A 69,480-nucleotide genomic window follows, 5' to 3' on the forward strand; every position below is an offset into this window, starting at 1 on the left:
ACCACAACTCCAAACCCCCATTTCAAGGAGGAAGAGACAGAGGAGCCAGGAGACCCTCGGTTGAGAGACTCTAAACGCAGTGCCCACACCTTCAGGGTGCCACCCGGCTCTGCCTGGGGGAGGCCGGGCAGTCCCTGGGCTTGGTGGGGAACCCGCCAGAGACTGCTCTGCCCCTTGGAGGTCCCAGTGGCTCTCCTCTAAGGCTGACCCGGTGACTACACAGACCTTGCAGATTGCCTCTGGCTGTGCTGACATCACCCCTCCCCAGGGCTCTCTGAGTAAAGAGGGGGGACAGGCTAGCAGCTAGCAACACGGCCTGAAGGGCCGCCTGAGGCAAAGAAGAGCTTGATCCAGGGCTCTGGCCTCAGGGTGACCCATGCTGACACAGTCCCTGTGTTGTCCTCCTAGGCTTCCAGGGAGGCTTACGGTTCCTGGGAAACACATTTATTACGCTCTCAGTGCGTGTGTGGGGACATAAGCAAGTCAGGTGTCTAGTGAGGAAAGGGAAGGTAGATTTCCCTGCCTTACTCACCTTCTTAGTCTAACACTTAAGGCCTTATGTGATCTGGCCCAACCCACATATCCATCTGCAAACTCCATAGATTCATTCATTCAGCAAGCATTGGCCGAGGATGTCTGTGCCCAGGCACAGGGTCAGATGCTGGGGTCACTGCCATAGCTGTGCAGAAGACAAACACGCCCTGCTTCCCCGGACCTCCTGAGCTTGTGATCCGGTAGGAACACCTAACATTAAACAATCAGATGAGTACAAAGGCAGGCAGTGAGCAGACTGGGAGCGAGGGTCAGGGTGTTGTGAGGGACCTGGGAGGAAGCTGGACTCCCAATGGGAGCTCCAGCAGGACTTCCCTAAGAGGCTGTGGAGCAGAGAGAGGGATGGACCAGCCAGGCAGAGAGCTTCAGGAGGGGTGTCCCAGGCAGAGGGAAGAGCACACGGATGGGCCTGGGGGTCACTGGGGAACCTCAAGGAGCAGAGATGAGAGAGCAGCAACCTTAGTCAGCGAGGGGAGAGGGGGGCCCTGGGGCTGAGGCCCGGACACTGGGGACTCCCCATAGGAGACTGCATACACAGGGCGATCAGAAGAGTTAGTAGGGATGGGGAGGAGAGATCCCCTAGGCCAGGGGGACAGATTCGGGGTGGGGCGATTGTTACTGGAGTCCAAGGACCACAGAACCAGGCAGGGAGCTGGGGTGAGGCAGTCAGAGTGGGGAGACACACCTGGCACTTCCCTCCCTATCTCCCTGCAGGCTCCCAGTAGGGCCTCCCACTGGCTGACTCCAGCCAAAGGAAGCTCTAGAAAGGTGACCTGTGTGGCCTTGGACAAGCCTCTTTTTCTCTCTTCATCTGTTAAAGGGACCAATCCCACTGATCTTGCTGATCTTTGGTAAATGTTGGAGGTAAAGGCAAGGGGACTGTTTCTCTGCTGGCAGTGGCACCAAGGATGGCCCTCTTCTGCTGAAGTTTGACCAGCAGACCCTGCTGCCTGTCATTCCTCTGATCCTTCAGTGGCCACCATGTCCCAGGGGTCCTGGAGCCTCAGAGCCAGGTCAGACCCCAGCCCCTACACCCCCAGCCCAGGGCTGGCCCATGGTTGCAGACTACATGGGACTGCTCTCCTAGGTGCGGATGAGCACTGTCTGCTTCCAAAATAGGGGTGCAATGGTGGGGTTGCACCTGTGGGAAGACCTCCCTGCGGTAGGAGGCTGTGCCGAGGGCCAGGGAGTGCGTCTCAGGCCCAGGAAGCATACAGCACATTCCAGGAAGCCGGACTGAGCTAGTTTGTGTTGGCACCTTATAGATAGTACTGCAGATGATGCAGGGGAGCTCCGTGGTGCCAGGTCTGACCGGCCGTGGACCCCCAGTGGAGTCATTTGACTTGGCCTTCAAGGCTGTTGGGAACCACCAATGATGAGAGAGAGAGAGACAGACAGAGACAGACAGACAGACCGGGCAGATATACACTGGAAAGGTCTGTTCAGATCCAGCCTAGCACCAGGTCCCTTTGTGGGTGGTGGCCTCAAGACAGGGAGACTAGTGAGGAGGATCTTTCTAGGGGGTCCCAAGACTGAGTCCCCTCGGTCCCCAGCCAGCCCCACTCCCATTGGACTGGCTTTCTGGGGCTGCCAGGGGGATCCCACTGCCCTGGAGCCCTGGGAGGTGCTGTTGTTTGGATTCTGGAAAGCTCCCTGGTCCTGGGCCATCTCTACCCTGTGCCCTGCACTGAGGGCAAACTGCCACTCCCAAGACTGACCTGGACAGGGATTATTACCTGTTGCCGGCTTGGGTTCATTCTTGCCTAGATCAGGAAAGGGAGTGCTGGGGGAGCCTGTCAATGAGGAGGGGGCAGTGGGGGGAGGGGGGCTCTTGCAGTGTGCAGGGTGATGGGGACCTCCCGATGCTGTGATGGGCTGTGTGTGTACAGCTGAGGGCTTTCTCTAGGAAGGGAGTGCACAGGGACTTCTAGCAGTCCCCTGGGGCCTCACCTGGTGTTTTTACTTTCCTCTCCCCTCCTTTCACGACCCATCAAAGGCTAACTAGGGACCCCCCTCCCCCACCAACTCCAAACTCCAAGAGGAGGTCATCCCTGAAGTCAGGGCCAGGAATCCCAAGCCAAGGGGAATCCTGTGGGCTGGGGCAGCACAGCTGCTCCTAGACCTTCCCCTGGCTACACTGCAGCCCTGCTCCATGGTCACACGTCCCCACCACCCTCCCTGGAGATAGGCTGGAGGTGGGTGGCAAGGTGCTTCAGCGAGGCTCTTGGATAGGAAGAGGCCCTGGAGGGAAGAGGGAAGAGGCCCTGGAGAAGGAAGAGTAGGAGAGGGAGATTGACAAGGCAGGGAGCTGAGAAGAGGCTGGAAGAAGGTGGGGGAGGTAAGGGGGGGGGGGAGAAATTGAGAGCAGGCAAGAGAGAGCAAGCCCACAGTGACAATCAAAATAGGGGCGGTTTACTGAGTCCTGCCCGCGTCTGTCTGCTTCCCGCACATTATCTCATTTAATCTCAACACCTCCAGGTACTGGTATTATTTCTTCTAAAGTTTAGTTTTGTAAATGTTTGCGTTTTGTTTAATCTATTCATTGGAATTGCTAATGCATTTATGTATTTCAGTGTTTAAAAGACAAGTGTGCAATGCCAGGTCTCTGTCTCCTGGTCCCCTCCTCCAGGGACCTGGCTCCCCTCCCTGGAGGCAGCCGACTTGGCCAGTCCCTTGGCTTCTCCGCCAGAGTCTCTGCGCCCAGACAAGCAAACACATGCATAGGAAAGCAAATATGTAAACAGACATTCCCCCCGCCCCCTTTTTAACCCATTAAAGGGCCGCATTCCATCACCAGGCTCTTCTGATCCGCCCCCCCCCCCCCCCTCACTTTCATGTATTTTACACCGGAGCCCAGTACTAAGGGTGGAGGAGGTTAAGACCCTCGTCTAGGGTCGCACAGCGGGGTTGGTGAACGAGTGGGAGAGGGGAGAGGATCAGTTTGGGGGGGAGGGGAGGAGCTCTCCGGAGGGGGCCGCCGGTGGAGGCGCGACAGGGGCTGGGGACAGCGGAGGGCGGAGGCGCAGCCCCTGCGGGCGGAGGCGGCGGAGGCGCTGGGGCGCGCGAGGCTCCGTCTCCAGCCGCCTCCGCTGTGGCGGGAACTGGTGGTGCGGGTGGGGCGCCGTCCTGGGTGTCCTCCTCTGCCCCCTTCCAAATCCTGCGCTAGGGGCCGGCAGGTCCGCGCCCTCCCCTGCTCCCTGGCCCTTCCGGGCTTCCCGATCGATCGGGGCTGGGAACCCCCGGGAGAGCAACCTGGTCCTGGGCCTGCTCCCGACAAGCCACCTGCGGACCAGCCACCTGCGACCTGGGTGCGGGTGGCTGCGTGTGTGGGCGCGCGGTAAGGGGAGGCCGGGAAGTGGAGAGGTGACCACGGACTTCGCCCTTGGAAGTTCTAGGGCTACTCTCCTGATTGGCCCTGCCCCTCCCCTACTTGCTGTCCCCCCTCTTCCACCCCATCCCAGTGCCCTTGTGCCCCTTCCCCGGCTCCCCAAACTCGCGGGAGAGGTGATCCCCGAGCTTTGGGGGCCCTGCCTCCCGCCTCTCTGACCAGCAGCTCTCCGCCTGAACCCGCAGCTCGGTTCAGGAGCGCCCAGGTGGGGTCTTCACAGGCAGCCTGGGAGGTGCTGAGCTTTGGGGAAGGCGCCCCTGAGCACCGCCGGTCCCTGTGCACAGCCTGGTCCTAGAGCAGCGCTGCCTCTGCTGACCCACAGTGGAGTTCATATCCTAATCCGAGAGCCGAGAGCCGGGTCTCTCTGCTTGATCTCAGAGATACCTCCCTGAGCCTCACTTGGCTCCTCTGCATGGGTTGGGGTGCAGTGGGAAAGGAGAATAAGATCTTAGGATGTTTGAGAGGGTAGACAAGAGTAATCCATGGCGATTGCTTTAGCTCAGCGCCTGGCTTAGTGAATGCCCAATGAATGCCTGATGGGATGGTGATGGGGATGGTGATGGTGATGGGGATGCTGATGCTGATGACCATGACTGCGATTCCAGATGGCCTGGCTGGAGAGTTAGGAGCCAGAATGGACCTCAGAGAGACTGCATGCAAATCTCCAGTCCCCTCTACATTCAGGAATAAAGGAGCAGGTTGGTCCAGTCTACAACCAACACTAGGCAGGGAATGTGGTTCCCAAGTGGAAATTGGAGGTGTCTTGGCCCCCACTGCTCAGCAACACTTCCCCTCCACACAGTGGATACCATACCCAAGCCTCCCCTTCACTCTTTGTCTTTACTCTCTTCCTTGAAATATTGAAACTGGGAGGGCAGTTAGGTCATCAGCCCTTACCCTCAGGCTCACTGTGTGACCCTGAGCCGGCCGCTCACCTTCTCCGGGCCCACTTTCACACCTAATAACTGAGGGCATTGGCCTAGCCTAGCAGTTCCCAAACCTTGGTCATGCATTAAAGTCATTTGGAGAGCTTTTAAAAAACTGTCAGTGGCTAGACCCCTTTGCAGACCTGGTGAGCCAGCTCCTTTGGGATCAGGACTGGGGAATCTGCACCCAGGCGAGTCCTGGTTCTGGGAGGCACAAACCAAAGGGCCTTTGCACTCTCGACCCTGAGCCCCTCTGCAGCCCCTTCTAGGACAGATTAAGGACACTGAGGCCCAGAAAGGGGAGGTCATTGGTTTCCTCTCAGTCTCTCCTCTCAATGGGCTCCTGCCCAGCCTCCACCCATTCTCTTGGGCTGAGATGAAGCATCAAGGACCAAGCTGACCTGGGTGGGGTCAGGAGAGGGCGGCTGCCACCCTGCCTGTGGCTGACCATCCCTGTGCACTTTCATCTGGTTCTCACCCCAGGGCCAGGGGCCCCACCTCACTTTTCTGAGCCCACATTGTAAGAATCCCTTGGGTGCTCCTTGAACATTTCAGGTGCCCACAGCACCCCCTCCGGCAGGGCAACCTGGGAGGAACAGAAGTGGAGGTGACGGTGGGTGGGGGCAGGCATGCAGGAAGTAGGCTCATCTGTCTTCCGTCATGAAGAGCTTGTGTTCTGGTCCTGACTCCGCTTAGGAGGGATGGCCTGGGAGAGGAACTGATTGAAATGTACTTTTCGTTTCGGGAAATTAAAGTCCTCAATTTGAGAGCATGGCGGCAATTAGTGTTTAATCATGGGAGGGTAGAGCATAGGGAAACGTTCCCAGTGCATGCCTGGGTGGGCTGATTATCAGCCCAGCTTCCTCCTGGGGGGGCTGAGGCTCATCCTGCCCCTTCCCCAGGACAGATTAAAGGTATAATTTGATGAATCAATTTGTTTTCTGGAGGAGGGAAAAGGGAAAAGGGAAGCAGAAATATGATAATAGCTAGAATCAAGCTGCTCCATCTTGTCCTACAGGAGTCATTAGGAAAGGGGAGGGGCAGAGAAAAGGGCAGAGGAAAGAGACAGATCCAATCAAGGAGACCCCAGGGTCTTCCTTCAGGTATTGCGCTGACGTAGTGGCCTTTGAAGACTCGAAGACCCGAGTTCAAATCCTGGTTCTGGCATTTATCAGGTGTGTGACCTTGAGAAATCCACCTAACATCTCTGTGCCTCTATTTCCCTCCTGGTCTCTAAGAGAGGCGCAGCCCAGCAGGGTGGCTGGACCATTGGTAGATGTACCTCTTGCAATGTCTGGCACATAGCTGGTGCTCGGTAAAGGTGACATGAGAAAGAACATTGGGTTTGGGAGAGAGGAAGTGAAACTGAGACAGTTGCCCCTGTGGAGCCGGGCTTGAGATGCTGGGCCAGAGGGTTCTCTGCACAGCATCCTTTGGGTCCCAGAAGATAGGGCACGGTAGCAGGGCACTTCTAGGCAGAAGGCAAAAACTCCAAGCAGTGGGCGGTGGGACCAACTGTGTGGTGCCAGGATCTTAGCCTGAGGAGTGAAAATCCTCTTCCTTCCTTCCAGAAGTCACCCTACCAGGTCAGGTGCCCCCATGCATCTCAACATCCCCTTGTTTCCCTCTTGTGGTCCTGCGAGCGCCCCCGGGGGTGATGTGGTGGTGGGTGCCTAGTGCACCAAGTACACAGCCAGTCCTCAGTCGGTGTTGGGCATGAGGGATGCTGGGCAGCAGTGGCACAGGTGACAGGCTCTGGCTGCAGCTGGACTGGCCAGGAGAGCAGAGAGGCCTCGGTCTGAATCGGACAGACTTGGGTTCAAATCCTGCCTCTTCCTCGCTGTGTCTGGGGACATGTTCCTGCCTCCTCTAAATCTCATCTGTAATTTCCATTTTCCTGGGCTGGTTATTAATGATAATACCATTTAAAAAAATTTTTATTTATTTATGATAGTCACACACACACACACACAGAGAGAGAGAGAGAGGCAGAGACATAGGCAGAGGGAGAAGCAGGCTCCATGCACCGGGAGCCCAACGTGGGATTTGATCCCAGGTCTCTAGGATCACGCCCTGGGCCAAAGGCAGGCGCCAAACCGCTGCGCCACCCAGGGATCCCATGATAATACCATTTGCCTCCTTCCTCTTCCTGGCAAAGGTGCCCTAGAGAAGCCTTAGCTTGGTGTCAAGGGACAGTTTGGGGCACTGGGAGGCCCCTCTCTCCATTTACTGAGTATGAGTCACCTACCGGGCCTAGTGCTAGGGTTTCTATGTCCTTTGTTTGACTCTACCACTGCCTGCTAAGCCAGGGATAATTGTTCCCATTTTCCAAACAGAAACTGAGGCTCAGAGAGGTGACCTGGCTTGCTCAGGCTCACTTGCGAGGAACCAGTTGTTGAACTGGGGGCTCTCTGACTCAGAGTCTGGGTTCTGTCCAATCCGACTAGCACTGCAGGAGGATGTGTGGGCCTGGAGGCTGCAGCCGGGAGTGGGCGGGCAGGCCCACGGATCCTGGCTCATGGTTCCAGGTGGGCCTGGCGCTAACCGGCAGGTGCAGATCTAGTGGGAAAGTGGGTGCTGGCTGTAATGGGGCCGAGAGCCCTGCCCACCCCTTTCCTGCTCCCACTCCTTTGGCCAGGAAGGACAGAGTGGGAGATGAGGGCTCAGGGAGGAGGTGTGCCCAGCTTCCCTTCTGGGCTTCCCTCAGCTTTTCCTTCTGCCCAGTGGGCTAACGATCCCCCCTCTCAGATCTGTTCTGAGCACTGGGTGCAGTAATGTATGGAGATAAAAACTTGTAAAAATCAGGAGGCCGGCTGGAGTGGTCCCTCTCCCTACCTCGGAGAAAGTGTTCTTTTTTGGGACCCCAGAATCTTGGGGACGCAGGCGGGTGCCCCTGGATTATGCCAGGCCTCCCCCTTCTGCCTGGAGCAGCCCGAGGTGAGAGACTCACACAGCCGGGCCTGAATGGGTGGGTGGGTGGGTGGCGCTGGTGCTCTGAGAAGTGCTTGTCTCTGATTGGAGCACTGGTTTCCATGGTTACCGATTGATTGCCCGAGTTGCAGAGACTCAAGGGGAATGAGCAATGGGCCTGTCTCCCAAGCTGGACAGCTCGGGCTTGGGCTGGGAAGCCCCTGTAGGGAGACCCCTCTGACTCCTCCCGGGGCTGAGGGGCCCGCAGGGAGCAGGAGGGCACCTGGGCTCAGCCTGGGAGCCCTGGTCGGGTGCCTGGTCTGTGTGTCTCCTGAGCTACGGTGCAATGGGAGGGGGCGGGGCAGGGGGGAATAGCATTTATGAAGCACCTACTGTATGGAATCAAAGCTCCTGGGATTCGAGCCTGGCCCAGTAGAGTCCCAAGCTCATGAGTTTAACCATAGGCCATGAAGCTTCCCCGTGATGTTTGTGAGGACTAAGCACGTTGACGGGGACATGCACCCCACAGCAGGCACCCTTGGGCCACCAGAACGGAACCGGGCAGCATCAAGCCCTGAGGGTGAGGGGGAGACAGGTCTCCACTGGGGGAGGTCAGGGCTGGAACGTGCGAGGGCTGAGAGAGTCCGTGAATGGACGAGGGATGAGTTCGGGTTGAACGGACCCAGGTTTGGAATGGGGAAATAAAAGCATCCTGGGTGGGGGCACTGGGTGTGGGACGAGCAGGGCATGTGGCAGGGATCTGATTCTTCTGTGGGGTGGGCTGGAATAAGCTGAGAGGGATGGCAGGGGGCCGCTGTCTGGTTGGTTAAGCCAGAACCCCACTCCCCATCTTACCTCTTCCCACTCCCCCACCCTCCTGCCTCCTCTCTGGGTCTGGTTGAACCCTGACCCCCTCCCTCTTTGCTGGGGTCTGGGTGAGTCCTTGGTCCCCTTGCGCCACACTGGTGCCACCTGCAAGATTAGGAGGGTGACAGAGGTGGGGTTGCCCCTGTGACTCAAGGTCGGGTGCTCCTGCCTCTGCTTTCCCTGTTCATACTCCCCTCTTATACTCTTTCTTCCTCCCCAACTCTTCCCCAAACTGCTTCCCTCTGTCCCCTGGCCTGGAAGGACCCCTTACTCTTTCAAAGTCTGTTTCTGCCCCCGAGGTGGAGATGACTTTGTCCCCATCCCCGCCACAGCACCATCTCCATCCTAAACCCAGTCCCTGCCCCAGCCTGGCTCCTCCCCAGTGCCAGCCTCCCCCCTGCGCTGTCCTGCCCCTCTCCTATCTCTGCCTCACTCCTGCCGGCCCCTGTCCTGGCCCAGCCCTGCCTTCATTCTGAGCCCTGTCCCAGCCTCAGCCTCGCAGATGGGCTCACTGAGGTGCCGGCCTCATTGGCATTCTGTCCACAGCAGCACCCGTCGCTGGCTGCGGGCGGTGTCGGGGTGAGGGAGAGAGGGAGAAAGACAGAGGTCTAGGTCGGCTCCCTGGGCCTCCTCTCTGGGCAGGGACCCCCGAGCAGAACTGGAAATAGCTGCTCTTTATCGAACACCTACTGTGTGCCGGAAACATCAGACAGCAGCCTCTCTAACCTCCCGGCGGCCCACCGTGGCAGGTATTATTCTCTATTTCACTTCCAGACATGAACGGATGTCTTCATGGTCGACATCGACAGGCCTCACCCTGGACCCAAGTCCTCCTGTCAGAGCCCCCACTCACTGTCTTTTGCGTGGGATTGGGAGGATGTGAGAGTAGTTGGCCCCCAACTCCAGCCGGTCCTGATCCCCGGAGCCCTGTGAGATCTCCGAGGCTGGTCAGGGCTCCCATGGGCACAAAAGAGGGTGAGTGAGGAGGATTCACAGGGAGGGGGAACTGAATGAGCAAATGCTTGGAGATTGGGACACTTTCGGGAAGACAGGCCTGGGCAGGGGATCAGAGCTGCTTTATCCAGGGCTTGAGGACTTGGAGACCAGGTGGAGTGGCTGGCCCTTACAGAGAACCGGAGAGCCCCTGGAATTTGTTAAGCAAGGGACAACTTGCTCAATATCATCTGTGTCGATTCCTTTTTTCTGTCATTGGTTCATTCTCTAGCCATGTCCTTGCTGGGACTGGTGATGCAGAAATACCAGTCACACTCTTGGCCCTCCAGGGGCTCACAGGCTCACCCGGAGAATGCATATTCGTGCATTCATATTCATGCACATTCGTAATAGCCCTGAAGCCCCACTGCTGCCAGGATAGCTCTGGTATACAGGGGACAGCCGAGGTGGATGAGAGATCTGGAAAAGTTTCATAGAGTCAGAGTCTGAACTGAGTCTTGGGGGGGTGTTCAGTAGAGGATGCCAGGCCCACTGGACTGGAGATAAAAAAGAAGATTCTAGGAGACAGAACAGCATAACCACCTGGATGCTTGATCCACCCTCTTGGATTCAGGCAATTGCTAGTAGTTTGGGTGTTCGGAAGATGGGTAGTAAGTAGCTCAGCCCCTTGTGTGCTGACCAGGGAGCGTGGCCTGAATAGAGAGGGCAGTGAGGGGCCAGGAGCAGGGGCCACAGGGAGGCAGGGCACAGGCAGGTCACCCTGTCTGCAAGATAGGAGAGAAAATGGAGAGACCTCCCTGGGGACAGACCTCCTGGGCAGGAGATGATGAAGGTCAGGGCAGAGGGGATGGATAAAAGGAAAAGCCTGCAAAGTATCCACCCAGCCATCCATCTAGAAATGTTTGCTAAGCACCTACTGTGTGCCAGGGACTGTGCTGGGCACCAGAGGCGGAACTAGCCAGGCTTGCTCACTGACTAGGTAGGTGGCTCTGGGGCTCCACTAGCGAGCGTGGAATGAAGACAAGTAGAATTAGGGGGTGGGCGATGGGCACTTTGAGCTCATGGAGCATTCCCCCAGCCTGCTGTGATTCGGGGTCGGGGAGGCAGGGAGGCGCAGGGCTAGGAGAAAATAAAAGGCATTTCCAATGGGGGAGTAGAGGGAGCTTGGCTGCTCTTTTCATTTAATCCTCATTGAATATCATTCCCATTTGTCCGGATGAGGAAACCAAGCCTCCGAGACTTCATCACTTGTCCCAATAGGTTAGGGGCGGGTGAATTTTTTCTGGGAAGTGCTAGGTAGGCAATATTTCCAGCTTTCGGGGCCATACCTCTCTGTCAACCAGACTCCAGTCTGCCATTGTGGTAGAAAAGGCAGCTGTATTCGGTACCAAAAATGAATGAGTATAGCTGTGTTCTAATAAAACCATATGAGCACTGGGATTTGAATTTCACATAATTTTCATGTGTCAGGAAATATTAGTCTTCTTTTGATATATATTTTTTAATATTCGAAAATGTAAAAACCATGCTCAGTTCCGGGTTATATCAAGACCGTTGCTGGCCTGTGGGCTGCAGTTTGGCCACCCCTGGATAGGAGGTGGGAAAGCTGGGTTTCCAACCCCGATCTGCAAGTCCATGGACTTCCAGCCCGATCAGCTCCAGAGTCAGCCTCCCTCCCGCGGGCTCTGCTCAGTCTGTCCCGTGGGTGCGGTCCTCTGGGACGCACGTGGGCACCCTGCTCCCAGGCAGCCAGGCCTGGGGAGGAGGCAGGGTGGGTGGGCCATGAGTTCTGGATCTGCCATTCTGGAAGAGGGTCCAGGGCCAGGCACTTATCGGCTGGGAAGACCAGAAACCTCTCTGGGCCTCAGTTTCCCTCCTCTGCCCCTCATCTCTGAGCCTGGTCTCCACTATTCCATCCATGCCTCTGCCTCTCTGCCTCTGTGCCTCCTGCATCCACAGCCAACCACCCTGTGCACCCTCCCTCCATCCTTTTTTTTTTTTTTTAAATTTTTATTTATTTATGATAGTCTCACAGAGAGAGAGAGAGAGAGAGAGAGAGAGGCAGAGACACAGGCAGAGGGAGAAGCAGGCTCCATGCACCGGGAGCCCGACGTGGGACTCGATCCCGGGTCTCCAGGATCGCGCCCTGGGCCAAAGGCAGGCGCCAAACCGCTGCACCACCCAGGGATCCCCCTCCCTCCATCCTTAACGCTGAGAATGACACCCCTGGTTTCTCTCAGCTGCCACCAGTGTCAACTGGTTTCTCGAAAGCTTTTAAAACTGAGGCTCCCCCTCCCCGGGGTGGCGGGGGTGGTTGGGAAAGGGGCACCGGCCTGCTGGAGCTTCCCGGGTGGGTGGCAGTGGAGGCGGTGAGGTGGCTCTAGGCCTTTTGAAAGGAAGATCTGTGGCTGATTATTATGGAAATCAGGCCTGAGCAGCGTGCCTGTTGGTGGCGCCGGAGCCTGGGCCTGTTTCTGCAGGGCTGATGGTCAGAGCTGCAGCTGGAGGGTCTGGGCTTTGAGGTGCTTGGGACTGGGGGCTGCAGTGCTGGTTTTATCTTGAGTCCAAAGGGAGGCAAAGGCTGTGGGGCCCACGTCCTCCCCCGTGGGAGAGGGATGGGGGCATAACCACAAGTCCCTTTTATTCAGCATGCGCTTTGCACCCAGCACTCTGCTAAGCGCACTGTGGCTGTTAATCTATTTAACATTTTCCATCCACGTGGGCATTATCACTCCCGTTTTCTAGATGAGAAGATAGAGACCCGCAGAGGCAAAGCCCACAGGGTAAACACCAGAGAAATCTGAACCCGAGGCTGCTAACACCTGTGGCCACTTCTCAGACCTTTGGTCCTCCTGTCTCCAGCTGGAGGATAGGCCGCTTGGACTTCCAGGGGCCTCTGTGCCCCCTGAGCTCCCCACGCCTGTCTGGAAGGGGCATCTGCAGATGGGGAGACAGACCCTCTGCCTACGTGTGGGGCAGAGTGAAGGGTGAGGGGTGGTGGGTAGTGCAGAGGCCCCCACTTCCTGTCTATGCCTCGTGCCTTGACCAGAGGGTTTGAGGTGAGCCCAGAGGACCCCTCCTCCCACCCCGCCAACCATAGGTGCACGAAATCCCATCATTCAAAATCCAATTTCTTTATATGTTTCACATTCCAGAGAAGGGAGAGCAATCTCGGCTTAAAAGTGATGGAGGAAATAAAACCGGGAAAGTCAGATGGATTTGGTCACTCTGTGAGCCAGAAAAATGACCCCAGTAAAAGGCATGCAGCAGCCTTGGAAAAATTGTTGTAGAAAACAAGAGCGGCCATGGTGCTGCTGTCTTTGCTCTATAATGAGCCCGAGAAACCCACAAGTACCCAGGCAAAGGGCAGGAGCAGACGATTCACACTGGAAAGGAAGCACAGGTGCTTCACCACCACATGGAAAAAAAATTCCATTCCAGCTCAGAGACATGAAAGATATGCAAACTTTCATAATGTGATTCAATTCAAATTAACAAATATTTCAAAATACGAATTTGATCCACCGCTGAATCAGACTATCTTCAACTGAACTCTTGCGTCGAGCCTTTCAGAGCTCCGCAAATCCTCACAATGACCCCAATTCACAGAGGAGGAAACTGAGGCTAAGAGAGGGTAATTATGTGATTTGCCCAATGTTACCCAGCTGCAGGGTATCTGGGCAGAAGCCCCTGACCTACTGCCAAGCCAGGGGCATTTAACCGCCAGGCCTGTGGTTCTCAAAGTGTGGTCCCAGATCAGAGGCACCAGTATTCCCTTGGGGACTTGGTACAAATGCTGGGGTCGGGCGTCACCTCAGACCTACTGAATCAGGCTCTGGGGCTGGGGCCCTGCTCTCTGCATTTTACCAAGCCCGCCATGGGATTCTGAGGCTAAAATTCAAGAATCGTTGCTCCGGGCTCTGGGTGAGCGTTCAGAAGTGGGCGCTTGCTCATGTTATAGAAGGCAAGTTCCCCTGGCCCAGCTCTTGAAATATGAATACATAGCAGGTATTCTGAGCTCGAAAAAATGGTCAGTAATTGCACTCCTGAGAAGCCGTATGGACAAGGTTTTATTCATGATGCTCTTGTAGACTATGTATTTCTAAATGTGCAAAACTGGAAACAATGTCAGTCTCCAACAATAGGGGATTGGGGAGAAAAACTGACTCACCTGCTAGATAGTCTTTTGTCATTTAGAAGTGAGTTTGTGAAGAATACACAACGCGGCCCAGTGAAGGTAGACGGCTGGTTCTGGTTTGCCCAGAACGCTCTTAGTTCTAGCTCTGACAGTCCTGTATTCTAGGAAACCCACTGACCCCTAGAAATGAGGACCCTTGGCCATCCTGGATGTAACGGGCATCAGCTTTGCAGTCCAAGTATTTCTGTTCTCTCTTCTCAAAGGGCAGGTGGCAGGATGGTCCTTCTCTTCCCCCTTGAAGTTAGGTGGCCATGTGACTTGCTTTGACCAATGAAATGTGGAGCCAATGCGATGTGTTATATCCAGACAATGCTCCTGGCAGCCTGTGTTGGGATGGCACCTCCTCAGCCTGGGGTCCTGAGGGACAGATAAGCAGAGACCCCTATCGAGCCCCGCACTGGGCCTACCATGTGAGCAAGACACAAACTCTTGTGTGTGAAGCCACTGAAATGTGGGAATTATTTGTTACCGCAGCATAACCTAGCCTGTCCTGACTGCTACCCGTGGGGGAATAAAAAAATTTCATGGTGTTAAGGAAGCCACGAGTTACAAACTTGTATGTCATGTAGCATGGCACAGATCTAACGCATAAAGCTTCCAGGTGTGCTGGAAATAATCTGAAGTTTTCATAATAAGCAGGTAGAGGAATTCTTGAGCTAAGTTTTTTCTTCCTGATGATTGCATTATCCAATTTTCTATAATGAGCATGCTTTATTCTTTTTTTTAATAAGGGATATTTTATTCAAAAAATACTTTCTTTGGGTCAAAGTGGAGGTTCTCTCTGGGCTCTTATTCATTAAATGAAAATCTGGAGGAGAAAGGGAAGGGAATTAAGCTTTTGCTTCAAAGGATCAGAAGGACTGTGAAGGTCAAGGAGTTAAGCCTCACTTGCGTCTGCAAACTCCCTGCCGGTTCCCAGGTCCTCCTGGCCTCAACAGCCCAGTGGAAGCAGTTGAGCAGATGCATCCCGATGAGGCTGGAGGTCCCTGTGCAGAAGCCGAGAGCTAGGGAGAAGGAGAGGGCTTGGGGACTTGGGAGTCCAGCAGCAGAACTAAAGCTTATACCCTCCCTTGGAGACTTGCAGGCCCAGACCACAAGACCGGCCTGCCAAAAGCCAAAACTGTAAACACTTAAGGTCAGGACCAAAGCAGCACTGGGTCTCCTTTGGAGGCCTGGGGCTAGCACACCTGTTTTTCTGGTATCACTGGAGTCTTTAAAGGGGATGGGGGTGGTCAGGGAGGACTTCCTGTGGGAAGAGGGCTTCAGCTGGTCTTAGAAGGATGGTGTGGACAGGTCCTGGCACCTATAAGGGTACCCTTGTTCTTGGCCTTGCAAGGAAATGAGTGGCAAATAATAATAATAATGATAATGATAATGATAATGATAATGATACGAGTGGCAGCTAAAATCTGTGGAGGGCCTGTGGTGGACTTGGCTCACTGTCCTTGTGGTGGGCCCGCACACTAGCACTGGGGCAGGACTTGGGGAAACTCATGAAGGGGACGAGTTCACTGGCATTGAGTGGTGGTAGAGGCCTGGGGCCCAGTGTGTTCTGGATAGAACCACTGCCCTTTGCTTCTCTAGGACTGAGCAGTCATAGGTCACATCCCTTCTGGCCCACTGGGTCACCTGGATGTCCCCAGCTGAACTCCCATGGATTTGACCAGTCTCTTGGGTGAGCATATGTCTCGGGGTCCCTGGGGCAGCCTGGTTTACTCCCCTCTAACCAGCCTTCTAGTATTCTCAGACGGGTCCCACTTTGGATGACATGGCTGCTCTACATCTACACAGGTCTCAAGTCAGGCAGCCTTGATTCCATGCCGGCTCGGGCCCTTCTGGCTGGGCTACGTGCCCCCAGGAAGTGGGGATCTATAAAGTGTGGATGACCGTGCTCACGTTGGAGGGTGTTGGGAGGTTGGGAGGCACCCTGTCGGCAGTGGCTGTGGAGGTAGTTATGCTCCATGACTGGCGGCCCTGGCCATGACCTATTGATGCTCGGGATGGCGGGGTGGCAGGGTGGTGGGGTGGTGGGGTCAAATCAAATCTGGAGCACTGGGTCTTGGTAGGCTGGTTTTGAGAGTCAGCTAAGAACTCACAGCGGGACATAAAGGGAGACCTCCGAGGGCACCTGGGTGGCTCATTGGTTGAGCATCTGCCTTTGGCTCAGGTCATGATCCTGGGGTCCTGGGATCGAGTCCCACATCGGGCCCCCCCAGGGAGCCTGCTTCTCCCTCTGCCTGTGTCTCTGACTCTCTCTGTGTGTCTCTTATGAATAAATAAATAAAATCTTTAAAAAATAAAAAAGGGAAACCTTCATAAATACTGCCTTCAAGGGCAAAAGTGACAGAGGCCTTAGCTCCTGCCTGGCCCCGTGGGTGCAGAAGTCTGTCAAGCTTCTTTGCTCTCTCCGCCCCACCCCTACCCCTGCTGCTCCTGTCCAGCCTCTGTGGGTCCCTTCCCCTCTGCTCCAGCCCCCTGCTGCCCTGTGCCTCCTTAGTCCCCTGTAAACAGCCAGAGGGACCTCCCATTAATAGCCTCCAGCCACTTGTGGGAGCCCTTCCCTGGCTCCAGGCGCCCAGTGGTCTGCCCTCTGGGTACATCTCTCCTCTGTGCCCACTGAGCGCTTTGGGGGGGCTCCCCAACAGGCCACGCCTCTGTGCTGGGGCTCCGAGCATTTCCCGGAGTGGCCCTGTCTGGCAGGTGTCCTTCCCTTCCTCCTCTCAGGCCCCCTTCCCACACCCCCCCCACACACCCTCCCCTTCCCTTCCCACACCCCCTTGCCGCCCCAGTGCTTTGCCCCTTGAGAAGGTCATTTGTCCCTCCCTCTTCTTTCTTCCCTGCCTCTGGCCTCAGACTCCATAGATGCATCGTGTTTGTCCTGGAGCCCAGTGCTGGCCTGGAACCAGGTACCGGAAGAGCATATTCTCCCCCAGGGAGGCCCTGTGGAATCTGGCTTTTCTCCTGGAGGGAAGTTGGATTTTCGGAAGAGGAGGCTGTGCTCACAGCTGCCTAGAGGAAGCTGAGTGGAGTGGGGTGGGAACGATACCGCCAGACGGGGGTGGGGGGTGGGGGGGGAGGAAGGGCTGCTGGTGGGGCCTGGTCGTCTCTGGTGGATGTGGGTCCAGAGAGGGTCAGCCACTTGTCCAAGATCACTCAGCAATTTGGGGCAAGGCCAGGGCTTTGACCTAGATGTGTCTTACTTCTTTAGCCATCCTGGGGGGATGTCTGGCAGGGTTGGGGAGGGGCATGCAGGCTGGGTGGGATGGCTGGGTCTCTGCTGCCCTGTCAGGTCAGGGGACAGGGGAGGGGGGGCTTTCGTGGGTCGGGGGAAGGAGGGGCTCAAAGCCGGCTGCCAGGGTGGGAGGAGACCTGTCTCTGATTCTTTGATGTTCACACTTTGCCGACCCCTGGGGAACGCCTGAGTCATCGCTGAGCCGGCAAACATATTTAGCTCCTTTCATTGTCCCTAGTAAATCAATTTCTCCAGGTCTCTCACACCTGCCGGCTGGACTCCTGGCTGCCCGCCCCCCATCTTCCGCCTGCTGGCATCCGGGCCCAGGGACCCTGTGCCAGCTCCGGGTTACTGGGTGAGAGGCACTCCCCCTCCCCAGGCAGGGGGCAGCCCGCCCCCTTGCTTCCCAGAGCCCCCTTGCTCTTTCCTACTCCGTCCCAGGGCATCCTGCGCCAAGCCTGTCCTCCCTTGTTCTGGGATGGCCTCTGTTCCACAGCCGGGTTGCTGGATCCCCAGTCAGAGCTTCATGACAAGGGGCACATGGGTCTCAGAGACTCGGGGATCACACCTTTATTCCTGCAGCTCAGCCGGCCCTCTGCTTAGCTCATCTTTCATGGACACCTCTTCCAAGAAGGCTTCCCAGATCTTTAACTCTCCTGCCCCCCTGAATCTTTCCTCCTCCGATGGGCCCAGCCTGTTTTGTACCATGAAAGCACGTGCAACAGTTTGCCTTGTAATAATGATAGCACTTAACATAACTCTGAGTAGGTACCCAACACTGTTCTAAGTATTTTGAACATATTGAATTATTCCCATTTTACTGATGGGAAGTCTGAGGCTCAGATGGCTTGGGAAGGTTGCTTAAGACACAGGGCAGAGCTAAGCCTTGAACCCAGGCCCTCTGTGTGGCTCTCACTACTGCCCCCCTGTGGCTCTTCACCGTGAGTGCCTTTCCTGGCACCTTCTCATCCGACCCCGCCCCCCCACACCCTCTTCCCCAAACAGTCTCAATTTCCCCCCCCCCGCCCCCCCCTCGCTCCCCGGGCAGGGGCAGGGGCAGGGGCTGCACTGTGCCCATGTCTGAGAGTCCCTTGCACAGGGAGGTCCTCACTGGAGGTTTGTGCCATGGAAGTCACCCGGCCCAACCCTTCACGGAGGAAGATGGCATCCGGAGGGGCTAGGCTGCCCGTGGGGGTCCCACAGCCAGGTGGCAGAGAGCCAGGGTATCTGACCCCTGGGCTGAGCTGGCGCCACGGTGCCGGTGCCAGGGGAGAACGCAGGCCCGTGCTCACCTGCGCCCGTGGGGGCTGCTGGAGCCGCAGATCCCAGCTGCTTCCCTTTCCAGGGTGCTCGGCCCACAGCTCTGCTCAGGGCGGAGCCCCCCTCCGGCCAAGGGCAGCCTCGGGTTTGGCTACAAGGTGGAACCTCTCATTCACGTGTGGTGGGAGCCCCCTGCTGCCCAGAGCGAGGAGTGGCGGACCTCGGGGGAGGTGGGCCGAGGCGGCCCCTGGCCCCAAGTCAGAGCCCTTGGTCCTTCCCGGATTGGGATGTGGGCCCTGCCTTGGCCACTCCCCGCACCCAGGGCAGCACCAACTTGCTCCCAGTACCCCTGCCCCTACACACCTGCTCCCGCGGAGGCTGAGGCCCAAGGGAGCCTTTTCAGTTGTTTCATTCTAAAAATTATTGTGCACCTACTGTGTGCCAGGCATGAAGCAGGGGTGGAGCAGGGACAGTCCAGGCCAGAGAGGAGGACGTTCACCGTCAGTGTGTGTGGGGGGGAGGTGCGGGCAGTGACCAGGTGAGCTCACCTCACCGCAAGATCAGGTGTGTGTCCTTCCCCCAACCTGGCTGCCAACAAGCACTCAGCACAGCTCCTCGGAGAAGCTTCTCTGCCCACCCTCTCTGGCCCCTGCGCCCCCCGTCTCTAACGGCACGGGCTGGTCTCGGCCATCCCTGCTCCTTCACGCTTGTCTCCCCCACCAGCACCGTGTCCCCCTGAGGGCCACCGCCGTATCTCCGTCATCCTTGCATGCCTGGTGCTGGGCATGGAGCCTGGTGCATGGAAGGTGTGTGGGCCAAAGGAGAGAATGCACGGAGAAATCCATCAGTTCGGCAGCTTCAGGTCTTCAAGGAGCAGCTCAACGGTGGAATTCCTAGCGGGACGCTGGCTTAGGGTGTGGGGCCCTCTTCCTCGCCCTGCACGTCCAGAGGGGGGCCTAGAATCCTGGAATTCAGGATCCTCAGATTGTGAACCACACGTGGGCTTGTCCCCCATGCAGCGCCTGGAACACTCTACCTACTTAATAAAAATTGTGGGAAGTACAAATAAATGAAGGTTACTGAATTCAAGCTCAGAGCCCTGCCAGTGACCACTGGTGCCAGCCGGCACTTGGGGCCTCGCAGAGGCAGGCTTGTTACCTCCCTCCCGAGGCAGCCGCTCACTCTCCCTGTGGCTGGAGCTGCCTGTTGGGAAGTTCTTCTGCCTTTCTCTGGCCTGGGCAGAGCCACTTGGGCCCTGGCCCTGCCCTGAAGGGACCTCTGTCACAAATGCAGCCTCTGGGGACATCTGTCTGGGGTGACAGCCCTGGAGCCCTGAGGATGAGGGCCCAGGGCCCTCCGAAGACCCACACTTTCCTGTCTGGCCTTCCAGCCTTCATCTGGGAAAGAAATGAGGATGAGTGGGGTGGGGTCAAGGATGGGAGATATGGTCACAGAGAGGAGAGACCCCTCTGGTGACATGAATCATGAGCTTTATTCTCTTTTCTGAGTGATTCCGAGAACAGGTGCTATGCCTGGAAAATCACTGCTTCCACCCTCTCAATGATGGGGGAGGCAGCTGAGGACCAGAGCGGGAACGGGGAGGCTGAGGCCACCCAGCCAGCCTATGCCAGCTGCGGGAGAGGACTCTGGAGCCCATGACCCTCAGCCCAGTGCTCCTTCCGTGGCCCCTGGCTGCCCTTTCAGGGGCCAGAGGCGGTGGCAGACGTGGCCCTCAGTCCCCAGGCTGATGTGGGGTCTGCGGAAGTCCTCAAAAGTCCTCCAAGGCCCCCTGCAGATGCCCAACCCGGGCCCTCTTCAGCACCATGTCCTTACCAGGCACTCGCACACCTCCAGTGACGGGGATCTCACCACTTGAAAGACAGCTACTCTACCCTGACTCCATGAAAGATGTGTGCGTGTCAGTGGGGGTGGAGGGGAGGAGAGCTCGCCTCCCGTGCCCTGGGGAATCCACCTTGCTCTGGCTCGCCCACGGGCTGGCGCTGGGGCAGAGGCAATCACGTATCCTGCTTTCCTGCTGGGGAACCGCCCTGCAGGGACTCCCCCAGGGCCTGTGCGATGGGGGGAGAAGGGCTTCTGGGAAGGCGCCTGTTCAAGGCGTCCTCCTCCTGGTTGGGGCCACCCTGGAGGCAGTGCCTGCTGGGAAGTCAGCTCAACTCTCAACGGCCCTACTGCGGGTCTCAGGATGCCGGGTCGCGGCTGGGGCAGCCCCTCACCTCCACAGGACCCCTGGTCAGCGCTCAGCCTGGAGGCTACGGCTGAGACTCTGCCACAAGCTCCTATGTCGCTCTGTGGCATGGGTGCTGCCTCCAGGCAGCCCTCCTGGTAACCACAGTTCATGAAGCTCTCTTTTCTGGGCTTCCTGGCCATACCACCAGCCCCGCATGAACATGTGTCTGGGATGCTCCCCTTTCTTCAAGAGTTCCACTTGCTCTTCCTCCAAAATGGACATCCTTGCGACTGGAGCCCACTCTGATCCTGGCTTCCCTGCAGCCTTGGGTGCGAGCCCCTCCCGGTGATCAGTCCACAAGCGCAAACACCTCCTGCCAGAAGCTTCTTGGGTGGATCCAGTACAATCTTGTGCTTACCGACAGGAAGTGGCCCGTGAGGAGGGAGGGGACGGCTTGGGCAGCACTGGGATCTGCCGTTGCTGGGGGCAGGGGGGACACGGAAGGGACCAGGACATTTCTATCCCAACCCCACAGTTTTCCAAGAACCAGAAGAGTGTGACCTGGCAGCAGGCACACATCAAGTTGGAGACCAGCTGCGACCAAGACCACGGGCACTGGGCTCCTGGCGTCTGCCAGCGGTTCCGTCCATGGGTCTGAGCTGTGTGTGTGTCCCTCAGGCAGGGACGGCTAAGCCCCTGCTGCAAACAGGGGAGGGGCTGGCTGAGAACCCCCTGAGCGGAAGGAAGAGGCATCACCACGGCCAAGGGCAGGAAGCACTCGGGATCCCCGTGGCCCCTCCTGCCTCAATGGCCCACAGCATTTCAGGTATAGGAGATGTTTAACAGAAGGGGAAACTGAGGCCCAAATGCAGGACAGGGTGCTGGGTGCTGGGGCTGGTTCCTATTCGGCTGTTTCCCTTGCTCCTTGCTGCAGTGACTCGGGGCAGGGAGTGGGGGCCTTTCCTAGCGGTGCCTGGGTGCCCAGCGCCAGGGGATCCGAGTGCCACCTCTGAGCCCTCGGGGTTTCCCACCCACCCTCTGGAACCCTGCCGCCCCTGCCACGCTCCTGTTAGCTTAAAGTAATGGGGACGGGGGTGATGTCTGTGACCCAGGAAAGGGTGCCCTGGGGTGGGACATGTGTCTCCCGGGACCACAGGTGGTAGGCTTCCCGTGAGGCCCCGCCCCTGGCCACCACCTCCAGGAAGCTCAGTGCTTGCTGGCAATCTTCTTCTTCCGAGCAGAGACCAGGTCATAGAAGGGGACACAGGTGATGCTGGCTCTGAAATGAGAGCAGGTGAAAAGATTGCAGGGCTGGGCTGGCTGCCAAGGGGGTGGGGATGGGGTGGGGGTGGGGGGCGGTCCTCAGCTCCCAAGGCTCGAATAGGGGCGTGGGTCTCCCAGGGAAGGGACGACCTGCCCTGCTGCAGGAGAAAGGCCAGATGGCCCCACCAAGGGCCAGGCTGCGGTGAGTCAGCCCCGCCCAAAGTCCCATGGGCGGGGGTAGAGGGTGAGGCTGAGAGCGGACAGCCTTCAGAACTCTGCCCCCAAAGTTCTGTGGACCCCTCTTCCGAATCCCGGGAGGAGGGTTGCCTGGGGGGCTCAGTGGTTGAGCGTCAGCCTTCAGCCCAGGGTGTGATCCCCGAGTCCGGGGATGGAGTCTCACATCCGGCTCCCTGCAGGGAGCCTGCTTCTCCCTCTGCCTGTGTCTCTGTCTCTCTCTGTGTCTCTCATGAATAAATAAATAAAATCTTTAAAAAAAAAAGAATCCCAGGAGGAGGTGGAAAGAGCCCTGGTGGAGCCAGCAGACCCCCTTGTGGGTCTGGCTCTGCCCCCACTGGCTGTGTGGTGGGGCAAGTCCCTCCCGTGGGGGGCTCAGGGCCTCGTCTGTGAAATGGAGCTAAGGGTGGGTTTGGCCTGGCAGCTTCACAGGACTCCTGCCAGGCTGGATGGGAAAGACCCCGCAAGTCCCTAGGACACAGCCCCTGGCCCAGTGACCGCTCCGGTGGCTTCCTCTGGCTGACAGGACCCACCGTCACCCATGTCTCCACATTGCTCCTGCCCCTCACCTGGCTCCTTTCAACCTGCCCCTTCACTGCCCATCTCTGAACCCCCGAATCAGTCCCAACACCGTGGCCTTCCTCACCTGGCCACACCCCTACTGTTTACCAGTCTCCCCAGTGCCCTCAGGAGAAACCCACACTAGCTGCCATGGTGGCGGAGTCCTTGCTATCCTGGGGGGCCTGGTCTCCCACTGCCCGATCCCTGCAGAGCCAGCTGCAACCCCCTCCCCCCGCCCCCTCCTACCCCTGCAATGCCCAGAGGCAATGCCCAGGCCTCTGGGGTGGTGTCCAGGGAGGCCACATGCTCACCTGCCCTCTTGTCTTTGCCAGTCCTGGTCCTCGCCCCTAGAAAGCCCTTCCCTCCATCTCTACTAGGTCTTTCCAGGGCCCCTTTGGATCCTGGTGCTAATGAGTGTGCCATTCACGGGCACTTACCACCGGGCAAAGAGCTTTATATGCAACATCTCTCGGGATCCTCCGGCCAGCCCATGATCTTGGGGCCTCACCTTCTTGTGTCCCCCGTGGGGCCTGGCCAGGGGCTGGCACCAGAGGAGGTGTTTACACCATATGGGCAGGAGGGATTTGCATCCCAGAAACGAGGGGGAGATTCTAGATTTAGCCCCTTTTACAGAGGAGGAGACAAGGCCCAGAGAGAAGCAGAGGCCTCCGGAAGGGCCAGGAGGCCCCGGCAGCCCCTACCTTATGGCCTCGATCCACTGGTCGCGCTCCTCGGCACTGGCGGCAGAGATTCGGTAAGACTCGTGCTTGCCCTCCACCACCTTGCCCTCACCGTCCGTCTTGCAGGCCTTGATCTTCTGGCCCCGGCAGCTGGGGTTGTAGAGCTCCAGGCAGAACTGTGGGGAGGCGGCGGGGTGAGGGCCGGGCAGGGGTGGCAGGAGGGGGCGGCGGGGCTGTGCTTTGCTGGGGGTTCAGTGAGGACCAGCCCCTTGGGGCTCGGACAAACAGCAAGACCCACCCCACCCCGGGCCTGCTTCCCCGGCTGGCAAAGGGGCAGGAGCTGCTCTTCCTCACACTGAGGGCTTCCTATGTGCAAGGCTCCTCCTAAGTCCATCGTTCCCCTAAGACCCCCGGCTGACGGCCGGGGAAACTGAGGCTCAGAAAGAGGCAGAGACTTACTCAAGGTCATTCACCAGTGTCAGAGGCAGGCTCTGAGAGACCATGAGATCGCGCCCCTTTGATGACAGTGACCCGCCCCCAGGGTCCATGGCCTCAGGAGGGAGACAGAGGCGACCCCCAGCCCGGTGGAGGACCTCCTGGAGGACCCAGGCCAGCTGCCCTCTCCTCCCACCCCATTTCAGAAATTTCCCTCCCACCTCCCCCACCGCCTCTCGGCTGGCTCTCAGGACCCCGCTGTGCCACCTACTGGCTTCTTGGGGTCGTCCACCTTCTGCACCGAGAGGTTCTCCAGGGGTATGATTCCCCGGGGCTCCTTGTCCTGCAGCGGTGGAGGGGGAAAGGATCAGCAAATGCAGCCTTGAGACCCAGGGCAGGGAGTGAACTCGAAGGGCCCCCCAAACCCACAGAGGAGTGCACGAATCGTCCCAGACTCTGTCCAGCCCTGGTGGGGGGTAGGGAGCAGGGCACAGCTCGGATCTGGGAGTCACCGGGCCAGGCTGCAAGCTTGACCCTGCCCCTCCTGCTCTCTGCTGCACAGTCTTCCCCTCTGTGAAATGGGTGCAGAGAGGGGCTGAATGATCTCGAAGGAGCCCCAAGCTCTGTTAGTGGACTGCTTGGTGGGAGTCTGGGAGGGGGCGGGGCTGGGGAGGGACCCCTTGCTCACAGTTGTGAACTCAAAGTAGTAGAGACAGTTGTCGGTCAGGATGAACCAGCGGCGCTTCCACGTCTTCACGCGGCCGCCTGCAGGAGCCAGCGGCACAGTCAGCGGACTTCTCCCTGGGCCACCAGCATTTCCTCCCAGGAGAGCAGGGCCTGGAGAGCCTTCCTCTGCCCCCTCCTCTCAAACCTCCCGACCCCTAGCCCACTACGCTTCCCCCCCAGATCCGTCCCTTGGTCACTCAAACACCCTGGTGGCACCCATCACCCCAGGCCTCCCCTGGCCACTTGACCTGGCATTCAAGGCTCCTTGGCAATCAGGCCCCAGGACCAGTGGCCGCCCATTCCCTGTGCTTTTCTGCCATCCTTCCCCCTCAGTTCATCCCTTGGCCTACTTCCCCACTGGCACCGTGCAAAGCATTTCATCTTTTGCCTGACAGGCAACATTCTAGAAGTTTTTAGAAAATGTTTGCTTATTAATCCCTAGAACTGCTTATGAGGAGGGGACCGTTATTAACCCCATTTTACAGATGAAGAGCCCGAGGCATAGGGAGGTACCATTGTCTGTGCATGGCCCTTCAGCAGAGCTCAGATTTGAGCCCGGTGTCCCAGCTCTTGAGCCTGGGTGCTTGGCTGCTGTGACACACACTGAACCCCCCCGGGGACTGTGATCTGACCCCTGGCACATGTGTGGAGGAGCTGGGATCCGCGATTCAGAGCCTCCCTGGGGCTGAGAATGGTCCAGAGGGCAAAAAAGGAGGCTGAGTGGTCCGCGCAAGGGTCAGACTGGGATACGGGCACAGAGATGTGGAGGGCTCTGGGGGCATGGGGATGTGGAGGGCTTGGGGTGGCACGGGGACAGGGAGGGCTCAGGGGGGCACAGGATGGGGAGGGCTGGGGGGCACGGGGACGTGGTGGGCTCAGGCAGGCACAGGGATGGGGAGGGCTCGGGGGGAACGGGGATGTGGAGGGCTCAGGGGGGCATGAGGACATGGAGGGCTCAGAGGGGCCACGGGGACGTGGTGGGCTCAGGCGGGCACCCCCAGCCCAGGTCTCTGCTCCAGCACGAGGTATCTGTCCTTGTCCTTACCTGTCTCCCAACACCCCAGTCCCTGGCTGGGCTGGCTCTGCAGGAGAGGCACCCAGGAGTGTGCTTGGGCAGGGCAGACAGGCCTGCAGCTCCCCTGCTGATTCTGCAGCCAGCCCGGGCACCCCAGCCCCCACCAGGCTCCTCTCTGCAGGCTGGAGGCCCTCCCCCACCATCATCATGCTGAAGGGAAGCTCCCCGGAACCACATCCTGTCCCACTCCCTCCCCCATCCTGCAGGGACACCCAACCCTCTGCCCACCCGCTTGTTGGCTGTGTGGCCTCAGATGGGCACCCCAACCTCTCTGGGCCTGGCTTCCTCAGAAACCTTCCAGGAAGAGACAGAGCTGTGGTTGAAGGCCCGTCAGCCTCTCAGCTCCTCTTCCTGCTTGTCCTCCCCTCCCCCACTGCCCCCTTCTCCCCCAGGACAGACAGATGGAGGGATGGGGCAGGCAGATGGCTGCACTGGGGTCAGGACAGCGGAGGGTTAGCCGGCTCCACCCCTGAGGCCCCATGTCCCGGTGTGCATGTGTCCCGGGCGTGCATGGGAGTCTGAGTGTGTCTGCCTCGTGCCCACGTGTGTGCCCATGTGCGCCTCACCCAGTTTCAGCAGCCAGCCCTCGCGGTCGGGGTTGAAGAAGGTGTGAGTGAGGTCGTTGCCGTCGTCCTCCGGGATGGAGAAGGGTTCGCTCTTGATGCTGTCGAAGAGGTTCTGTCCTCAGAGAAGGGAGGGAAAGGCCCGGCTGTGACATCCATCCCAGTTGGGAGCCTGGGCCTGTGTGGCAACGCTACCTGCTTCCCCCGGGCTGCTGGTCTGCACCTCCAGGCCCTCCGCAGGCCAGGCTCCCCAGCTCTGTGGCCAGAGCACGGTGAGTGGAGGCGGCATTGGCATTGTCTGTATGTCCGCTTGCTGGGGAGGCTCTCCCCCACTGGGCAGGGCGCTCCCCTAGGGCAGGCCTGGGTGTCACAAGCCCCAGGACTCCCCCAGGGGCTGGCCTAAAACAGACTAGCAACTCCTTAGGACCAGGTGGTTGATGCCCATCCTACCCCCCTCCTTGTCCCCCTGACACCCCACCCCCACCCCTGTTGCTGGAATTCCAGCCAGTGGCATGTCACAAGAGCGTAGGCTTGGGTGTCAGGCTCTCTAGGTTAAACTCGCGGCTTAGTCACTTGATGGCTGTGTGACCCTGGGCATGTGCCTCAACCTATCTGAGATGCTGGTCCTTTTTTTAAAAAATTTTTTTTAAAAATTTATTTATGATAGTCATACAGAGAGAGAGAGAGAGAGGCAGAGACATAGGCAGAGGGAGAGGGAGAAGCAGGCTCCATGCACCGGGAGCCTGACGTGGGATTCGATCCCAGGTCTCCAGGATCGCACCGTGGGCCAAAGGCAAGCGCCAAACTGCTGCGCCACCCAGGGATCCCTGAGATGCTGGTCCTTAACAGCAGAAAGGTGCTGATCCCTCAGAGTTCTGGGTGGGGGGCGCCCGCTAAACGGACTACACAGGGGTCAGAGCCCCTCTGTGCTCTAAGTCCAGGGGAAGGTAAAGAGGAGGGAGGAGTACAGCTCCTGCCTTCACCCACCCCCCAGCACCGCTCTTACAGGTCAGATGAGGGAGTCAGAGACAGTCACCCCTGTGTCTAGAGTGTTGCAGGCAAGGATGCTCACCTAGGACCTCTAGACCCCCACATGTTCACCTGTGTGTGTGCACACATAAACGCTCAGACACACACATACACACACGCACTGGGTCATAGCAGCCAGGGTCAGGGCCTCCTTATGTAACATCCATGAGGGGTGGAGCCCCCTTTTGCCTCCTTGCAGTCACCTAGAGACTTCCAGGTGTACCTCAGGGAGGAGGACACAGAGGAGCGACTAAGGAGGTGGGGATTGACTGCCCATGTCGAGAGGCCCGGCCCAAGGAAAAGACTCAAGGTGGGATGGATGCCAAACTTGGCTCTCAAGGGCAAGGGGGACCTTTGCTGGGTGGACGGTGATCACAGGGGGAGAGTTCCCAGAAAATAGATTTCAGTTCTCCATGCAGGACCTTCTAGCAGTTAGAGCTGCTGGAATATGGATGGAGCAACCTGGTGTGGTAATGACTTCCTCGTCACCAGAGGTACACAAGCCAGGGCTGAGACCTCCCCGTGGGTGAGTTGTGGATGTCTGCAGCAGATCATCCCTGCATGTGCTGAACCCCCTGCCATGGGGCTCTGTGTTCTATGGCCAAACCTGCCCATATTTCCAAGTGTTTGGAAAAACATTCCAAACTGTCTCTGTTTATTAAAACCAATGCTGGATCTCCATCTCGAAGATAATTAAATCATTTCCTTCTGTTGCATTTGTGTATACTGCTGTTCAGATGGTTTCCTTGAGATTTTAAATGAACAATTTCACAAGCACTGTTTGATTCCCCCAAAGTTTTGGAAATGGTGTTTGCTGGCTTTTAAAGGCCTTTTCTGACCTGATAGCTCAGGGCCTGGGGGGTTGGTTACAATTCCACCACAAGCAGGTTTTCTTGGGCCTGAGGGAGGTGTGTTCTGCCCAATCCCAGAGTCCCTGGCTCAGCCTGGCTGTGCTGGGGTGGGTGTAGGCAGCAGCAGGGACCGCTTGCTCTTTTGGGGGAGCCCCCGCACCTCAAGCGCATCTGGGAAGCCCTGTTGCCCCTCCTGCCCAGGCCCAGCCGGGCTCTGGGAAGGCCCGAGATGTGCTGGCCTATCGAACAAAGGCCAGCGGCAGAAAGGCCTTGTCAGCAAACCTGTCAGCGCAAACATTTGGGAGGCCCAGGAGGCAAGCAGGGTGGCAGACAGGGGTGGGGGGCGGCCTCATCCTCCATGGTACCCACAAGGGGCCCCCTGGCAGCTTCTGCGGGTGCCGGGAGCCGACCGGCTCGCACATTCTGCCCCTCACCCCCTCCGCAAAGGAAACGTCTGGGCTCTGTTCCTGCCCTTGTAAACGCCAGCCCTCCCCCGCAGGTAAACACCCCTGCGGGTGGGCGGTGGGGCGGCCACCAAGCCTGGCTGGGTGCACTGTGATCAGAAAGACAAGGCCACCTTCCAACGGTTCTGCTGGTCTTGTATCCGGCTCTCTCGCTGTACCGCATCCCCCCCTCCGCCCCCTTCTCTGGGGACTCACCAGCCCAGACACTCTCTGTCCAGGTTTCTGGGGGGGTGGGGTGGGGTTGACACCTACTGCCTCTCCCCTAGGCTCCAGGAATGAGGGAACGACTCCCACCTGGCCAAGCAGGACATTTCCTCTTGCTGGCCACAGTGACTGGTGCAGGGAGGACATGTGACCCAAGCCAGCCAATACGCTTTAATTCTGGGACTTTAGTTTTAGCTGCTAAGCTGCCTGGACCATCTCTGCTGCAATTTGAAGACAGTCTGTTGAGGAGGAGAAGGTTGCTGAGAGCTGGAGACACTAGATTGAGTCCTGACTTCACTGAGCACCTGGATCTAGCTGAGCCTGAAGCCCAAAGATCTGAAGCCAAATGGATCCCTGATCTTTCCCATTACGTGAGTTGCGATTCCTTTGGCTAGAAAGCAACAGGTAGCTGGGATACATGGCCAAGTCCTCCATCACAAAACCTTGCCTCCTGGTCTCTGCAGGAGGAAGGGCCCTGGAGTCAGACAGACATGGGTTCGAATCCAGTGTCCTCACAAACTATGAGACCCCTGGCCAGCTACTGCTCTTGGAGGTCAGTTTTCTTTGCTGGAAACTGGGATTGGTACCCACTGCCTAAGGGGGTCAGGAGGACTTAGTGAGAACACGGAGTGCCACAGCTGGGCCCGGGACGTGGTCAGTGCTGACGGAGACGTTTGGACAAGAACCCAGGAGGTCCAGGACTGCCCGCAGCAGAACATGCCCTGACTTGGGAGACTGTTCCCCTGCCTGAGCCTCAGTTTCTCCACCTGTAACACCAGATGCCAGAGAGCCCCACTTCTTGGCCTCCCCCTCTTCCCCTCTTCCACCGGGAGCTCCCTTTCCGGGCAGGGGAGTGGTTCCCTTCCTGGTGTTTCTTGGGCCCCTGCCATCTGCCGAGCGTCAGGAGCTTGCGCGCATTACCTCTGCTTCTCAGGAGAGCTGCCCAAGGGCGGCGGCACCTGCCCACTTGGCAGGTGAAGAAACCGAGGCTCATGCTCACAGTCACACAGCCAGAAAGGGCCGAGCCGGGATGCGATCTCCCATCCTGTGAGTCCACACCGCGTATACCCTGGCCCTGAGTCTCTCAGGCATTGGGCCTCATCCCTATCAGGACAGCCTGGGGAGGGGGGCTCAGCTCGCCGCCCCCTCCCTCCCGCAGCGCCCCCTCCCACTTGAAAGCATTATGATCCTCGGCAGGGCCCCAGCTCCAGGGCCAGCACGGGGAATCCTGCCACAGAGCGGCCCACTTTGAATACCTGGAGCTGCTTAAAGGTGAGTTCTTGCTTTACAAACAGGGAAGGTGAGGCCCTGAGAGAAGGCTGGCAGGTGCCCCCCATTCCACACAGCACCGGGGCATCCCGCCCCCCGCCCCAGACTTCTGCAGGAAAAGCCCTAAACAGCAAGAACCAGGCTTGTGTGGTTCTCTTTGCCCCTTGGGAAGCTTCTGGAATAATTAGCCACTCTAACGACACAGGCATTTTGCTCAACGCCTTACGGTTCTACACCAGTCCTAAGAGCTGGGAGCTCAGAGGTCAAGCCACTTACTAGAAGGCTCGCAACCAGAGAGGGGGCAAGCCAGGACTTGGATGTGGCTGTGACTCCCACGCTCTGTCCCCTCTCCCCCACCTCTGCGCCTGCTTCTCCGGCTGCCCGGCTGCCCGCTAGGATAATAAACCCTTCCCAGACCTCCCAGGCAGAGTGTGAGGCTAAATTGAGATTCTAGACCCTAAAGCCCTAGAAAGTTACAAGCTCTGTACAAATGTAGTGCATTGTTACTAACAAAAGGCTTGAATAGGAAAAAACCCTTGGGAGGGAGGTGCCCAGGGCTGGGGGGGGGGGCGGGGGAGTGCTGAGCCCCAAATGCTGGTGTGTCATTAACTCATTATCTGCCAGACCAGGACAGCCTCCTGCCACCAGCACCATATGAGATGAGTTACCGACTCCCCAGTGCATTTTAGATTTGGGGCATTTTACTAAGCGCCAGGGTTTTTAAATTATTATTAATTATTCTTCATAGTGACATAAGCCACCATTTGGAGCCCGTGCTCTGTCCCTGGCATGGGCTATGCCCTTTACATTTTTACAAATTGCTGCTCCCGGCAGCTCCGTGACGCAGGCGTCATTATCCTGGTTGAGAGAATGGTGGCTTGGAGAGGTGGGTGAGTCATTCCTCAAGGTCACGGGCTGGCAAAGGTGGGGGAGGGAGGGGAGACGGGATTTGACTCGAGCTCTAACCAGCTCTCAAGCCTTCATTCGGTGTTGTGGTTCCCCCCACCCCATGATAAACTTTCCCCTCTGGGGACCAAGGAGGGTGGTGGGCTGAGGGCGTGGCAGTTCTCAAGCACGGAGGGGGGACACCGAGTGCTTCCAGACCCAGGCTTCCCGCAGACCTCGCAGGGTGCTCAGCCGGGAGGGTGGGGTTCCCACCTTCTCCTCCCCTCCTCTGGCGCAGCTGTCAGTTCATTTCTGCTGTACCAGGCTCTGAATCTCACTCCTGTGTTTGCAAAACTGTTCCTATCTCCGTGTTGCCCGTGGTTAACCACGCAAGCTCCTGAGGCTGTCATTGGAAGCCCTGGATGCTCCGGCTCCACTGTGCCCCCTGTCCCTGGCCACACACCCCACAACCTCAGCCAGCCACTCTGGACGCTTCTCCTTTTCCAGCCAGGCGAGGCCTGGGTTCTGGCTATTTCCCCCCTTCTGGAATGTCCTTTCTCTGTTTCACTCTGTGAAAACTCCCATTCAACCTTTAAGGCCCGGTTCAAAAGTCACCTCCTCTGTGAAGTCTTCCAGGATGGCACCCTTCCTCTGCCCCCAGGAGAGTGATAGTAGTGCCCTCTGCGTCTCTGTAGCTATGTTCTGTAGCTAGCACCACATGAATCACACAGGGCTATAACTCACATGTGCATCATCTTCCCGCCAGACCCTGAACTCGGCCTGGACAGGGCCCTGGTTGACTCATCCCAGGGTGCCCCTCACCGGCACAGGGCCTAGTGCAGTGTGGCAGCAGTGGGGGCTGTTTGAGGAAGAGATGGGAGGTGTGTGTTCTGCTTGGCTCACGAGCTGCCTTGTGGAAGGCCTCAGTTTCCCCCTCTCTGAAGGAGGGAAGGCTTTTAGCAGACCCTGAGGACTTTCACCTCTGACATGCTGACGGGGTGTAAGAACCTGGGATTCCAAGCAGTATACCTGAGTTGGGTGAAGCACCCCTTCTGGAAGGTGCGAATGATGGGTGCCCAGAGTCCCCCCAAAGGGTGAAGGCGGAGAGGACCTCCTGGGTGGACTACGATGAGGGCCACCGGGAACGCCCCTCTGGGGACCAACCCCTTGTGGTAGCCTGTCTGGAGACGGCCGCCGACCTGGGCGCTCCACCTCAGAGGAGCCCCTCTCGGCTGTCCAGGTAAGGATGGGCCCCTCCCGGATCCTGGGACCAGGCGGGTGTGGCCGTGCCCCTCTTACCCGAAGCTGCTCTTCAGGCAGATCACCACCGTCATTGATGCCTCGGTTCATGGACACGAAGCGCTCGAAGGGTGGCCTGTCGCGGACATTGGGGTTGTGGAGGCTGGTGTTCAGCATGATGATGGAGAAGGACAGGACGTAGCAGGTGTCTGTGAGACGGGACAGCGGTCACGGTCCTGGCCCTGGTCACTGTCCCCTCCTCTGCCCTGACCCCACTTCCAGGGGCCAAGCCTCACCTGTCTCAATGCCCCAAAGGGGTCTGTGCTGTCCTAGCTGGGTGTTCGAGGCCCGGCCTCCTCCCCAGTGTCACAGGCCTCCCTGCTCCAAACAGACCTGGTCTGCCACCTGCCACGGTCCTGAGCCCCTCCCACGCCTCCCCGCCTGCACTTTGGCTCCTGCCGGGGTGGTGGTGGGGCCCCCTGCCAGGCACGCAGGCCCCTTCCCTTTGCTCCCCATGTCAACCCTCCCCTTCCTGCTCCAGCTCCAGCCTCTCCCCAGCCCTCCCAGCCTCCCTGCCCACTCTGTTCTCTGCCTCCTCAGAACTCGGAGGACATTTATTGTTGGCTACACTGTTCAAGGCTTAGTCACATGCTGCTTGGCAATCTCACCGGCGTGGCGGAGCTCCTGGGGCCCAGGCCTCCACCCCCGCCCCCCCCACCGTTCCAGTCTTCAGACCTCACCCAGGGAGGGATGAGCCTGGGTTGAGCACTTGGGAGGGGGGGGATTGCTCCTCTGGGGGCATTTTTAGGCCTTGGGTCCCGAGCCAGCCAGGTCCAGCTGTGTCCCCAACTGTCTGGTGGCCCTTGAGAAAGTACCTGACCTCCTCAGCTTCTCCATCTGTGACATTATTAGGTTGAGCTTGAAGTATCTTCACGCCCTAGAACATCGATGATCTTACCTCTGAAAACAGTGATACCCACTGGAACAATCTAACAGTGGCTGGTGCCTGTACTAGGCTGAGCTCCCCAGCCCCCCTGAGACCCTGTGACTAACCCCATCTTACAGAGCAGGAAACTGGGGCACAAGAAGGTCCTGTTACATGCCCGAGGTCGCAAACATCATATTGTTAGAATGTGATTCAAACTGGGGGCTTTAAAATTCCGTCCCTTCTGCACATATTTACTGGGTCCCCGTGAAGTGCCGTGGACTAGGGCTTCGTTGGTGAATAGATTTGATATGGTCCCTACCCCATGGGGTATTTAGGCTAGTGGAGGTGACAGATGGTGACAAGCACACCCCCAATTTATTTATAACTACAAGGTAGGACCCGACTACGGTCGCAGAGCCATGGACAAGCCACGTCTCTCCTCTGAGTCGGTATTACATGCAGAGAGGGGAACATCGCTGACCTCAGAGTGGATGCAAGGATGACCTGCCTTTGCACAGGTGAATGGCACACAGGTAGTGCTCAATGAATGGAATTCGTTATTGTTGCCATGGTAACTTCAGGTACAGAGGGGAGGCCAGGACAAGCCTGCCGTGATGACTTCTTGCCCGCCCTGCTGGGGGCCGGGTGGTGGTCTGGGGTACTCATCTTTGTTGATGTCTCTCTATACCCTGGGCTCCCGATGTCCTGCCCAGAGTGTTTCCTGCTTCTGGCCTTTGCTCAGATGGAAACTCCTGCCTGAAAGGTCCTTTCTCCACCTTGACCTCCTGGAGAACTCCTATTCATCCTTTAAAGCCCTGGTGAGCCCCCACTGCCTCTAGGAAGCCGTCCTGGATCTGCGACCCCCCCATCGCTGCCCTCAGACGGGGGTCCTGTGCATTATTTCCTGCCTCCTCTCCCAAGGACCGTGCCCCGAGGCAGCTCTGCCTGACAAGCACCCAGCAGAGGGCCTTGTCAGTGAAGAAGTCTGGGCTCCCACGGTCTGGATGCTTGGGGTGGAGGGTGGGGAGACCCCAGGGGGGGGTGGCCATGGTGCCTACAGATCCCGAGGGGTCCCGTGGCCCTCGGTCCCCTCCCACACGGTCACCTGTGGACTGGAAGACGCCTGGGTTGCAGAGGCAGTAGCGGGTGGCAAACGTCTCCATCATCCGGTCGATCTTCTGGGCCTCGCCTGGCAGCCGGAAGCTCCACAGGAACTGTCTGGGGGAGGAAGGGGGCTGTGGGAGGTGGGGCGGGTGCAGATCTCCGGGCTATGGGGTCCGGGGACCCCAGGGAAGCTGCTCTGTCTCTCTGAGCTTTGGTCTTTATCCTCTAAATGGGAGAGTCTGTCGCTGTCGCTAGGCTCACGGGGAGGTGCCCTTGCTTTCAAAGTGCAGGAGTGGGGCAGCTGGGTGGCTCAGCGATAGAGCGTCTGCCTTGGGCTCAGGTTGTGATCCCGGGGTCCTGGGATTGAGTCCCATTTGGGCTCCCTGCAGGGAGTCTGCTTCTTCCTCTGCCTGTGTCTCTGCCTCTCTCTGTGTGTCTCTCATAAATAAATAAATAAATAAATAAATAAATAAATAAAGCTTAAAAAAAAAAAAAACAACTACAGGAGTGGAGTGTGTGCTCCCCTCTGCCCGTCTAGGACCGAGCACCCTTTGTGGTCCCCTCTGCCTCGTCCGGGGGGGCCTCTGTCTGCCCTGGGATCTGACTGGGGACTATTGGGCAGGTGCCACCCCCTGCCTGGACTTCCTGTTCTTCAAACCTAAGCACTTCCAGAGCTTCAAACTTAGCTCCTCAAGGGCAAGGACTTTCTGTGCTGCTCCCCTCACATCTCCAGCTAGGTCTCATCCCGGCCCAGGGCACTCATGGGCTGCTTGGTAATGAGTGAAAAGAAGGAAGGAATGGATATTGGAGACTCCCAACCACCTCCCCGTCTCCCTTAAAGAGAATGGGAATTGGAGGGAAGGCCACATTGCTTGGATGGTGGTGGCTTCTTCCTTTTCTGCCTTGCAAACTCCTATTCATCCTTCAAAGCCCAGGTCAAATGCCCCGGTTCAGGAGCTGATTTTCCAGGCATGACCTATAGCAGTAAGACTTGCTAAGCCAATTCTAAGTCCTTTCTGTTTGGTTCTAAAGCCCTATGGATTTGGTACTATTATTATTATTATTATTAGTTATTTATTTAAAAAGATTTTTATTTATTTATTTGATGAGAGAGAGCGAGAGAGCACACAAACAAGAACATGAACGGGGTAGAGAGGCAGAGAGAGAGGGAGAAGCAGACTCCCTGCTGAGTGCAGAGCCCGATGTGGGGCTCAATCTCAGGACTCTGAGATCATGACCTGGGCTGAACCCAAGAGTTGGATGTCCAACTGACTGTGTTACCCAGGTGCCCCTAATTTGGTATTTTTATTATTTCCATTTTACAGATGAAGAAACTGAGGGACAGAGAGTTTGTGTGTGTGTGTGTGTGTGTGTGTGTGTGTGTTTGTGTGTGAGACTTGCCCCAGGGGTGAGTCATAGAGCTGGGATATGAGCCGGGCAGTCCGGCTCCAGAGTTTAATATGTAATAGTAAAGGGAAGACCTACTACGCTGTATTAATAAAATACACAAAACACTGAGCTCAAGAGTGTGGGGTGGGCGGAAGTAGCAGTAACAGCACGATTGTTAGGCTATAATGACGCAATGTAATAACCCGAGGGGCACCCGGGAGGCACACCCATGAGCCGCCTGACCTCAGCCCGCGGGGTGGCTGCGCTCAGCAAGAGTTCCTGCTCCTTGCTTCCTCCTTTTGGCTCCTGATGCTGTGTTTGTGCCACTAACCTGTGTGGCTTCTGATCCCCCTGCCTCCCCAGCTGCCCCCTGCCTGGGTCTCCTCTCCTGATCCCCCCGACCCCCAGGCTGCCCCCCTCTCAGCTGCCCCCTGCCCAGCTCTCCTCTCCTGATCCCCCTCATCCCCCCATACCCCCAGGCTGCTCCTCCCCAGCTGCTCCCCACTCCTCTCTGGACCACTCACCTGAGGGCCTGCACAAGGTTGAGGTTGGCAAACTCGTGGCAGTCCACGAAGGCCTGGAGGACCTGCAGGTTGAAGGGATCCCTGGAGAGGGCAGGAAGGAGGGCACAGGCACTTGGGAACTTGCTGGACCCTCCTCTGGTCCTCCTTCCTGATCCAGCACCTTCCAGTCCATTCACACCCTCTGATCCCACATCATCCCACCCCCCAGGCCCCCATGGCTCGCCAGCCCCGTTCTCACTCCGAGGGGAGCTCCCGCTCTGCAGCAGCCTGCGCTGCGTCACTTCCTGCCTGGAGGACCTCCCCGAGGCCCAGTGTCCTCAGCTGTAAAACGGAGAGACCGACCATGCCTGCTCCTATCTCTTCCTTCCCTCTTCCCAGGTCAAATCTGGAAGCTCCATCCTTTTTTGCCACCTGCATCTCTCGCTCTCTTAGGAGAAGGAATGTGTTCACTGGGGGGCCGGCCTGGGAGAAGGGCTGTTACACTAGCTCCCCCCTTGTCACCTGTAGCCCACCTGCCATTCTCAACAGCCAAAGGGGTCCTTGCTCACCATTTCTCTGCCCAGAACCCACCCATGCGGCCCTACCTTGTCACCTACTACTTCTTCCCTCCCTTGGCCTCTTCTAATCTCACCAGCCTGCTATTCCTTGAGCATGCTTCTGCCCCAGGGCCTTTGTACCTGCTGTTCCCTTTGTCTGGAATGCTCCTCCCCCAGATGTCTTCACTGCTCGCCTCTTTTAAGCCTCCAACATCACTTTCTCCATGAGACCCTTCCTATCCACAGTTTTTAAAGTCACAGTCCATGACCTGCCATTCCCCATGCTTCTCATCTCCCTTCCCTGCTTTATTCGCATTCCACAGAACTTACAATTTTCTAACATACATTACATAGTTTGGGATCTGTCTTTCTCACTAGAATGCTTCTCCCTGAGGGCAGGAGTTTTTGCCTTGTTCACTAATATAAATCTGGGGATTGGACACTGCCTGGCACACAGCAGATACTAAAAAATATTTATTCATTGAACAAATGGGTGAATAAAGAAAGGAAGGAAGTCAGGCTTGGAGGTGGAGGGAGTGATCAGTTAGCCGGCTCAAGTCCAACAGTTATGACTTCCCTAACATAACTCACTCCCTCATTTACCTGCACACACACACACACACACACACACTCACCTGTGTGCACCTGCACACCCTCATCCCTATCCCCCTGAGGCCATGCCCCACCTTACCTCTCCCCCAGATAGGTGCCGATGGCTGTCTTATTGAGGCCCTCACCCTTATACAGGAACTGGGCGATCTCCTGGACATCGGGGGTCAGCAGTTTGTGCTCGATGAGGTACTGGATGCCCTGGAAGGAGATGCACAGAGCCCACCATCAGCCCCCACACAGCAGCTGGCCTGAGGGGAGGAAGGGAGGGGGCCAGGCGGTGGGTGGGGTACAGGGGCCTGGCATCCTGACATTGGCCCCGACTGTTCTGAGACTTTGTGTCCCTCCTTAGTAGACGCTGCCTTTGTATGGTGGTGAGTTCCCCGCCACTAGAGGCATGCGAAGAGAGACAGCATTTCAGCAATGAGCCAGGTTCACACCACATGCTCCCCAGGTCTCCTTCAGTCTGAACTCTTGGATTATATGCTTCAATGATTCCATGAATTTATAATTTTAAGAGTCAATGATTCAGACACTTCTTTTGTCCCCTTAATACTCATCTATTTAAAAATAGTGTTTCTTTTTTTTTTTCTCACAAGTAATCTATGTCCATTGTATAAAAACTAGAAAAAAAAAAACCCAGCTAAATCAAAGGGAGAGGAAATTGCCAGGTCCCACAATGGGGAGGGAGGAAGACAGTGTCTATTGTGGCAACTTTCAGAGGGAGACAGTGTCCATTGTGACAACTTTCCTTCCCTTTATACATGAAGCTGCTTTTCTGACTTGATGATGTCACTAACACCTCTCCTCCCCAGCTCAGGCACTCAGAATCGGTCCTTCTAATTTTGGGAGTTTGGGGGGGTTGGGCTCTGGTTTTCAGTGAGGGCCCTTTCGTGTCCCGCTTGACTCAGGGAAGACGTTGCTGGGAGAAGAGGGGCCGGGTTTGGGGGGCCTCTCAGTGACTGGCAGAGGGTCTTGGGGACCCCTCAGGGGCCCCTCCCGGTGCTCTGGTGGCCCGTGTGCACACATCCACCTGCGTGCACGTGTGTATTCCGTGTGATGGTCTTGAGGCTGCAGAAGGCACATGGGTGTGTGACCCTGTGAGCCTGTGTCACTTGATGAGGAAGAGGCAGCCGTCTCAGCCAGAGCAGTAAATTTCCAGGGACCCCTTGGCTGCCCTGACCCCACCTCTGTGTGTCAGCTCTGGCTTCCTCTGGTCTTTGTTCCAGCAGGAAGGGAACTGGCTGCCACCTCGCTGGGTGGGGGAGGGAGGGCCGAGCAGGGGCCAAGCCCTGAACCCTCCATGCTCCCTGCCCGCGCCCCCAGACTGGTTGCCCCCAGCAGAGAGGCTGGAAGACACTTCGGGGCACTGAGCCCCAGAATCTCAGGGCCCCACTGTCCAAAGACCGACTCACAAAGGAGGAAGCAGAGGCTCGGCCAGGAGACTCCAGGTTGGTGAGCTTCACAGAATGTGCCCACGTCCTCCTGGCTCCCACCTCATGCTATGTTTTGGGGTGATAGCCCTTCAGCCATGACAGGCTGTGGACACTGGACGGGGTACCGGGCTCGGCTGGGCCTCAGTTTCCTCATTTGTAAGGCGGGTAATGGTCAGTTGAGGGCAACAGGAGGACATTGAGAAGGGGTCCAGCACGCAGCTCCCCCAGCCCCATGACCCCCGAGTCCCCCTCAACTGCCTACCTTCATGGGATCCATGTTGAACTTCTTACGCCCGATGCACAGCTCCTTCTCCTTCTGGGCCAACCGGCTGCAGACACAAAGATGTCAGTCTGGACTGCCCCTAGGACCCCAGGGCTCCCCGTCAATGCCCAAGGATGCTTTTCTCAACTAGAGCCAGCTTCCCCCAAGAACCTCCAAGTGGGGTCCTTGCACCCGGAGAGCTTGAGACATGCAGAGTCCGGGCCCCTCCCAGAGCTACTAAACCAGACTCTTCCCATGGGCCCTGGGAACCCAGAGTTGCCCACCAGGGAAAGCATTCAAAGGCCCCTGTGCTCCAAGTGGGGGCAGGATTACAGGGAGGCTGGGGGTGAGGGCACAGGCTCTGGGGCCAGGCTCCTGGTGCAAATCCTGCTGCACTGCTTTGTTAGCTGAGCCACATCAGGCAAATCACTTTATCTCAGGGGACTTAGTTTTTTCATCTCTAAAATGGGGACGACACCATCCCATGCCTCCCAGCATTGTTGAGAGGTTCAAGAGTTCAAAACAGCTCGGTGGTAGGTGCTGCGTAAGTGTGATGCTGTTGCTGGAGCCGGAACAGAGCACCTGGAGATGCAGGGCAGCCATGCGCGTGCCCATGTTTGCCTGCGTGCATGTGAGGGGTGTCGGGCTGGAATGGTGACCAGAGGCATTGGAGACCAGGGGGTGGCAGGAGCAGGGTGTGATTTCCTGAGACACATATGTAGGAGTCAGTGCCTGGGGCCTTAGGGAATTACGTAGGGACCAGAGTTGTCTCTCTCTTTTTTTGAGAGAGAGACTGCGAGAGAGCACCAGTGGGGGAGGAGAGGCAGAGAGAGAGGGAGAAACAGACTCCCCACTGAGTGGGGAGCCCAACGTGGAGCTCCATCCCTGGATCCTGGGATCATGACCTGAGCTGAAGGCAGACGCTTCACTGACTAAGCCATCAAGGTGCCCCACAAGTGGGGAAACTGAGGCCCAACTGGGGGTCAGGGACCCACCCCAGGTCACAGAGCCAGTGGGACTCTCCCCATAGGAGGGGCAGTGGATGGCACCCTAGGGGGGGTGGTGAGGTGCTCCAGCCTTGGCCTTGCCATGGGCCAGGCTCTGTCCCCGTGAGGCCTTGGCTCTTCCTCCTCCTCCTCAGGGCTGAGCTCTCATGATACTCCTGGCTGACGATTGATCACGGTCTGGGTCAGGGTGGGTTGGGAGAGACTCTGTGTGGAGGGGTTGAGGGAGGAGGTATCTCCCAAGAGAGGGGGCTGCTGGAAGTGCAGACCAGCCCAGACCACGTGGTGGAGTCTAGGGCCCTCCCTGTTCCATCCTGTCTCCACCGCCTCCTCCTCCAGGCGGACCTCTGACTTCACCAGGGCATGGCCCTTGCTTCCTCATGCTGGTTCCTGGTGTGTGGCAGCTTCCCAGGGGCCCCTGGCCTAGCCCCTCACCTCTCCTCCGTGGTCTCGAAGCAGTCAATCTGGGCAAATACATCTGCGATCTCATCTTTCAGCTTCTGTGGGGTGGCAGGGGGCACGAAGGGTAGGAGAGTCAGGGACGGAGGCTGGGGCGGAAGGGGATTCCTGACCCCCTCACAACCACTTCCACCGCTGGGCATGACCCCTGACTCCACTGAGAGACCCTATCTCTGTAGATCCCTTTCCCAGATGTTTCTTATCCTCACAATCCCATGCCAACCTGTTGCCTGTTTATACCCAATTTCCGCAGGCTCCTGTCTTGGGGGAGGCAGTCCCCAAGGCCCACCTTTCGCCCCACTCTATTTCCAGCCTTCGATTTCCCCTCTGCAGCTGTGAGGTCGTCTGCCCTTTAACAGAACCCACTCGACAAGCCCTCCTCCACCAGGTGCCAGCTTCCTGAAGCATAGCTTGGAGCCCACCCTTTCCCAACTCCCTCTGTGGTTCCCTACTGCCTCCCGAGTCAAGGGGCTCGAACTCCCCACCTCAGACCAGGCCCCAACTCCTCTCTGGCTTCCATTCCCCATCCATTTACTCTGTCGTTTGCCCTTGACTTGGTACTCGCTCTGTGCCAGGAGTTATGGGTATACCAGGGTGCCAGTCAGTAAGGCCCCCTTCTCAGGGACCCAGTGGGATTTCCCGAAGAGGACACTGAAGTACAGGGTGGTGAAGTGACATGTCCAAGGCCTCATTCCAAGTCCATGTCTTCCCCATGCCTCTTAAACCTCCGGGGGCAGAGGACCCTCTAATTCCGCCAACCATGACCACTGGGCAGACAGCAGAGGGGCACCTGTCCAGCTTCCCCTTCAAGGCTGCACCATGAGCACCTGGCAAGAGCCCCTAAAGCCCACCCAGCCCTTCCTCATCTTCCACTGGAATCTCTGGGGTGAGAGTGATCCCCAGGCTTGTCCGGGACCCCAGGGGCAGCGTGGGGCCTGGAGACGATACCTGAGCCCAGTCAGCATCTGTCCATGTGATCTTGGCCAAGTCACTGAGCAGCTTCCCCATGATTCACTTGCAAGTATTAATTGAGCACCTACTGTGCTCTGACTATTGAGCTGGGGATATGGTGGTGGGCAAGAGAAACCCAAGCTTTCATGGTGGGGTTGGGATCATGGTGGTCATGGGCAAATGATATGACTGAGCAAAAAAGATCAGAGTAGCTACACTCGAGCAAGCACAGTGTAAGGGACGGGCTTGTCCAATCACCATGTGGTACCTGAAGATAATGGAACATTGTGTGTCGATTATACTCAAATAAAAAAGAAAAATAAAATGATCTGAGTTATGGTATAAGGAGAGCCTGGCACATGGTAGGTCTCAGTAAAATAGTTGCTGAGTGAATGACTTTGTATCTTCTGCTTTCTCAGGTATATAGGGGTGGGGGGTAGGGGTGGGGTCCTAGCCACAGCCAGGGGGGGTCAGGGCAGTCTTTAGGAGGCGGCACTCGAGCTGACAATGACGTAATGAGAAGGAGGTGCCACAGAGAGAGCTTGGGAGAGTCCCAGACAATGGGATTTTGAGTTCTGCGTGTGTGTGGACATGTGGACGTATGTGTGTGATGCAAAGGCCCAGGGGTAGGACTGAGCTCAGCACATTTCCAGGAACAGAACCCGGGCCTGCCTCGGGGGTTGCTAAGAATCCGATGAGGAAACGTCTGAGCAACTGGTGCATTAGCAAGTGCTTGGCACGTACCGGTGTTATCTTGACGAAATGGTTTAAATTTTAGGGGGGATGAAACTAAGGCCCAGTGTGGAGATGAGAGCTGACGGGAGTAGAGCCTGCTGTGCCGTGAAGCGTATGGAGCACCGGGTGGGGCTCGGCACACAGTAGCTGCCTCACCTATTGCCCTTCCTCCCTCCCCCGTGCTCCTGGCTCTCTCCGGATCCTGGTAGCCGGGCCTGGCAGTGGGGAATCCTCTCCTGGGATTCTGGTCTCCCCACTCCCGGGGGCCGGGGCTGAGGCCAGGTGCGGGCTGGAGTCCAGCCCCCCTGTCCGACCAGGCTCGGGTCAGCGGTGAGTGGGGAGGTGTGTGCGCTGTGGGAGGGTGTGTGCGTGGGTGGGTGTGCTTGGAGGGAATGTCAGCATGAACATGGGTGTGCACACACCTGGATATCTTCCAGAAGCTGCTTCCGGTGCCACTTGATCCGCTGCAGCTCCTCTGTCTCCCCGCTGCTCAGCTCCGTTGGGTCTGGAGAGAGAAGCTGCGGTCACTGGCCCATTCACCACTGTCCCCTCCATCACTCGGCTCCAGCCACACAGGCCAGCCCTTGCTTCCCCAGGGCCCTCTTCCCTCCAGAAAACCATGGCTTCCTTGCCCTCGTCACCCAGGCTTTAGCCCAGATGTCACCTCCTCCAGGAGGCCTTCCCTGACTACCCCCTAAAAAGCAGGCCCTTCCTCCATCCTCCTGTTCGACCAAACTTGGTACCTTCTGGGTACAGGCTCCCTGGAACCATCTTGTTTATTTGCATCTTAACAAAAAAAAAGGTTTTATTTATTTATTCATGAGAGACACACAGAGAGAGGCAGAGACACAGGTAGAGGGAGGAGCAGGCTCCCTGTGGGGAGTCGCAATGTGGGACTCAATCCCAGGATCCCAGGATCACGCCCTGAGCTTAAGGCAGCAGATGCTCAACCACTGAGCCACCCAGGCGCCCCTATTTGCATATTTTCTGTTTTACGCATTATACTCCCAGCACCACGGAAGCAGGCACTTCAGTGTTGCTCACTGCTGCATCCTCAGCCCCTAGAAAGACCCCGACAGATAGGCGGTACTCAAAATACTTGCGTTTATCCTTCCTTGGGACTTTCATGTACTCTTTCCCTGGATCACCTGTTTATCACTTATCCACTTATTTATTTGCACAACCAGGAAGTGGTGTATCATTTTGCCTCTCATGCCATTGGCCAGATGGAGCTATATGACCACACCCAGCTTCAAGGGAAGCTAGGAAATGAGCTTTTAGTATGGTGGTCCTGATACCCTTACTACGTAAGATGGGGAGACTGGGTTTAGGGAGACCATTCATAGTTCCTGCCCCAGACACTGAGGCTCAGAGAGATGAGGTGGCCTGACCAGGGTTGCACAGGACAAGCTGTTGAGCCAGAGAGGAACTTGGATTGGGCAGGCTACAAAGCCTGGGTTTGTTCCTCATTGCCTAGAAATGAATTAAAGGAGACACATGGGTGCTGGTATTCTGTGAAAGGTGCTATGACAATTCCCACCCTGGGGTCAGTTGACCCACCTCTAACCCATCGTGCTTCCTGTTCCATCCACAACATTCACCTGATCAAAAAATCTCCACAGACTCCCTATTACTTAGAAACACGGTTCTCATTTGGTTCTGGCCTCCCTACCCAGCCTTATTCCCCACTATTCTCAGAAAGCACCTGAGAGTCCAGCCTGCCTGCTCCTCACTGTCCCCAAACTGTCTCTCAATCTTGTTTCCCACTTTGGCCTCTGGAGCTCTCCGCCCTGGGATGCCTTCTCCTGTCTGCCGTCCACTTGCTCCCCAACTCTTTAAGTCCTAGCTCTAGGGAATACCTGGTCCCATTTCTTTAAGATTTTGCGAGGACAGATATTATCTCTCCCAAATGAAAGCAGAGAGACTATTAAGGTCTCCTTTCCCTACCCCTCCTTCTCATTGACTGAGCAGCCACCTTGGGCTTTGTGATGGAAACTGGGTATGGAGATGGGGAGGCACCAAGCAGGTATTCAGTATACAGGGGGCACCCAACACTTGTATAACGGGTGCCATGTTGTGCCATCAGCTCTCCCCTTCAGGACCAAGGCACCCATTCTCTTGGGGCTGGGGGTTGGGTTGGGGGGTGATTTGCTGCTGTCACAGCTGAGTTCCTCCCCAGGAGCTTAACTCAGCCAAATGGAGGTGCCTCACTCAAGGATATGCCCCTCCCAAAGGACAGCCCACTCGTGAAAAGCCAAGACCTTTTGTCTAGTTTATGGACCTCTACCAGTATTCAGACCCAGACCCTGTCGACTGAAGGGGAAGCTGGGTCTCCAGAACAAAGGGTCCTGTAATGCTGGGGCAACTATATACAATAATGATACATTGATAATGACTGCCTTGGCCAAGCAGTCAAGGTGGGTCTGTGTGACCCACTGAGTCATAAAGTCAAATGAGCACAATCCTCCATAAGTGATTCATTCTCCACAGTGAACAGACCCAGAGGGCTCCAGTGGGCACCATGGACAGGTCACCCAGGCCCCTCATCTCACACTATGTCTACATCGGTAGGTCCTTTGGGATCTTTCTAGCAAAGGAACAAATCACCTGAACTTGGTTCCGGAATGAGTGGCTTCCTGTTTGGGGCTAAGTAAAAACTGGATAACTATTGAACCACAGTCCTGTTCGAAGGTGTCCTGGAGAGACAGAGATGAGAAATCCCCCCAAGGGCAGAACCGTGGAGGAGCACCTGCTCATCCACTTCATGGGCAAAGAGCAGTGGTGCCAAATAAGGATACACAGGCGTAGGTGGTGTGAAAATTAATTAAAAAAAAAAAGTCTTTTATAAGGAAGCCCGATGGCCAGCAGGGGGAGCTCTCACACACTACCACTCCTCCTCAACTCCAGCTGCAATGGGGGGGTTGGAGGTGGGGGACATGCTCCTGGCAAGTGGGAAAGATTTCAGCTCCTACTTTACTCTCCCAGCAGGAGGAAGGAAGCTTTTCTCTTCCCTCGGCAACAGCCCAGGGAATGGGAAAGTCACAGCTCAGCCCATAAAGAGCCACTTCGCCTCAAGCTCCCAGTTAGCTCCAGTGGACTGTTCATAGCAGCCTTTCCAACTCCTCTGAGTTCCATGAAAGAGCCTCTTCTCCTTTGTTCTGTGGACTAGCCTGGGGTTTGGCCGTAGCTTGCTTATCCTGGATCACAGTTCTGTACTATTTTGGAATAAACCCATCTTTGCTGGTAAAAAGAACCGGCAGTTTTATTTTTTAAGGTTAACGAGGGCCAGGAGAGGATGGCTTGACTTCTCAGTCAGAGGCTGGAAAGAAGAAATAAGATTGGAAGATCAGGAGCAGAGAGGTCTGGGGGTAGAGCTAGTGGATGGTCCTCTAGGAGTGGACATGGAGGGGGAAGATTTTTTGTTTTAAGATTTTATTTATTTATTTGAGAGAGAGAAAGGGCAGAGGGAGAGGGAGAGAGGATCTCAAGCAGACTCCCCACTGAGGATGGAGCCCAATGTGGGGCTTGATCCCACGACCCTGAGATCACGACATGAGCCCAAATCGAGAGTCAGATGCTTAACCGACTGAGCCCCCCAGGCGTCCCTGGGGGGTGAAAATTTTTGTGAAGCACACTAACGTTCCCCAGCAACCACCCACCACAGGAGAGGGCCTGCTCCACCAAGCAGATGGAATGACCCGGCTGGTGACCTCAGCCAGTCTCTGACCAACCGGCCCAGTGTTGGTGCCAGTGATCCATCTTGACTGGAAGCCACACGTACTCTGGACATGCAGTGGCCCTTTCTTCCCACAGAGCCCCGGCCGGGAAGTGTCCTCACCGACTCTTCACCACCAGAAGCTGCCGGCCTGATGGAGCAATGGAGCAGCTTCTGGAAGGTGCAGCTGAGGTGTCAGCTTGGAGCCGATATCCTGCTCGGATGGGGCACCGTGTACCAGGATGTAAGATATGACTGTTAGATAGTGTTCTGTCCCCAAAGGTCACTGACATGGACCCAGAAATGATAAAAGGCTCTGCATACCCTCCTCCTAGTGACCCACTTGGGTGTTTTCATCTCTGTCCCTGCAACTCTGAGCTCGGCTGGCTGGAAGATCCTGGTGTCACTTGTACCAGGAGACAACGCAAGGGTCCCTTCAGATCAAATACACCTACTTTATGCCAGCAGCACAGCATAAATTATGCCTTTTAATCCTCGCAGCTCCTGGAAGTGGCCAGGAGCCCAGGAGGCATGTTGACACGCAGCTGTCTCTCTTTCTCTTTCTCGCCCTCATGTCTCCCCCCGGCCAAGCCATGCCCTGTCCATCTCCTTTTCCCACTGCCCCACCTGCACGCAGACCACAGGTGAGGCCCTGGGTGACTGCAGGCCATCCCCGTGTTTCCCTGCCTCCCCTCTGCACCTCCAATCTGGTCTCCCACAGCATCCCATTGTTCTGGGGACAAGACCCCAGGTCTATAGGGCCCACTCATCCCACGGGCTCGCCCCCATCCTCAGCTCACACTGCACCATCCTGTGCCAGGCCTGAGGCCTCCCGGAGTCCTCTGGTTGCTCCCAGTGCGCCTGGTCCTAGGGCCTGTGTGCTTGCTGTTCCCCACGTCGGGAATGCCTTTCCTTCTCCCCTCCACCTTGTAGCTCCTGCTCATCCCCTCTTAGGTGCCCTCCCGTGCAGCGTCTGGGCCTCTCCCTCGGGTCCCTCCTGTCCCCACAGCAGTTCTGGAGACAGTTCTTCGTGGACAGCTCCAAGATCTTGCTCAACAAACAAGCCGCACTGTCCCTTAGGGGGTGGCTCGCTGCTCGAGCACCTACTAGGCGCTCCAGGCTCTTGCCGTCTTCTGTCTATCCCGTCTGATCCTGATGACAGCTCTGGAGGAAGGAACATCTGGTCTCATTCTATAGATGAGGTATCCGAGGCTCAGAGAGGTCAAGTGACACAGCTGGAAGGTGGTGGAGCTGGGAGTCACCCCCAGGCCCAGCTAGGACTCCGAGGCCACACCCGTGATGCTGATGATGGTCTGATGCCAGATATTTTCATGCAAATCATTGAAACCCCATCAGACACTAGCCCTGGTTGTCCTGACATGGAAATGCTGACCGTGGCTCCCTGTTTGAGAATGAAGGCCGGATGTGGAATGATGCCTGCGGTTTGTTCCTCTTTCCCTTTCTGGGGGGTGAGAGAGAAAACAAAGCCAACTTCCTAGAGCTGGGGGGACAGAGGCACAGGTACAGGCCCACGTGTCCTCAGGACGGCAGGATGGCGGGGCAGGGAGGAGGGGCTGTTGGCATTCCGTCTCCATAGGGCTTCTTCTGTGGCTTGACGGATGTGTCCATGAATCCTCCCAGGGCCCTGTTACCTTGACAGGATTCTGACCCCAACAGGTGGCCCCGGCGCTGTTGCAACTGTCCTGTGGAGCGTGGGGCCTTCGGACCCTTCACCTGTCTCAAAGCTGGGGTTCCTCCGCATTTCAGCGCAGAGGGTCCAGATGGTTCGGGGAGGGTGCCAAGGACACAGAGTGAGTGGAGGGTGACAGGGACATAGAGTGAGAGGGCCATTTCTGATTCCCAGCCAGGCGATGCTGGTGTTTTAAGCCCTGGAGCAGCTTAGGGGAGGTGTTTTTTTTTTTTTTTTCTATTTGTTTTTATTGAAGTTTGATTTGCCAAATATAGTATAACATCCAGTGCTCATCCCATCAAGTGCCCTCCTTAGTGCCTCTCACCCAGTCTCCCCAATGCTCTGCATCACTTGCCATCGGGGAAATACAAATCAAAACCACAATGAGATACCACCCCAAACCAGTGAGAACGGGTTTTGATGACAATAGTGATAAAACACAAACAATAATAACATGAGAAGGACAATAGCCACCACCATGAACTCTCTTGACTCCTCAGCTTGACTCTAATTTTCAGGCCTCACAAGGGCCAGTTTTGGACAACTGAGCCCACGCCTGCTGCAGGCTGTGGTTGCCCTCTGCACCCGTGCCCAGGCTGCGGGGAGTGCCCGGGGGCCCACCCCGACCACCTCCCCAACTCCTCCCTGCTTCCCCTTTGTCCTTCCTCTTTCCCATCATATTTTTAGAAATCATTCTGCTTGCAGCCTGGCTTCCAGGACAGCTGGCCTTGCTTCCGCTTTCCAGGGCGAGAGGAGGGTGCTCTCCTGGGGCCCCCCCCAGGGGGCAGAGGCGCCTCAGAGTCTCCGCGTGAGGGGCACCCAGGCAGGAGGGGGTGTCTGGCGGAGCGGCTCCGCCCCAGCCCCTGAGGCTCTGTGGGTGTCCGTGTGGCTTCCTCCCCACCCCCAGAGCCAAGCTGTCTCTATTTTTAACTGCACCCTAGCCTCGCTGCACCAACCCCAAGTTGTTGTCTTTGGTCACGTAGGGGCTTTGCTGCCTGGACCTCTCAGCTTCCCAGCAGGCCCTGGGGGAGGGGGCTTGATCTGCTTCTCTGCAGGACAAGCTGGAGGAGGCCAGGTTGTCCTGGGGGAGCCCGGCCCCATCCTATCTACGGCAGAGGTGAGGAAGCAGAGCCCACAGAGGATAAAAGGCCCATCATGACCACTGGTGGGTTGGTGCAGAGCTGGGCCCCCAGCCAGGTGGGGTGAGTCCCACCCCCCACTCATTCCCCACTTTCCCAGCTCAGGCTGGGGGTGGAGGGGCCCTTATGGATGATGAATCTGAGCTCAGAGAGGGAAGTCACCTGGCTGGGGAGGAGCTTTGATTAAGACCCACTCTGGACAATGGGGGATGACCTTCCTTCCCTCCCTCTGACTCCTCCAGGAAGTTTTCCCAGCTTGTACCCCCCCAGGTGGAAGAAGTCGCTTCCTCATCTGCCCTGGGTCATTGTCTGCAGGATCTGTCTCCCCATCCCCCCGCATCCTGGACCAGCAGCTCCCCCAACAGCTGGGTCCCCACTGTCCCAGCACCGCTCAGCCAGCACAGGACCTGCACACCGGAGGACTGTTTGCAGCATGAGTGAATGAATGAATGAATGACCCAATCCATGGAGATCTCAAATCTCCCAGCAGACCACCTGCATTGACCTTCCTCAACCCACTCCCACCCAGGGCCAGCCTAAAGCTAAGCGGCGGCCCACCTTCTTGGTGTCCCGGCGCCTCCCACAGCCCGGGCTGACCCCTGCTCTCTTTCCTCTCAGGTTCACGTCCCTGGCCACTAACAGGCGAGTCAGCCCTCTCGTCCACTTCACCTCTTTATGGAGACGACCCTCCCTGTTCTGAAGGACCTCGGGCTGTGAGAGCAAAGTAATAGCGGTGGGAAGACAGGCAGTGTGGGCTCCGTGACTTCAGCGTCTCCTATCACCTCCCATCTGGCGAGTGACCTGGAGCCAGGTGCTACTCCTCACTGGGTCCCCTCTTGCCTTCTGGTCGCCACCTATGACATATCACGGAGCCCGTCCAGTCTGTGAGCCACCTGCCACCAAAAGCCCAAACGGGGTTGAAGGGATGGGTGGTTCTGTGTGTTCCCCAGAGCCCGCGGAGCCAGGGAGGCTGGGGGGCGGGGTCACACGGCTCTGCCTTCGGTTTTGTTGGAAGAAAGGGTTCTCTTGCTAACGGGGGTCGATGTCATCTGAAGCTTGGGGACTGGACAGCTCCCGGCAGCCTCGTCTCCTGGATCTCCAGGCAATGCTGGGATATTCTGGTTGCAGGGCACAGAGGCTTTGTCCCTCTTCTCCCTGCCTTGCAGAAACGCAGCAGGATCCTGTTGTCTCCCCTACCAGCTGCGTAGACACCTCTCCTCTTTCCCCCGGACATGCTTCTGTTCACTGGGGAGGGTCTCCGCTGCTCCTCCCTGGCCTCCACCAGCGCTCTAGGCTTGCCCTCGGCCTCCCCATCCTCAAAGGCCAGACAGGAGCTTGAGGACCCTTGTGCCACCCAGACAGCCATTGTCACCAACATTATCATCCTCAGCTCTTGCACTGCTGTCCCTTCCCCCTGGAATATTCCTTCCCCAGAAACCCATATAGATCACTCCCTCCCCCCTCCAGGTCTCTGCCCAAATGGTGCCTCCTTCTGAGGCCTTCTCCAGCACCTCTCCATCATCCTTACCCTCCTTGACTGTTCTTCCTCCTGCTTGTCACCTCCTGACATATTACATTAATACCTTTCCTGACAGTCTCCCCCGCTAGAGCGTGAGCTCATGGGAGCAGGGACAGGGCCTGCTTTGTTCACTGCACTCCCAGCCCCTGGAGCACAGCTTGGCCCCCAGCCTGAGCTCATAAACATTCATTGCATGCTTCTGCCTTTCCCACCTTATATCTATTTACATATTGATTCCTCCCAGGGTCCTGCAAAGCAAGCACAATTGTCCCCATCTTACAGAAGAGGAAACTGAGGCCCAGAGAGGTTGGCCCCAGGTGCTTACCTGGGTGGCACAAGTCCATTCTGAGGCCCTGAGGAAGGGTGGCCTGTGCTCCTGTCGCCCGCTGAGCCAGCTGCTGCTCGAGCTGGCCAGGCAGAGAGGTGTCACCTCAGCTACATCAGGCCCCTTCCGGGTCGCCCCGCCCAGCCCCGTGTGGGGAGGAAGTCCTGTCTGCTAGGATCTGGTGTGTAGGCTCTTGACAAAGCAGCACTTCCTAAAACTGGCAGAATTTCGTGTAGCAGGGACTCTGCATTTTTGGGTGCGGGCTAGGGAGATTTAGAGACAACGGAGACAAACAAAGGGAGGGATTGGGGGGATAAAAAGAGAAAGTGAGACAGAGTGGCACACCACGGGCGCGCATGCGCACACACGCGTGCAGAGAATGATGGCTGCTGGGGGACACAGCCTTCTCCAGGGGACGTCGGGCATTTACTTACCAACGTCCCCAGATGTCAGCTGAAGGGTCACCCTTGGACAACGGGGCCCCAAAGATTCTGCCCTACAAGCTCTCTTCCATCTCCTCAGCCTTGGGAAAAAGAAAATGGATTCAGTGCTAGGAAAGGCTTTGCTTCCCTTTGATGACATGCCTGGCTCTTTCCTGTCTAGTGACCAATTGGCAGTATGTTTAGTTTCTCTTTTCCCCCAGGCTGCTAGGAAACTCATAGTCAAATCCGAAGCTCCTTTACAACTGTTCCACTGTAACACATGAACTTTGGGGCCAGACTCAGCTGTGTGGCTCTCAGCTCTGCCACTTGGGTCCTGTGAGAACTCCAGCAAGGTCACTTATCTGCAGCCAGCCTCAGTTTGCTTACCTATAAAAGGGGAATAAGAGGGGTGCCTGGGGGCTCAGTCAGTTAAGCAGCTGCCTTTGGCTCAGGTCATGATCCCAGAGTCCTGGAGATGGAGCCCTGCATTGGGCTTCCTGCTCAGTGGGGAGCCTACTAACCTCTCTGGCTCCCCCCCCTCGCCCCCACCTCTTGTGCTCTCTCTGTCTCTAATAAATAAATAAAAAAAAATTTTAAAGGGAGAATAATAATCCTCACCTCAGGGTTATAGAAAAGGGGGTGGAAAGAATGTGCTTAAGATGCTTGGGACATAGTGGGTGCTTAATGAACACTATCTTCTTTTCCTTTTGGTTTTAGTTTTCTTTCTGGTTAAAATTCCCAATTTAATGCTTGTGCCTTTTCCAGCAGGTTGATCCAATTTCTTTGTGGAAAAAAGTGTTGTGTAAAGAAATATCTATTTAAAAAATGCTCACTCTGTGTAACTGTGTGTCACACATGGATTTATTCGTCTGTTTCCCTACCAGTCTGGAGGCCCCATGAGGACAAGTTCACCTCCATGTCTTCATGTCTGGTAAAAGCAATGAATGAATAAGTGAATGAATAAAAGGAACATAGGAGAAGTAGTATGGTTGATGCCAAAGTTGGCTACACTTTCCACCCTTCCCTGTGTGCACACACCTTTGCATGGTTACGCTGCCCCTCCTCCCCTCAAGAGGTGGAGTCTATTTCTCTTCCCATTGAATCTGGACTGGGCTGTGTCTGTCTCTGGCCACCTGCCTGCCCAGCTGCTGTGAGAACCAGCCTGGGCTAGCCTGCTGGAGGGTGGGAGGCCACACAGAGAAAAGCCCAGCTATCCTGACTGCGTCCTGTTGCAGCCTCATGAGTGAGTCCAGGGAACACCAAGAGAAGGACCACTAAGTGGAGTCCAACCCACATGGCTGTCCCATGGAACTGTGAGAAATAACAGAAGTTTGCTGTTTTAACCTACCAATTTGGGGGGTGGTTTGTTACGCAGCACAAGCTCACCAGTACAGGTGAAATCCAATGCCTTCATGTCATTGAAGTGAAAACTGAGGCTCATTTCTGGAACATGCTTGACCAACTTGGATTAGTGGCCATCCTAGGGCCAGAAGTCAGGCCTACCTCCTGTCAGTCTTGTGCTCTCAGGACTCTTGGAAGCAGCCCCCCTTCTGCCCTTGGGCTCTTGCATAACTCAAGGTCATTCTCTAGGAAACCTGTTGAAGTGGTCTCCAGAGGAAATAGATTTTTCTCTACACATTTGGGTCTGAGGCACAACAGCCCATTTCCTGGGTCACTTCAAAAACAGAAACGGGGAGGAAGGTGTCATTCCCTGTGCAGAAAAGTTGACCCAGCAGGACTGGGACGGTGATCCTTTACAAGGCCTGTTTGCAGGTTTGGCCTTCGCCTCGGGTCTGGGAACTTGGGTTTCCAGAGGATTCCTGCTATTCTCTGATGAGAGTGGCTTGCTGAGCTTAAACTGTGCAAACGCCGTGGGTCATGCTGAACCCTTGCTTTCTTTCTGGAAATCTGGAAGCGTGCAGTATGCTGGACAGAGGGTGCATCCATGACCAGCTCCCAATAAAGAACCCTGGGCACTGAGTCTCTGCTGAGCTTCCCTGGTTGACAGCATCTCACATGCATTTGCACATTTTGCTACTGGAGGACTTAGTGGCTCCTGCGTGACTCCAGCAGGAGAGGATTCTTGGACCCCCATGCCGGGTTTCCTGTGGACCTCACCCCAGGTGATTTGACTGGGTTTGTTTGTACCCTTTTGCTGTAACAGATCATAGTTGTAGGTAAGGCTGTGGGCTGAGTTCTGTGAGTCCTCCAGGTGAATCACTGAATCTGAGGATGGTCTTGGGGGCCCTTGAAATATGTTCTAATGCTGCCGCCAGGCCCAGTGGATATACTTTGCCCGGGACCACAGGCTGGCATCTGGGGCTTCCCGTTCTGTCTGAAGGGCTGGTCAAATGGTTCAGTTATTATCACTAACTCATTCTTTAAGACTCAACTCCAATGCCACTTTCTCCGTGAAACCTTCTATGATTGCATCGCCCTTCCCTCTGTCCCCCTAGCCCTGGTCACGTCTAACAGCTTGTGTGCAGGTAGTCTGGGAGGGAGGGACCATTGTGGGTGGCAGTGGGTAGAATCAATAGCAGGGGAACTGTAGAGACCTTGATTCAAACCCCAACTCAGTGCTGGCTAGCTGTGAGAATTTCTCCCATCTGACACTTGTTTTTTGTCATCTGCAAAATGGGGGCAGACCGAATTCAGTTTCTTTATGTGAAATAGAAAACCCAAATAACAATGGGTTAAAGAAATTAGAGGTATATTTACCTCTTATGAGAATGAAGCCTGAGGTAGGGAATATAGGGCTGTTCTCACAGAAGCCTGAGAATCGGGCATCCAGGCTCCCTCTAATTTTTTACCTCTATCCTCAAGGTCTCCCCATGGCTCAAAGTGGCTGCCTGATTTCCAGCCATTGTGCCTGAATTTCAGGTAGGAAGAAGGATGAAGATGGGAAGGGCTCCCCTTAAAGGCCTCTTCCTGAGGCTCTTTCTGGCCTGGGATCAGCCCTTTTCCCTGAAATGAGGCTCTGCTTCTTCCATGTGAGCTACGTGGAGGTCCATAGTTGGTCCACAGTTGGTTATAGGACAACACACGGCAGTCCCCGGACATAGGGGACTTTAGACAACCACCAACAACAACCATCATTTATGGAGTGCTCACTACATGCCAGGCACTGTTCTAAGTGCTGCCAATCCTCTCATTTAATCTTTTCTTAATCTTTTCCACAACCCAACAAAGTGTATTACTATCTCTGTTTAATAGATGTGCAAATTGAGTTCAGAGAGGGTAAGTTACTTGCTCGAGGTCACACAGCCAGGAAGAAGCAAGCTCAGATTCAAGCTCTGTGCTGCCTGACTTCATTTGCACTCTGAACTTATGCAAGCATGACTTCAAACATTTAGAAAGAAGTTTAATGGCCTGCCCACCATTAAAGGGGAGAGGTAGGAAAGGCCCAGCACTTGAATTCCATTGTAGTAAAACCATGTAGATGATGCTTTCTGTGCCCCAAAAGCTCAGGATTCCTCATCTGTGTTGGTCACAGTTGGTTTGAGAGCAAGAGAGCTTGCAGGAGCTTAGGGCTGGTCTAATTCAATGATCTCATTTACATGTAGGATAACGGAGACCTGGAGAGAGAGGGTTTTAATAGAGTGAGTATTAAAGAACCTGCCTTTGGCTGCACAGCTAGAGCCATCCTTCCCTCCATCCCTCCATCCCTCCATTCCTCCCTCCATTCCTCCACCCCTCCCTCCTTCCCTCCCTCCCTCCCTCCATCCATCCCTTCATCCAGTAGATGTGTGTACATTCACTACATTCCACATGCTATTCTTGGCACCCACCCAAGAGAGACAAAGATCCTGACCTTTGTGGGGTACATGGTGGAGTCATCTGGGATGGTTGGGATGTGGCAGGCAGTGGGCACGGTGTGTGTCTGGGATGAATCATCTCTGAAGTCCCTCCCTTTCATAATTTTCTCTGATTTCTAATTTTTTTTCATGACTCGGAACTGGAAGGGAGCCTCTGCCTGGCAGATGGAATGCCCCTGAATCTTGGGACCACTGAGGCTCTGGCCTGTGAGACCCCAGCTGCAAGTGGGACTCTGGAGGAGCCTTTACAAACATGCTTGATGTCCCCCAGTCCCCCATCACTCCTTGTCCAGGTTTGGCTGCAAGACTTACTGGGAGCCTGTGGCACAGAGGGATGGGGGAAGCTGGGGGACAGTCCATGACATGTAAGCCAAAGGCAGGGATGGAGGTCAAGGGCATCTGAACATATTGTGATACTCAAGTTCATGTCTAGAAACTGCCTCTCGTGAGATAATTGCACACACTTGGAAAAGGATAAGCACAGGATTGGTAATAGGGGAATTTGGGTAGAGTCAAACACCCATCAGGGACTGAATGGTTAATAAATTATGCTGAGTCCAGATGAGGGGCTAGTGTGAGTCATTAAAGAAAATAATGAGGATGTAGAAGTCAAGCATCGTTTGGTTTTAAGTAAACATAACTCAGTCTAGCTTAAGCCGGAATTTACTGGCTCAGTTCCTGGAGAGTCAGGGATGTGGTTGACTCCGGGGATATGGGTACCAGAGACTTAAGATGTCTCTCTCTCTCTCTCATCCTCTTGCCCATTCTTTCAGTCTAGCTGAGCTGTTTCTTTCTCTGGCTTAGATGAGTTTTCTCCATAGGGCAGCCAGCCCGGCCACAGACAGCACCAGTCTCATTTCGGATCACCTTTGCCTTTGGAAAGACAGCCTACCAAAAGAAAAAAAAATCTCAGGGAAAGACTCTGATTGGCTAGGCCTGGGTCATGTACCCATCTCTGGACCAATCCCTGCAACATTATGGGAGGAACACTGTGATTGGTCAGGCCTGGATCACATGCCCCACCTCCTGGTCCAGAGGCAGGTGAGAGCGGAGGAACAGCCCCACCAGAACTGCCAGGAAGAGGGAAGTTCCTTAAAGGAAGGATAACTGGGTGGATAAAAGCAACAAATGTCTACTCTTGCTATTTTTGGGGGGGTAAATATTGATTTTTTTAGTGACTCTCGTTTTTCTGCTGCAGATGATCCTGGACTATATGGATCGGTATAGAATGTGATCCTCAACCCAGGGCTGAGTGTGTGTGTCTCTACATATAGTTCCGGGGTCAGAGGCAGACTCTGGAGCCAGACTGCCCGGGCTCCGATCCCGACTTCGCCGCTTTCTCACCATGGTCTTGAGCAACCGATCCCCAGCTGCCTCATCTGTAAAATGGGCATAATAACAGTGCCTACTTCATATCATTACTATGAGAATTAAAGAAGTTAACCTGTGTCAAGTACATTTGACTGGTGCTTGATGTGTTGTAGGTTTTGGATAAATGCTAGCCTTTGTAGATGCCTAGAGCAGAGGTTGTCAGCCTGACGGGGGTCAGGTAAGCTAAATGAGGGACACGGACCTCCTTGCAGGCATAACAGGAAAGGAGGGGGGGTGCTTGTGGCAAAATGGAGAGGCTTGCCCCGTGTGAAGTGGCCAGCTGACTGTTGCCTTGAAAAGACAAGAGCCAGGGATGGTCAGATCTCTTTTTCAAAAGGATCACTGGATTTACACATTTGTGTGTGATATTAATAATCAAGTCTTTTTTTTTAAATTGCAAAATGCAAAATGCTGAGCTGCACAGCGAGGTGAAAGCCAACAAAATGGGTGGATCTGGCTCATGGTTCACCCGTTTGATGCCTCAGCTATAAACACAGGAGGGAAGGATGTCCACCAAAATGTTAACAGATATATTGTTGCTGGGTTGTGGGAACTGGGGTGATTTGAATCTTCTTTGCATTTTCTCTGTTCATCTGAGACTTGGACTCAGATCCAGCCCTACCCGTGTGGCCTGGGCACATGACTTTACCCTGTGAGTCGGCTTCCTTATTGGCAAAGGGGAGATAAGAATGCCTCCCTTTTTTGTGTGGAGGAGGTTGCAAAAGCAAAACCTGTAAAGGGTCGTGGCCCAGTGTTCGTGGTGCAGGTGCATATGGGATATAGAGCCAGCTGGAATCTAGGTGTGATGCCCAGTGCAGGCATCTGAGGACCTGCCCCCCTGTGCTGGAGAGGTGTGTGTCTTCAGGATCCCCAAATGGTTCAGTATGAGCATGGGACTCGGGAGGTAGAATTTTGAAGGAAGGGGAGATGTTAGGTGAGAGTCATCTTTTCACACTGAGTAGGTGGCCAGGAGTTCCTGGATGCAGCCTAGTGTGTTCGGTGGTAGGGACAGAAAACTCAAGAGCCACCAGCAATACTCAGTGGCAAGCCTGGGGCTTGAGGGGCTCGGAACCCATTCACTGAGGGCTTCCCAGAGCAGGGGTGCCCATCCAGAGTCTTGGGTATTTGTTCAAGAAAGGAAAGAATCCTCTGGAAGGTCAAGCAGGAGTTTGTGCTTCAGAGAAGGGAGCGGTGGGAGGTGTTCTAGGTTGAAGGAACAGCATGAACAAAGGCTCAGAGGTCTCTTCCTCCCTTGACTCCTCCTCCCAGGCCTCCGCCCCCTACTTCTCCTTTCCAACACAGGAGTTTCGGGTTGGGGTTGGGACTGTAGTTTCTTCTGGGGACCAGAATACACTACTGCATATGAAGCATATGTATACATGCATGTCGTGTGCACACAGAAGGCGGCCCCAGGTTCTATCCTCCTTGAAGACTCCCTGGAGTGGGGCCTGGAAGAAGCAGAAGCCTCCAGGGGGCCTGGGGGGCTGTGTTGTGGGGTGGAATGGAGCCGAGGTCCATGTCTCCCCGCACTCTGCCTCCTTCGGGTTTGCCCGATGGCTTTGACCGTTTCAGGTGTCTCTACCTGTTTGGCCACACCCACCAGAGCTCTAATCATCCCATTTGGTCCAGGCAGGTCAACCTGGACCTCACATCTGGATGCAAGGAATCCTGGGAGACAGGACACTTGGCATTTGGAGCATGTAGGTGGGAGGTGGGCTCCCCCAGCCAGGGAGGTGGAATGGAGGGGGCTGCTGGGTGTTAGCCTGTGGGGCCTTGGAGGGAAATGTTGCCACAAGGCTGGTTGCGGAAAGGAGGGAGCTGAGGGAGGCCCAGAAGGAAGCCGGGCATGGTCCGAGACCCCAAGATGAGGGCCTTTGAAGAAGTGGTCAGCAGTGCCTCTGGTGGGTGTTGGGGAAGTGAAGGTCTCTGAGCACCCAGTGCATTAGCAGCTTGGGGTGGGAGGTGGTGGGGCAGGGGCCACAGGCAGGAGGAGTTGAGGAAGTAGAGGCAGAGAGGAGGGATGTCGAGAAAAGATCAAAAAGTAGAGTCCACTGGAGCAGGGATGGGGTGGGCAGGGTGTTTTTAAGAAGGAGCAACTCTATTGGGGTTAAGTCGCAGAGACTCAGGCGTCTGTGGCTGGAAGGGCTGCTGGCAGGAGGGGACAAGAGCCCCGAGGAGGGGGGCTCGGGCCTCAAGGGAAAGGCCAGAAGGTTCCCCTGGCCCGAGCAGACATCTCCACTGCCTGCCTTACCGACCAGGAAACAGAGGCTCCGAGGGGCTGCTGCCAACACGCAGGGATTCCGGCCCAGAGTTTGGTTCTGACTTTTGTGTTCTTGTGGTTAAGTTTGAGTCATATTTCTGGGACATCAGTTCTAGTTATTTTGGAGGCCACTCCTCTAGAGTTTTTGTCTGTCCTTCAAAGATTGAAATCTGATACTTGAGGATTTAAACTTATAGTAGGTTCGGTCTACTGTGGAGACTCATTTTTTTGTTTTTTTGCAGAAAAAATGTCATTAATGACTTGAACAAAATGATCTGTTGACACATGTTCTCATGGGTCCCCTTTCTGCCTTTTTGGTGTCATCTCTTCAGCTCCCGGGGTCACGTTCATGGGCGCAGAGGCCTGGGGAAAGGCCGGGGCTCCCCAGCTACACCTCGTGGGTTGCAGGCCTGGTCTACCAGTTGCCACGCCATCCAGAATCTGGCCCCTCCCCTACCCTGGGGCAGTGATGGGGCTCCCTGGGACTTCCTGCTTTGAAAGCCAACTGGTCGCATCACTCTTCTGCTTAAAAAACCATCCGGGGCTTCCCCCCACCCTCCAGATGGCATTGAGACTCCGGAGCATGAGCTGCGAGTTCCCCTGGAGGCTGACTGCTGCCCACCACTCTGCCCTTTGCCCTATGCTACAGCGCCATGGACCATCCTTCCTTGTCTTGATCGGCCCATGTTCTCTCATGCCCCAGGGCCTTTGTAGATGCCACTTCTGCACCCTGACTTACTCTTTCTCCTCACTGTCTCTGGCCAGCTCCTACCAGTGCTTTAGGCCTTGGCACAGAAAACTGTGCTTTCTCTGGGCACTGTGTCCTAACCTGAGTGCTCATGGCTCCTGCACACTCTGCCGGAATCTTAGAACCCATCACCCTAATCACTTGCTCAAAATTTGTTTTCATCACTAGAGCATAAACTCTATGAAGGATGAGGCCGGGTCTATCCGACTGGCCTGTGCTGTCTGGCCTGGTGCTAAGGTAGGTTTTGCTGAATGAATACTAGCTGACGTGGGGGTCAGGGATCTCCCGCCTCAGCTTGAGGGGCCTATGGATCCCCGACTTATGATGGCCCGCAACAGTCCAATGCCATTCAACTGAAAGGCAGCCGCCCAGCTGGTCGGAGTCCGAGCATCTTCCCCACCGCTAACCTGTGTCAGAGGTGGTGACACTCCCTCCCTGTGCAGCCCCGGGAAGTGAGAGCAGAGTCTGGCAACAGTTTCCAGCCAGGCTGGAAGTGTGGGGCTTGGGTCCTCACGCTTGCCCTGTGGTTGGCCATCCCCATATTGGGGGGCGACCCCGGTCATCAGGTAACCTTAGGTATCCAGGTGTTGGGTGAAACAAAGCAGCCTGGGATGGCAGTGAGCTTGTGACCCAAGTCCCCAGACGTCCTGCTGGAAAGTCCTCAGGGATCGTCTGAGGTCTGTCCCCTAATGAAGAGAAAACCATGGCAGGAGCGGGAGGCCGGGGACCTGAGCACCCCGAGGCCTCCTTTTTATTCCCTTTTCCTATTGCCCTTTCTATTCCCCTCAGCTACCCTGGGAGGAGGCCACTCTGGTTTCTCTGTGTGGTCCCAGGTCCCCAGGGTCCCAACACAGCCTTGGCACAGATGTGGGATGCAACTTGCCCAAAGTCAGCACAGAGGTGGGAGGGACAAAAGACTCCTGAAGCCCACTTGCTAGAACCTTCTATCTTGACCTGATTGTGTTTTGAGATCAGGACATGGGGCCTCACAGGTGGGGGTCATATTGGGTAGCCTGAGAGCACAGGTTGGCACACAAAGAGCAGGGGGCTTGTGCTCAGGTAAAGCCAGCCTTGCCCCTGGCTTTGTGCCTCCCGGCCGTGCGATGGGAGCTGATCACTTGGCCACGCTCAGCTTGGTCTCTAACTCTGCAGGATGGGACTGTTCATTCCCTCAACCCTCAGACATGTCCAGAATGCATGCCCTCTCCCTCTCTGGGCTCCGTTTCCTTTCCTACAAAACCGGGAATAATGACGGCACCTCCCATGAGGATAGGTGTGAGGGGGGCATTGGAAGGGCCTGGCTTGGGTCCTCAGCTCCAGGGAGCCTGGGCCGGAAGGAGGAGCCAGACGGAGGTGGGGTAGGATGGAGTGGGATGGGGGCACTGGAGGGTCGGTCCCCTAGGTCACCCCCTTCCTCGGGTTCCCTCACAGACCAAAGGCAGCCCGCGGGCTCCTCCCTGTGGTGGCGGCAGGGATGCCACTCAGAGAAGCCACAGCCTGGGATTCCCTGGGGGCGGGGGTGGAGGAGTCCTGGGGCCGGGACTGTGGCGGGACTGGAGGCTGAGCAGAGCCTGGCAACCCGGTCCTCACTCCATTCCTCCTGACTCTCCATTACTGGCCTTGGGGCAACGGTGGGGGTGAAGTGGTGGTGGTGGGGCGGGCGGCAGGAAGGTTCTGGGTTGGTAAGTAGGGCCTGGACCACGGTGAGGTGGGTGAGGTCACACCAGGGCTGGTTCACATCCTATCTTTATTTAAGTGGTGGATATTTTTCCCACCATGATTTATTGCTTTGATTTTGATTTATAAAACTATCACAAATTATTATTTATCTTGATTCGTGAAGTTTTGGCTTTCTCTTAGATTCTGAGGTTAGTGTCTGAGGTTAAGTGTTAGTTAAGTGTCTGCTCAGGTCATGATCCTGGGGTCCTGGGATGAAACCCACAACAGGCTCCCTTTGGGGAAGAGTCTGCTTCTTCCTTCCCCTGCTCATGTGCACACTCTCTGTCTCTCTCTCTCCCTCTCAAATCAATAAATAAAATCTTTAAAAAAAAGAAAAAAAGATTCTGGGCCTGAGTTGATGCCTTACCTGCCTCCCCCTCCCCTAGCCCTGTTGGGGGGTGGGGGGAGCAGGGGGGGAGTGGCTGGGCTGCAGCTGGAGTTTGAGAAGGCCTCTCATGGAATCCCCCAACTGTTCCTTTGTCCTCTCTCCCAACCTCCCTCCATCTTCCACCATCCATCCCTTCATCACCTGTCCATCTGTCCATGGTTAAGAACGTGCATTCTCCAGTTAGGTGGTCTGCGTTTGCATCTTGGCTGCCCATCCTGAGCGAGCTATGAAAATTTAAAATTTGGGATCCCTGGGTGGCGCAGCGGTTTAGCGCCTGCCTTTGGCCCAGGGCGCGATCCTGGACACCCGGGATCGAATCCCACATCGGGATCCCGGTGCATGAGGCCTGCTTCTCCCTCTGCCTGTGTCTCTGCCTCTCTCTCTCACTGTGTGCCTATCATAAATAAATAAAAAAAAAAAAAAAGAAAAGAAAAAAGAAAAGAAAATTTAAAATTTTGTGTGTAAAATTCACCATCAGAGTAAAAAGGCAACCCACAGAAAGTGAGAATATATTTACAAATCATACATCTGATGAGAGATTAACATCCAGAACATACAGAGAAATTCCCAGACTCTGAAAATAAAAAAGCAAGGGCACCTCGGTGGCTCAGTTGGTTAAGCATCTCAGCTCAGGTCTCCATCTCAGGGTCATGAGTTCAAGCCCCATGTTGGGCTCCATGCTTGGCATGGAGCCTACTTAAAACAAAACCCAAGCTTGATTAAAAAATGGGCAAGGCCTTGAATAGATCTTTCTCCAGAGAAGACATACAAATGGCCAAGGAGCACATGAAAGGATGCTCAACGTCATTCATCATGAGAGATGCCAATCCAAACTCCAAGGGATATCAGCTCACATCCATTAGGATAATTTTTAGTAAACAAACAAACCACAAAGAAGTGTTGGTGACGATGTGGAGAAATTGGAACCCCGTGGGCACCTTGGGCTGGAAGGTAAACTGGCGCCAGTGTTGTGGGAAACAGTATGATGGCTCCTCAAATAATGAAAAATAGAATTACCAGATGATCTAGCAATTCCACTTCTGGGGACACACCCAAAAGAATGGAAAGCAAGGTCCTGAAGAGATATTATAAACCCGTGTTCACAGCAGGATCATCCACAGTAGTTACAACGTGGAAACGCCACACGTGCCCCTTACAGATGAATGGATAAGCACGTGTGCCTCCTCCTTACACTGGAATATTTTTCAGGCTTAAGAAGGAAGGAAATTCCACCATACGCAACAACGTGGATGGACCCTGAGTTCATTATGCTCATGAAGTAAGCCACAAAAAGACAAACACTGTATGATTCCGCTTATATGAGGTATTTAGAGTGGCCAAAATCAGGGAGGCAGAAAATAGGAGGGTGGGGGCCGGGGGCTGGGGGAGCAGGGGGTGAGGAGTTAGTGTTTAATGAGGACAGAGTTCCAGTTTTACAGGGTGAAAAGAGCTTTGGGGACAGATGGCATTGCTGGTTGTTCAACATCATGACTATATCGAATACCACTGAACTGTCTGCATAAAATGGGTAGGATGGGAAATTTGATGTTATGTGTATTTCTGGCTGTGGCAAATATTAAAAAATTGGCTCACTGAACGGGTCTTGAGCTCCACAGCAAGATCTAGTTAGGAGAAATGTATCTGGGTGTCATTGACATGTATCCGGGTGACCATGAGGTCGTAGGACTGCATGTGCATGTTCGTGGAGGCTTTGGACAATTGAGTTCAGATCCTCACAGAAACCAGCACTGTGGGGTCCATGCTGCAAGAAGGGCCCAGAGCTGAGGATGATGTCAGAGAGGTAGAAGGACCAGAGGAGACTACTCAGGGAAGGCCACGGAGGGAGTTAGAGGCATTTGTCATTGATGCTTATCAGGTATCAGATTCAGAGTGTCTTTTGGGACCACCACACCTTCACTTCCAGTCCATGTGATTGACGAGGCTGACTCCATCCCTAGATCTGGGAAGGAGAAGGCAATACAGAGATCCAGCTAGTATAATATTCCATTTCCTTGCTGCGGTGATTGGCTCAAGGGTGGACCTGCAACCAACATAAGGTCAATGGGATTCAATCCTGGGATTTTTGCTGGAACAACTAGGAAAACCAAACTCCTTTCAGCTGTGATTTCCAGGCATGAAGATGATGCAAATCTGGAGCTGCTAGTGCCACCAGAGGGATCCTGACAGGAAGTAAGTGACAGATGGAGAGCAGGAGATTGAGTCTGGATGATATCCTATGGAGCTTCTGGATCTGCCAATGCCTGAAGCCTGGACAACTTGCTTCCATAAGCCAATGAATTCCCTTTATGACTGTGTCAAATATTAAAAATTGGCTCCCTCAACACCTATTTTCAGTTTGTCTCCCAATTTTTTCCTTCTCCTATAGAATTTGGAAAGCTAAATTATTTCCCAGTGTCCTTTGTGATCAAAGTGGCCATCTGATTCTGACCAATGAGGAAGTCCCTGGGGAGGGGGGTCCCTTCCCAAATAGAGGGAGATGCTCATTGGGAGAATGCTATTTGGGCCTCCCTTCCCTTCCCCTTTCCTGCCTCTTGGCATGTGGGTATGAGGCCGGGAGCCACCATCTTGCAGCCAAGACAGCAAGCCTGAGATGCAGGATAAGAGCTAAGGACGGTGGGGACAAGAAACAGGATGAGTCTGAGTTCCTGATGGCTTCACAAGGCTGTTGCTCCAGGCCTCGGCTGCCTCCTCCAGGCATCTTGCTGAACAAGGGAATAAACCCCTGCTTGTTCAGGCCTCCGCTGCTGGGTTTCTGTTACCTGCAATTGAGAGTCAGCTGGGCCCCTTTGGGCAAAGGAGCCCAAAGCAATGCAAGGTGAGCGCATCAAAAGTACTTCAAAGGGGGTCAGGAGCCCCCCAGCAGGTGATGCAGAGAATCTGGGAGCAGAGGGCCTGAGATGAAGCTGTGGGTTGGCTCACTGGCCTTCTGCCCTTCCTGCTCTGCTGTGCTCCCATGAATACAGGAGCCTGTAGGGCTCAGAGCACCGTTTTTCCTGGGTCCCTTCCAACTGTGGTTTGGGACACCAAGGCAACTGCACCAGCTAGATCCGCTGTGTGGGTCTGGAAGGTGTACGTGCTGCTCCTGGCAGCTGTGCAAGTGGAGGAGCCGCTGTAGCCGAGGAGGCAGGGGCCAAGGGGGGGAGGCTGTGATCACACAGGTGCCTCCAGGGAGGGGCGGGCCAGTGCTGGAGGACAGGGCCGTCTCAGGATGGGTTTGGGTGGGGTGGAAGCTGAAACCATGTTCTCCTGAAGGAGAAGTTGGGACTTCCAGAATGGGGTCAGGGGAGGGTGTGAAGGAAAGCACTGGAGGCTTGGTAAGGGGATTGTTGAGTGCCTGGGGCCTTGCTGAGCCTTCCGTGGAGTCCACAGAGGGGGATGGGGTGGGTCAGGAGGTCTAGGCTCCTGGGTGGGGGCCAGTCAGGTGTGTGGAGACAAGGACAAGGAAGGAAGACATCAGGGTGGTCTGGGGAGCTCCTGCAGGATGAGGAATCTAAGAACGGGCTGCAGGCTGGGGGCTCAGGGGGAGGAGGCCCTGGGCACGTGGCTGGGGGCAGGGCCGGAAAAGTCTGGAGGGGGACACAGAGAGGCCCCAGGTAGGTGGTAGAAGGGGCTTTCTTCTCTCCTAATCCCTCCCAGTTCCTCTGTCTGGATGGGGAGGCTGGCAATGGGAGGGAGCCTCGGCTCATGCAGCCCAAGGCAGAGAAGGAGGCAGCCCCGAGGAGGGCCGTCGGGTGGTCCTGCCTGTCTTGAGGGGCACTCCTCCCCTGGGTGACCTCCTGCCACTTTGAGTACAACTGCCTCGGGACAACTCCAGCTTATGTCCATCCGGGATCTTTCCCCTTGCTCCAGCCTCATCCTGCGACTGTGCACTTGACATGCCCTTGTCTAAAACGCTTCTCAACAGGGGCGCCTGGGTGACTCAGCCGTTGAGCCTCTGCCTTTGGCTCAGGGCGTGATCCCGGGGTCCTGGGATCCAGTCCCACATCGGCCCCCCGCAGGGAGCCTGCTTCTCCCTCTGCCTGGGTCTCTGCCTCTCTCTTGTGTCTTTCATGAATAAATAAATAAAATCATAAAAATAAAAATAAATAAAAGGCTTCTCAATGGAAACCCTGATTCCTGACACTGCAAACTGTCCTCCCAGTCGCTCCTTCCTGGTTAAAGGACACGTCCGTCTTCGCGGTCGCTAGGAATCGAACTGGCGCCACCGTTGACTGCATCAGCAAATCCCGTGGACCGACGGAAGATACCCGAGGTCCCCCCCCCCGGCCCATGTCCGATGTCCTACCCTCCACACCACCTCCCTGCTCCCGGTGCTGCCGGCCTGGACGCGGCAGGGAGGTGAGCGCAGGCTCTCCCCGCGGCGCCCTTGTCCCACTGGGGTCTAGTCCTCAGGCGGCCGCCAGGGGGCGCCTTCTCGATGCGGATGGGGTTTCTCGCTCAGGGCAGGAGGGCGCGGTGGTCACGGGGCCTCCAGGCCCCCAGCCGCTCTGCTGGTGCCCGCCTTCTTGCCGCCCCTGAAAACGCCCAGCGCCTCCCCGCTTCTGCCCCTGGCGGGTCCTTCCGCCCGCTGTACCCTTCCCCGACGCTGCAGAGCGCAGTCTGGCTTCTAATCCCATTGACTGCTTCCCTTCTCCGTCTCTCTCTTCTCCTCGGCCTCCCCTGTTAGCTTTTTGCGGCACTTTCACCACCTGTATTACCATTGTATGCATTAACCTGTGTCTTGTCTGGGTCCCTACCAGCATGTGACCTTCCCCGGGGGGGAGGGGGGGGCAGGGACTTGGTTTTGCCCACTGCCATTTCCCCGAGGGCCTAGCACCCAGGACTAGTTTGTTAAATACGGGTTGCATGATGCCTGGTGTGTGTTCCGAAAAGGGCCCAGGGGCTCGCAGACAGGAGGCCATCCTCCCCGCAGCCGCGCGCCCCGGAGATTGCAGGTGTCTTCCCCTCCCTGCTCAGATCCGAGTCCCCTGGCCCACCCAGCAGTGGAGCCAGCAGAACCAGAGGGCTGGCATCCAAGGCCAGGCATAAGGAGAAAGGCAGGAGCCAAGGGGTTTAATGGCCTGGGGGTCCTTGGAGGAGGAAGGAGACTTTGAAAATCAAAACCCAAGACCCATGCTTGGACAAGATGGGGAGGATGCACTGCATGGCATGGAGAAGTTGCCCCCAGACTCCTAGAGTCTGTCTGTCCAGGGCAAAGGTGTGTCCCTACTTTGGCTTGTCCTGTGCCCTTTATGTGCCTGCCTGAAGGCTACCGGGCAGGCTGCGGTTGAGCTCTCTGCTCCTGCCCTTCCGTGAGAAGGACTGAGGTGTGGGGAGGTAAGCAGAGGGTGCGGGGCTCCAGCCAGGGGGGACACCCAATGCTCAGTCTTGGAGGAGAAACAGGATTTCGTCAGGTAGAGGGGGAGGGCGGGGATTTTGGGTGGAGTGAATGGCAGATGCAAGGCCAGACTGAGTGTGGCTCTGAAGACCTACCAGCGGTCTGGTCTGGGCCTGGTGGAGGGACAAAAGAGTGGGGGTGGGGACAAACATGGGGACCTTCCCTCCTTGAATCGGAGTGAGCCTCCCCTAGGGCCAACATGATCCCATTACCAGTTGGGAAAGCTCCTGGCCTTCCTCCCACAGCCCCCAGCACCTGCACTCACCTATCTACATTCTTAACTAAAGCTGTGGAGGAGAGGGGTGGGAGGGGGCAGCACCTGGGTGGCTCAGTGGTTGAGCATCTGCCTTTGGCTCAGGGTGTGACTCTGGGGTCCTGGGACTCTATCCAGGCTTTTCACATCGGGCTTTCTGCAGGGAACCTGCGTTTCCCTCTGCCTGTGTCTCTGCCTGTCTCTGTGTCTCTCATGAATGAATAAATAAAATCTTTAAAACAAAACAGAATTAAACTAAAGCTATGGGTGGAAAGTGGGAGCCCAAGTGGAGAAACAATAGGAGGGAAGAACTGCAGGGCCCTGCAGGGGCCTGGTGCTGGGTGCTGGGACTGAGCAAACAATGCCCCATCAGAGGAGTATTCAAATGCATGAGCAAACTTAGGGGAGGTCAAGGTAGCTTCTCAGTCAGCCGGGAGAAAATCCACTGTTTGGTAAATGGCTCTGCTCGATGAGTAGCCATCTGGAAAAAAAAAAATAGCATTTGCTCTGTAGATATGTAGCAAATAACCAAATGTAAAAAGGTAAACTATAACACGGTGCACAGAAACCATAGAAGAACGTTTCTTAAAATGTGATTTCAGAGTGGCAAGGCCTTTCTGGGAATCACAAAGAACCTAGACGCCATAAAAGAAAAGCCTAATGAACTGAACAATATCAAGATGAAAAAAAATCTCCATGGTTCAAATCACTATTTAGTGAAGCCAATGATGGAGCTGGGAAAACACGACTCTGGCGATGGAGGGAGAGCTAATTTCCCTAATATGGAAATCAATGAAAAGCCCCAACGCCAAAGAAGAAAATGAGCTAGGGTATGAAAACACAGTTCACAGAAAAGGGAAATACAAATGGCTTTTAACCCTCTGGAAAAATGCTCACTCATACTAAAAGAAATGCAAATGAACGCTCCATTGCAGTATAGCTGTTTTTGTCCTGGAGCATCAGAAATAAGAAAGTCGCCTGAAAGCCTGTGCTGGGAACGTGGGAGAGGAGCTTTCGGGTGCTGCTGGTGGGAGGGTGAAGGGGTACAGCCCCCGTGGAGGGTATTTGGCACAAAGGATGCCCCTGTCACCCAGCAGCCCTCCCCAAGGGAGGGGCCTTCAGATACTCGCACCTGGGGGAACTGTGCAAGTGCACTGTTGTACAGGCCACGGGGCAGGAGGAACAAAAGGTGGGGGGAACCTACCTGTCCTTTCTTTAAAAGATCTTATTTATTTATGAGAGACAGAGACACAGGCAAAGGGGGAAGCAGGCTCCATGCAGGGAGCCCGACGTGGGGCTCGACGTGGGGCTCAACGTGGGGCTCAACGTGGGGCTCAACGTGGGGCTCAACGTGGGGCTCGAAGTGGGGCTTGATCCAGGGTCTCCAGGATCAGGCCCTGGGCTGAAGGCGGTGCTAAACCGCTGAGCCACCCGGGCTGCCCCTACCTGTCCTTTCATCGGAACTAATCAGAATAACTCAGGCCAAACAATGGGATTCACCTGCAACAATGAAGCAGGAAGCTCTTTCTGAACCAAATTCAGAACAAACTTCAAGGTACACAGTAAATGGAAACCAGCAAAGTGCAGCACACTGGGCATTCTGGGCTCCTTTTTGGGGTGAGAGAAAGGAAGTGAAGAATGCTTTTTTTTTTTTTTTTCTGCTTGAAGATCCCAGGAAGGACACACGCAAAAATGGCAATGGAAGTGACCTTCTAGGAAGGACTGGGTGGCTGGGCGGTGGGTCAGGAGGGTGACTTATCGTAATAAGTTCTTTTGTAGCTTTTGAATTTGGGGCCAGGTGAATGTATTACTCATTTAAAAGTAATATGAAAATATTAAATTATAACCAATAAACTTAAAAAGGTTTGCTGTCTAGATCCCAGGTTGGGGAGTGGGATGGTTGTGTTATCCTGGGAGGAGGATGGGGGAGATGTTGAGTTGGAGAGGCTGATGGGTGTCTGGGATCGGTTGAGGGCATCTCCAGCAGGTCTCTGGAATGACGATGGGAGCCCTGGAGTGGCTGGGGTGGCCCCGAGGGTGTGAAGAGAAAGGCCAAGACAGTGTACTAGGAGCAGGTGTATGAAGTAGAGCAGCAGAGTGTGCCTGCAGAGGAACCAGAAGGAGCCACTCCGTGCATCCATCCATTGGAGGAGGGTGGCCTGGGAGTGCTCCCTGAGGTCCAGGCAGGGGACAATGGGAACCTGGCTGTGCTGGGTCTCTAGGTGTGTCTGGGGCAGAAGAAAAGCCCCTAATGAAGAGAGGGGTCTGCACTCTGCATCTAGGGCTTCATGGGAAAAATCCCCTCCTTGAATCTGGAATTTGCCCTATGGAGCTGTTAGCCTCAAATATGGTTCCTCTACCAGGAAGGAAGGAGATGGCTGGAACTGACCAGTGGCCCAGGGAGTTTGGTTGCAGGTGGATGCGTCGGGTGTGGGGGAATAATCATCAGCTTCTATCTGAATCCACCTTCAGTAATTTGACCCCAGAGCTCAGTCACTCTGGGAGGACCCTGCTAGACTGGGGACCAGACTCCAGCCCCTGGGGGCTGCTCTTAGAACTGGCCACGTCTCTTTGGTCACTTCTCTTGGTTGTGACACTGAACTTGTAGCTGATCCAAGGCAGAGGGGACCTCCACCCAAATGGCTTCCCAGGATGCCTCCAGGGGGCCTACCAGAGACACCAAGGGCACCTCCACCTCCCAGGGGTTTCCTCATGTTTTTTTTTTAAGTTTTTATTTCTATAATAATTTTTAAGTGCTAGCTTAAAATATAACATAATAAATATAATAAAGTCTTTAAAAATGCTGGCTGCTATTTTAATAAAAGTTT

At 55.8% G+C, this 69,480-nt stretch overlaps 1 protein-coding gene and 1 long non-coding RNA gene across 3 annotated transcripts; one reads left to right on the top strand and one right to left on the bottom strand.

Moving 5' to 3' along the window:
* The first annotated feature begins 16,504 nt into the window (after positions 1-16,504).
* LOC140642886 (uncharacterized) lies at positions 16,505-19,357 on the top strand. Its single transcript, XR_012039276.1, has 2 exons — positions 16,505-16,701; positions 19,011-19,357. It is a non-coding gene; the product is annotated as an uncharacterized lncRNA (long non-coding RNA).
* A 403-nt stretch (positions 19,358-19,760) lies between these two features.
* Positions 19,761-50,468, bottom strand: CYTH4 (cytohesin 4). Of its 2 annotated transcripts, XM_072844074.1 has the most exons (13): positions 50,279-50,468; positions 42,313-42,395; positions 40,181-40,245; positions 38,742-38,808; positions 37,126-37,244; positions 35,899-35,979; positions 33,987-34,099; positions 32,014-32,162; positions 26,016-26,127; positions 24,337-24,413; positions 23,920-23,991; positions 23,235-23,389; positions 19,761-21,754 (listed from the first exon to the last, which is right to left on the bottom strand). In XM_072844074.1, exons 1-13 carry the CDS (start codon positions 50,295-50,297, stop codon positions 21,682-21,684), a joined length of 1,185 nt encoding a protein of 394 aa, XP_072700175.1. In that variant the 5' UTR covers positions 50,298-50,468; the 3' UTR covers positions 19,761-21,681. The 2 variants fall into 2 exon arrangements, with proteins under 2 accessions (XP_072700175.1, XP_072700176.1); XM_072844075.1 differs by lacking the exon at positions 40,181-40,245 and having other exon boundaries at positions 50,279-50,311.
* Between the last annotated feature and the right edge of the window lie 19,012 nt (positions 50,469-69,480).

Source organism: Canis lupus, chromosome 11 (genome assembly GCF_048164855.1).
Source record: "Canis lupus baileyi chromosome 11, mCanLup2.hap1, whole genome shotgun sequence".
In the NCBI taxonomy this organism is placed as follows: Eukaryota; Metazoa; Chordata; class Mammalia; order Carnivora; family Canidae; genus Canis; species Canis lupus.

Coding starts and splice junctions, on each gene's coding strand:
- CYTH4 (XM_072844074.1), bottom strand. Junction 34,100..35,898: donor AACCTTGTGCAGGCCCTCAG/GTGAGTGGTCCA, acceptor TTCCTCCCCCAG/ACAGTTCCTGTGGAGCTTCC. Junction 26,128..32,013: donor TGCCTGAAGAGCAGCTTCGG/GTAAGAGGGGCA, acceptor CTCTGAGGACAG/AACCTCTTCGACAGCATCAA.